The sequence below is a fragment of the Saccopteryx leptura genome, unplaced genomic scaffold (genome assembly GCF_036850995.1).
Source record: "Saccopteryx leptura isolate mSacLep1 unplaced genomic scaffold, mSacLep1_pri_phased_curated manual_scaffold_15, whole genome shotgun sequence".
Taxonomy (NCBI): Eukaryota; Metazoa; Chordata; class Mammalia; order Chiroptera; family Emballonuridae; genus Saccopteryx; species Saccopteryx leptura.
The window spans coordinates 1,313,817-1,385,905 of record NW_027095697.1 but is presented as its reverse complement, the minus strand read 5'-3'; positions in this window follow the sequence as shown (position 1 = coordinate 1,385,905).

The following is a 72,089-nucleotide window of genomic DNA, read 5'->3' as shown; positions in this document are numbered from 1 at the left end:
AAGCTTTGGACATCAGAATTTTTCTACGCATTGGTCACATCATACAAGCTAGATTTTTTTGCTCACAGAACACCTTCCAAGGTCTTTGTTTTATAACTTCTATATTTTCTGAATTTTATACTTGAGAACACGCATTGCTGAATAACGGAAACTTATATCTCAGCTCTGCCTTCTGAAAATGGATATACTGAACCAAGACACAATAAATCATAACTGAAACCAAAGATATTGCACTACCAAATTCAGTGTTGGTTAAATTTATGATTGTTTTATTTATGTATATTTATTTTTTTCTGTCTACCCCATGGAAGTAGAGTATTCATAAACAGAGAAAGTGAGTCTGTGTCATTCACTATCATCAACCAGTGTCAAGCACAGAGCCTGGCACATAATAGAAATACAATTAGTGTTTCCTGAATGAATGAATAATTAGTCATTTGCATATGTACACAGATATCCACAAATGACAGACACTGTGGACACAGAGAAATATGCTTATGTGCAATGCACATCTATGCACAATGATGTACACAGACCCAATGTACCTGAGTATATATACATATAGAAAAATAATAGGAACACAAAGAATAAGGAAAGAAAATGTCCTAATATTAAAAGTAGATATATGTGTATGAAAATTTGTTGTTGTTTTTTTAGATCATTTTTCTTGAACTGCTGCAATAAGAAAACATTTTTTATAATAAAAAAGCTGTTAAAATTCAACATACTTGTCAAATCAAAGCACATCCTATTTACAATAAATGAAGTTGATTTATATAAAACAAGTTCAAATGACAGAAGTTAAAAGAGTAGAATGGAAAGTCAAATAGTTCAGGAATATGAGTTCCTAGCACATTGCCTGGTATATGGTGGGCACTTTCAAAGGCTTTATGAAAGCATGGCTGAGAGGCAAGGAGTAAACAAGATGAACCGAGAAGTTTTCAGAAAACAAACCACTAAGGATACACAAAAACTTTACAGAAACGGCAAATTGGAATCAACGTTTATAGACAATGCTCTCTACCAAACTATTCCTTTGAACCTGTACTGAGGCGTGATTCCCAAGATGCACATGAGGTGTCAGAAGAGAAGCACATGTAACAAAGACCATTATTGTATGTGCTATGGAGCAAGTTCCAGTCAACTTCAGAGGATTGAAATGATATCAAGTATATCTCTTGCTTTCACTACAATTAACATTGAAAGAAGTAGCAAGCAGTAACTAGAAATTCCTTATATTTACAGGTTATAAATGTTTCTTTGAGATAGCCTTGGATTCAACATTGATAGATAATGCACAACACCCAACTGATGTATTTTTCCAGGTGACCTGCTCTGAGCTGTTATTCCCAAGGTGCACACGAGGTGGCAGCAGTGAAGCGCACTTGGGAAACATGTACCACAGATAATTCTGTATGTTTTATCAAGCAAGTTTCAACTATCTCTAACCTTAAAAATTATATAAAGCATGTTTTTTGCTGTCATTAAACTTAATATAGTAAACAGTACTAGAAATTAACTAAAAATCCCTTTTTTGAAGGTAAGGACGTATACTACTATTTAACCGCCCCCCTCAAAATCAAAATTCAATTTGCAAAATACCTTAAAATTAATTGAAATAAAAACTGTATAAAGACACCTATGGAAAAATGTAGACATGAATATAATTTAGGGCAATAAAACCTTAAAATACACAGCCTTTCCACTTATACTAAGAACCAGTATACTAAATAAAATCCAGAGAAAGTAAAAGAAAAAAATGTTCACAGCCTGAGCAGGCAATGGAGCAGTGGTTAGAGCATTTGACTGGAATGCGGAGGACTCAGGTTTGAGATCCTTAGGGCGCCAGCTTGAGCATGGGCTCAGGTGCTTTGTGAAAAGCTCACCAACTTGAGCCCAAGGTTGCTGACTCCAGCAAGCAATCACTGGATAAGCTGTAGCCCCCTCGTCAAGGCACATATGAGACAGGAGTCAATGAACAGGTAAGGGGTCACAACGAAAAACTGATGATTGATCTGTGACGTAGAACATAATGAAAACTCTCTCTATTTCTGTCTGTCTGTCCCTATCTGTCCCTCTCTCTGAATCTCTCCCTGTCTCTGTAAAAAAAAAAACAACACAAAAAGAAATGTTCACAGAAACATATGGAGGGTGTATACCATATTTTTCCATGTATAAGACTCATCTTTTTTGAAAAATGTGTGGTTAGAACACTGGGTGCGTCTTATACAGTGGTTGTAGTATTTTTCACTGGGATTTAAAGTTTATTCGCATTTGTTATCATTTTCTCAAACTATGTGCCCCAAAATTAGGGTGTGCCTTATACAGGGATGCTTCTTATACATGGGGAAATATGGTACTTTACAACCTTACCATTTATTTCCTCTTGGGGTGAGATTTTGAAAAACATAATTCATTCCTCTATGCAATTTAACCTAAAAAAACAACAACAAAAAAGCCATTGTCAATTTATTTATTTATTTATTCATGTTAGAGGCAGGATAAAGAGAAGAAAAGGGAGACAAATAGTCAGAAACATCAATCTGTTTCTGTATGTGCCTTGACCCAGGAGTAAAACTATGACTTTAGTGTATGGGTGTGATTCTTTAACTACTGAGCTCTCGGAGAGGAAGCCATTGTCTTTTGGGAAAAAATTTACTAGAGAAACCAGAGGTAATCAAAAAATAAAATGATAATCTAGTCTGCTGTGGTGACAACACCAGAAGACTTTTCTTTGCTCTTGAAATTGAGGGGCATAACCACTATTTCTAATTGTTTCACACAAAGTGACCCCTTTTCTTACATGCACCTTCTCTTGTGCCATGGCAGCTGTCCAGACTGAGAGACCTCCTAAGCTTTGGACATCAGAATTTATCTGAGTATTGGTCACCACATACAAGCTAGGTTCTTTTGCTCACAGAACACCTCCCAGTGTCTTTGTTTCATAACTTATATATTTTTTCAGTTTTATACCTGAGAACATGCATTGCTGAAAAACCGAGACTTATGTCTCAGCTCTGCCTTCTGTGAAACTGATATACTGAACCTCTCCACAATAAATTATAACTGACAGCAAAGATATTGCACTACAATACTCCATGCTTGTTAAACTTATGATTATTTCTGTTAGGTTTTTTTTTTTCTTTCTGTCTACCCCATGATTGTGTAGTATTCATAATGACAGAAAGTGAGTCTGTCTCATTCACTACAGGCAACCTGTGTCGAGCACAGTGCCTGGAACACAGTAGAAATACAATGTGTTCCCTGAATGAATGAATATATAGTCATTTCCATACGTACACAGATATCCACAAATGACAGACACTGTGGACACAGAGAGATATGCTTATGTGCAATGCACATCTATGCACACAGATGTACACACACCCAATGCACCTGAGTATATATACATATAGAAATATAATAGGTACACAAAGAATAAGAAAACAAAATGTCCTAATATTAAAAGTAGATATATCTGTATGAAATTTTGTTGTTGTTGTATTTGAGCTCATTTTTCTTGCACTTCTGCAATAAGAGAACATTTTTTATAATAATAAAACTGTTAAAATTCAACATACTTGTCAAATCAAAGCACAATTTATTTACAATACACAAAGTAGATTTATATAAAAGAAGTTCAAAGGACAGAAGTTAAAAGAGTAGACTGGGAAGTCATTGAGTGCAGGGACATGAGTTCCTAGCACAGTGCCTGGTATATGATGGGCACTTTCAAAGTCTTTATGAAAGCATGGCTGGAAGGAAAGGAGTAAAACAAGATGAATCGAGAGATTTTTAAAAAACAAACCACTAAGGATACACAACAACTTTACAGACACGGCAAATTGGAATCAAGGTTAATAGACAACGCTGTCTACCAAACTATTTTTTTGGACCTGTACTGAGGCGTGATTCCCCAGTTGCACACGAGGTGTCAGAACAGAAGCACATGTAAAAGAGACCATTATTGTATGTGCTATGGAGCAATTCCAGCCAACTTCAGAGGATTGAAATGATACCAAGTATATCTTTTCCTTTCACTACAATAAACATTGAAAGAAGTAGTAAGCAGTAACTAGAAATTCCTTATATTAACAAGTTAAAAAGATTCTTTTAGATAGCCTTGGATTCACCATTGATAGATAACGCACAACACCAAACTGATGTGTTTCTTTAAGGTGAACTGCTCTGAGCTGCTTTCCCAAGGTGCATACAAGGTGGCAGCAGGAAAATGCACGTGGAAAACATTTATCTCAGATAATCCTGTACTTTCTTTCAAGAAGTTTCAACTACCTCTCACCTTAAAAATTATATAAAGCAAGTAACCAGTTGTCATTACACTTAATTTAGTAAACTAATAAATTTAACTAAAAATAACTTTTTAAAGGTAAGAAAATTCACTCCTAAATAACCCCCCCCCTCAAAATCACAACTCCAGTTGCAAAATACCTTAAAATTAATGAAAATAAAAACTACATAAGGAAACCTATGGAAAAATGTAGTGATAAATATATTTTAAGGCAAAAAAAACCCTTAAAATACACAGCCTTTCTACCCATATTATGAACCACGATACTAAATGAATTCCAGAGAAAGTAAAAGAAATAATGTTCACAAACTAAGCAGGCGATGGCGCAGTAGTTAGAGCATTTGACTGGAATGCGAAGGACCCAGGTTTGAGATCCCAAGGGTGCCAGATTGAGCGTGGGCTCATGTGGTTTGAACAAACCTCACCAGCTTGAGCCCAAGGTCGCTGGCTTGAACAAGTGGTCACTCAATTAGCTGTAGCCCCTTGGTCAAGGCACATATGAAACAGGAGTCAATGAACACGTAAGGGGTCACAACGAGAAACTGGTGATTGATCTGTGACCTGGCACATAATAAAAATTCTCTTCATTTCTGTCTGTCTGTCCCTATCTATCCCTCTCTCTGACTATCTTTCTGTCTCTGTAAAAATAAAAAGAGAAAGAAAAAAAAAAAGAAATGTTCACAGAGACATTTGGGGGGTGTATACCATATTTCCCCCATGTATAAGACTCATCTTTTTTGAAAAATGTGGGGTTAGAAATCTAGGTGCATCTTATACAGTGATTGTAGTATTTTTTACTTGCATTTCCCGTTTATTCACATTTGTTACCATTTTCTCAAACTTTGTGTCCCAAAATTAAGGTGCGTCTTATACAGGGAGGTTTCTTATAAATGGAGAAATATTGTACTTTACAACCTTACCATTTATTTCCTCTTGGGGTGAGATTTTGAAAAACATAATTCATTCTTCTATGAAATTCAACCTGCAAAAACAACAACAAAAAAGCCATTGTCATTTTTTCTTTTATTTATTTATTCACGTTAGAGGAAGGATAAAGGGGGAAAAAGAAAGACAGATAGTCAGAAACATCAATCTGTTTCTGTATGTGCCTTGACCCAGGAGCAAACCTATGACATTAGCATATGGGTGTGATGCTTAAACTACAGAGCTCTTTGGTTAGGGCAAGGCATTGTCTTTTGGGGAAATAATTTACTAGAGAAAACCAGAAGTAATTAAAAAATAAAATGATGTCCCTGGCCGGTATGCTCAGTGGTAGAGTGTTGGCCTGGCGTGCAGTAGTCCCAGTTTCGATTCCCGGCAAGGGCACACAGGAGAAGTGCCCATCTGCCTCTCCACTTCTCCCCCTCTCCTTCCTCTCTGTCTCTCTCTTCCCCTCCCACAGCCGAGGCTCCATTGGACCAAAGATGGCCTGGGTGCAGGGGATGGCTCCATGGACTCTCCCTCAGGTGCAAGAGTGGCTCTTGTCACAACAGAGCGATGCCCAAGATGGGCAGAGCATCGCACCCTGGTGGACATGCCAGAGTGGATCCCAGTCAGATCCTGGTCGGGAGCATGTGGCAGTCTGTCTGACTGCCTCTCCATTTCCAGCTTCAGAAAAATACAAAAAAAAAAAAACATACAAAAAAAATGATAATCTAGTCTGCTGTGGTGACAACACCAGAAGACTTTTCTTTGCTTGGTCAAGGCACATATGAAACAGGAGTCAATGAACACGTAAGGGGTTCACCTTAAAAATGATATAAAGCAAGTAACCTGTTGTCATTACACTTAATTTAGTAAACTAATAAATTTAACTAAAAATAACTTTTTAAAGGTAAGAAAATTCACTCCTAAATAACCCCCCCCCCCTCAAAATCACAATACAAGTTGCAAAATACCTTAAAATTAATGAAATTAATTTTATGCCCCTTGAAATTCAGGGGCATAATCACTATTTTTAATTGTTTAGAACAAAGTGACCCTTTTCTGACATGGACTTTTTCTTGTGCCATGACAGCAGTCCAGACTGAGAGACCTCCTAAGCTTTGGACATCAGAATTTATCTGAGCATTTGTAACCACATACAAGCTAGGTTCTTTTGCTCACAGAACACCTCCCAATGTCTTTGTTTCATAACTTCTATATTTTTTCAGTTTTAACCTTTCCACTTATTTCTTCTTGGGGTGAGATTTTGAAAAACATAATTCACTCTTCTATGCAATTTAAGCTGCAAAAAGAACAAGAAAAAAGCCATTGTCATTTTTTCTTTTATTAATTTATTCATGTTAGAGGCAGGATAAAGGGGGGGAAAAGACAGACAGATTGTCAGAAACATCAATCTGTTTCTGTATGTGCCTTGACCCAGGAGCAAAACTATGACATTAGCATATGGCTGTGATGCTTGAAATACTGAGCTCTATGGTTAGAGCAAGCCATTGTCTTTTGGGGAAAAATTTTACTACAGAAAACCAGAGGTAATAAAAAAAATGATAATATAATCTGCTGTGGTGACAACACCAGAAGACTTTTCTTTGCTTTTAAAATTCAGGGGCATAATCACTATTTCTAATTGTTTAGCACAAAGGGAACCCTTTCCTAACATACACTTTCTCTTGTGCCATGACAGCAGTCCAGACTGAGAGACCTCCTAAGCTTTGTACATCAGAATTTATCTGAGCATTGTTCACCACATACAAGCTAGGTTCTTTTGCTCACAGAACACCTCCCAGGGTCTTTGGTTCATAACTTCTACATTTTCTCAGTTTTATACCTGAGAACATGCATTGCTGAAAAACCGAGACTTATTTCTCAGCTCTGCCTTCTGAGAAACTGATATACTGAACCTCGACACAATAAATCATAACTGACACCAAAGATATTGCACTACCAAATTCAGTGCTTTATAAACTTACGATTATTTTCTTTCTGTATATTTTTTCTTTCTGTCTACCCCATGACAGTGTAGTATTCATAATGACAGAAAGTGAGTCTGTCTCATTCACTATAGGCAACCAGTGTCAAGCACAGTACCTGGCACATAATAGAAATGCAATAAGTGTCTCCTGAATGAATAAATGGTCATTTGCATACATATACTGATATCCACAAATGACAAACACTGTGGACACAGAGAGATATGCTCATGTGCAATGCTCATTTATGCACACAGATGTACACACACCCAATGTACCTTAGTATATATACATAAAGAAATATAATATGTACACAAAGATATGGAAAAAATGTCCTAATAATAAGAGTAGATATATCTGTATGAAAATCTGTTGTTGTTTTTGAGATAATTTTTCTTGCACTTTTGCAATAAGAACACATTTTTATAATAAAAAATCTGTTAGAATTCAGCATACTGAATTCAAAGCACATTTTATTTTACAATACACAAAGTAGATTTATATAAAAGAAGTTCAAAAGACAGAAGTTAAAAGAGTAGAATGGGAAGTCATTGAGTGCAGAGACATGAGTTCCTAGCACAGTGCCTGGTATATGATGGGTACTTTCAAAGGCTTTATGAAAGCATGGCTCGAAAGAAAGAAAAAAAAACAAGATGAACTGAGAGATTTTCAGAAAACAAACCACTAAGGATACACAAATCTTTACAGAAATGGCAAATTAAAATAAACGTTTATAGAGAATGCTCTCTACCAAACTATTCCTTTGGACATGTACTGAGGCATGATTCTCAAGATTCACACGGGGTGGCAGCAGAGAAGCACATGTAATAGAGACCATTATTGTATGGCTATGGAGCAAGTTCCAGCCAACTTCAGAAAATTGAAATGATACCAAGTATATCTCTTGCTTTCACTACAATTTCCATTGAAAAAAGTATCAAGCAGTAACTAGAAATTCCTTAAATTACAAGTTATAAAAGTTTCTTTTAGATAGCCTTAGATTCAAGATTGATAGATAACGCACAACACCCAACTGATGTATATTTCCAAGTGAACTGAACTGAGCTTTTATTCACAAGGTGCACACAAGGTGGCAGCAGGGAAGTGCACTTGGAAAACATTTACCACAGATAATCCTGTATGTTCTTTCAAGCAAGTTGTAACTACCTCTAACCTTAGAAATGATATAAAGCATGTTTCTTGTTGTCAATACACTTAGTACAGTAAAAAGTAATAAAAATTACCTGAAAATTCCTCTTTTGAAGGTAAGGAAATTCACTCCTAAATAACCCCCCCCCCTCAAAATCACAATTCAAGTTGCAAAATTCCTTAAAATTAATGGAATTAAAAACTACATAAGGAAACCTATGAAAAACGTAGTGATGAATATATTTTATGGCAAGAAAACATTAAAATACACAGCCTTTCTACCCATACTATGAACCAGGATACTAAATAAAATCCAGAGAAATTAAAAGAAAAAAATGTTTACAGCCTGAGCAGGCAATGGCACAGTGGTTAGAGCATTCGACTGGAATGTGGAGGACCCAGGTTTGAGATCTCAAAGGTGTCAGCTTGAGCGTCGGATCATGTGGTTTGAGCAAATTTCACCAGATTAAGCCCAAGGTCGCTGGCTCTAGCAAGCGGTCACTGGATCAGCTGTAGCCCGCTGGTCAAGGCACATATGAGACAGGAGTCAATGAACACATAAGGGGTCACAACTAAACCTGATGATTGATCTGTGACCTGGCACATAATAAAAACTCTCTCCATTTCTTTCTGTCTGTCCCTATCTATCCCTCTCTGACTCTCACCCTGTCTCTGAAATAAAAATAAAGAAAAAAAAGAAATATTCACAGAGATATTTAGAGGGTGTATACCATATTTACCCATGTTATAAGACTCATCTTTTTGAAAAATGTGGGGTTGAAAAACTGGGTGCGTCTTATACAATGGTTGAAGTATTTTTTACTTGCATTTCCCATTTATTCGCATTTGTTATCATTTTCTCAAACTTTTTGCCCCAAATTAAGGTGCGTCTTTTAAAGCGAGTCTTCTTATACATGGTGAAATATGGTACTTTACAAACTTACCATTTATTTCCTCTTGGGGTGAGATTTTGAAAAACATAATTTATTCTTCTATGCAATTTAAGCTGCAAAAACAACAACAAAAACCTATTGTCATTTTTTTCTTTATTTATTTATTCATGTTAGAGGAATGATAAAGGGGAAAAAAGACAGACAGATAGAAACATCAATCTGTTTCTGTATGTACCTTGACCCAGGACCAAACCTATGACATTAGCATATGGGTCTGATTCTTTAACTACTGAGCTCTCTAGTGAGAGCAAGCAATTGTCTTTTGGGGAAAAAATTTCCTAGAGAATACCAGAGGTAATGAAATAATAAAATGATAATCTAGTACAGTGTTTCCCAAACTTTTTTATGCCATGCCCCACCTTAACCTTTCTAAAATTTTTATGTCCCCCCCTATGTAACATACATAATTTTTAACATTAAAAAATTGATTTGTTCACTTAATAAACATAAATGATAGGTTCTAGCAAGAAATCACTATGAAATTGTTAACAAAACACAGTAGTAAAATTTTAAAACATATAATGAAAAACAGAAATTTAAATTCAAAATAATTTTAATACAGATTTTTCTATATTAATTTATTATTTTTATTTAGTGTGATCCTTGCGCTTGATGCTTTCTGCACAGAGATTTTATATTAGGTTCCAATTTGGTTAGCTTTAGTTTCAAGTCTCCACGTTGTGTTATATCCAGCCGATTTCTTTTTTTTTTTACCAGTAAATCATTTACAGCACTAAATCCACATTCAGGTAAAAATGAAGATGGAAATGGTAGCAATAGTTTTCTTGCACATTTGTTTGAATTTGGGTATTTGATTTCTATTTCCTCACAAAGCCATGCCATCGCTCCTTTGATATTAAATAAAGCTTTAACTGAATCATCATTTTGCAATTCTGTGCGTTCTTCTTGATACTGCATATTTGATATATCAGACAAATCCACTAACATTGGCTGCATCATCCATGTTGGGAAATCAATTTGTTTTAAATCAGAAAATCTTTCTTTTAAATCAGCCAATAAAATATTCAAATGATTGACATTAACAAGTAAAGCGGTATCAGTTATTTCACGTTTTTGGAGCCAATAAAACTGTTTAAAGTTTTTGTTGTTAATATGTTTCTGACATAACTCAATATTGGTAATGAAACCAAATATCTTTGCTTTTGCATAGACAAGAGTTTTATTTGTTCCTTGAAGTTGCTTATTTAATATATTCAGTTTTTCAAAAATATCGGCTAAATAACTCACAAATGCTTTACCATCTATTGTTAACAGATACTTCATTTCAGGTTTGTCGCTTAAAAAATCACTAAGAGTATCAAACAGTTCCATAAATCTTTTCAAACAGTTTCCTTTAGATAGCCATTTTACTTCAGTATGAAGTAAAACTCTCACATGGTCTTCATTTTGTTCTTCACAAAATAGCTTGAAAAGATGCTCACATTTGGCACTAGCTTTAATAACATTAACACACTTTATTACTGTATGTTATACTTCATTCAGAACAGGCGAGATGTTTTTAGCTACCAAGTTTTCCCTATGAATAACAGAATGCACAAGAATCATTTCTGGATTCATATCTTTCATCAATTTTAAGCAGCCATTTTTCTTGCCCATCATATTGGGAGCACCATCTGCAGCACAAGATATTATATTTTTCATTGGTATATCATTGATATCTAAGTAGTTTTTAGCTTATTATATATATATATTTGGAGGTAGTGGTGCTTTCTAATGTTTTACAAAACAACATTTCTTCAGCACAATGTCCTTTATCAATACATTTTTCATAAGTTATCAATACTGCCTCACTGTCTCTCAAAGTTGATTCATCCGTTTGTAAGGAGAATTTTCTTGTTTTCAGTTTTTCAATAAGTTATTTTTCAATAACCTCACACATTCTGTCTATTCTTCTGCTAACAGAATTGTTACTGAGTGGCATAGCTTTTCATTTTTGTCATCTTTTTCAAGAACCTTTTTAAGAAGTGCTGATATTGATGGTTTTATTAAATTCTCTCCTATACTGTGATTTTCTCCAGTTTTAGCGATGAATAAAGAAATTTGATAACTAGTCTCAAGAACACAATTATTAGTTGAAGTATGAGCAGTAAATAGAGACTTTAATGTTGTTCTTTTTTCAAAATTTTCTTTAAAGTTTTAAAGTACCTCAAATCTGAATTAATATGAGCAGTATGTTTTGCCTTTAAATGCGCTGCAAGACCTCGTTTCATTGATTCGTTGGTCAAGCATTGCTGGCATAAAAGACAAAAAGGAATCCGCTCATCGTGAACAGCGGGTATGAACCCAAATTTTAAATATTCCTCCTAATATTGATGAGTTTTTTTCTTGCTTGCACCACTCATTTTACTATGGTTTATAATAAAAATAAGATCAATTAAAAACTAATATTAAAACATGTGTTAAAATATATTCAATTTGACATAGAGTAAACATATGCTAAAAATTCATATTTATTTAATTATATATAACACATTTACTACACTACAACCACAAATCAAAAGGTATCTATATTTTTTTCACTTGACAAAATTTTCTGGAAAGTTATGCTTCTAAAATTAAAATTGTCGTGCATGCACTATTATAGCCCCAATAATATTTATAAAATATTAGTGCTTTCTAGCCCCGATGCAAGAAGTACTTAATAAAGAGTTTAATATAGATAAAAATAAAATCAAATACTTACCAATTATATCTATACAATATATATATATATATATTTATTCAATCAACAAGCTTTTACAACAGTTTTGACTGACACATATTTCAAATTAACACCAACTGAATGATGTGAAACACTACAGAAGTTGTGATGGGCCAATTAGGTGAGAATAACTGCGTTGTTTAGCGAGTTTTTAAAACGTCCGGGGTTCCCCGCAGCAGACTGCAGGCTCCGCAGTGAACCCAGGATGAAGTTTACTTGACAACGCCAATCACCCAGTTGATATTTTGGTCTCGTCAAACAAAATTATACTTAATAATTATTTACCGCAATTATTTAAGAATTGCATTTTTTGTTAAATTTGGCACCGATATCTAGCATTGCATTTAAATAACCGGGGGCAAAAGAGTTAAAGTCATGTTGAGTCCATTTTCAAATTGCCCTTTTTAACTATCTAATTGCCCCCCTGTGGCGCGTGGGCCCCACATTGGGAAACAATGATCTAGTCTGCTGTGGTGATAAGACCAGAAGACTTTTCTTTGCTCTTGAAATTCAGGAGCATAAACACTATCTCTAATTGTTTAGCACAAAGCGAAATTTTTCCTAACATGCACTTTCTCTTGTGCCATTGCAGCAGTCCAGACTGAGAGACCTCCTAAGCTTTGGACATCAGAATTTATCTGAGCATTGGTCACCATATACAAGCTAGGTTCTTTTGCTCACTAAACACCTCCCAGGGTCTTTGTTTCATAACTTCTATATTTTCTCATTAATTTATGTTTAAAAATGTATAAGTTTTAAAAATTAATCTTTACAGGGACCCCAGTAAGGCTATATGAATTACTGCTACTTCTCTGTTTTCTCCATCCCCCAGTTCCTGGCAGCTTCCACTCTGTTTTTGTGAGCCTGTCATTTTGGCTTTCCAATATGAGGAGTTAAATTTAGAAAAGGGTAGAATTGTACATATCCATATTCTCATATATAAATAATTAAAAAATATGCACTTTGAACATTTAGTGTATATAAATAACTTGGGATTTTTCTAAAATGCAGATTCACATTCTTTAAGTCTGGGACACTACAACACTTTCTTTGCTAGAGATGAAGGAACCATACATTGTGTAGCCTGAAACTAGATGCACCCAGGAGTGGAGGTGTGAAATGTGGGCCTTTTTTCTGTGGCAACTGCCAAGGAATGAGAGAGGAGTCTTTTCGGACTGGGGTTATGGGGTGCGGGGTTGTTGACCAGTTCTTTTAGCAGAAAAAATAAGGATATTTGTGAATCTGAGACCAGAGTTTTCTGTTCACCTCACCAAATATGCAGGAACTGAAATCAGTGCTGTAGTATCTCAGACTGCAGCAAACACCAAGGAGCAGAAAGTAAATTTGAAAAGATAATGACAAAAGTGATAAAAAAATCAAAATATAATGGTTTGACATGACTTCAGGGTGAACAATTCCTCCACATTTTTTTTGAGAAAGAGAGAGGGACAAACAGGCTGGAATGTTGAGAATGTTCTAAATCAGGATGCCTAAGGCTGCCTCTGATTAGTGGCTAGTCTGAAACAGAGGAGGTCCACCCTCTCTATCACTTCCTCCCTCTCCTGGCACTTGCGGGGACACCCAGTGTCTCCTGCACAGGCCGGTGACTGCTGTGAAAAAAGGGCAGTGCCTGGCGTGAGTCCTTCCACCTCAAGCCAGCTCTTGCTCCCAGACCAGCCCCAAGACCAATGCGCAGCAGGCTGCAGGGCAGGGTGGGCAGGACCTGCTCCCCTGCCCCATCAGCTGATATTTCTGCATGGAGCTACCTGGTGGACTGATTTTTTTCTGTGAATACAGGGCAATACCTAACTACTTTTAATGCCCGAGTTTTACAGTAGGAAACTGGCTACGGTCTTTGGTTTACAATTAGGTCTCCTCACTGTCTTTGTTGTTGTTTTTGAGAGAGAGGCAGAGAGAAACAGAAACATCGAGATGATCCTGTATGTGCCCTAACCAAGGAATCAAACCGACAACCTCCATGGTCCAGGACAAAGCTCTAACCAATGAAGCTATCTGGCCAGGGTTTAATTTTTATTGATTTATAGAGAGAAGAAAGGAGAGGGAAGGGAAACCTTCATTTGTTGTTTTACTCAGCCTTGGACTCATTGGTTATGCCCTGATCACATCCACAGCCTTGGTGTTTCCAGTGCATGTTCCTAACCTATTGATCTATGTGGCAAAGGCTCTCTGCTGTTTCTTTCTTTTTTTATTTTATTTAGTGAGAAGAAGGTAGGAAGAGAGACCAACTCCCGTATGCGAGATCCAACTGGCAAGCCCACTTGCCGGTGATGTTCTGACCATCTGTGGCATTGATCCATTGCTTAACAACCAAATTATTCTTAGCGCCTGAGGCTGACACCATGGATCCACCCTCAGCACCCGGGGCAAACTTGCTCTAATTGAGCCATGGCTGCAGGAGAAGTATGGAGTTAGCACTGCACTGCAAATCCTGTTGAAGAGGATTTGACTTTTAAAGAGTCAGTTTGCGATTATGGCCACGGGCAGCAAACTGAGGGTACCGTCTTGAGTCATACTCTGAGAAACCAGCTGAGAACAGCTTTCCCTGGGCCAGCTTATTTCAGTATTCTCTGAGACTCCACCCTAGGAGCCGCCCCAATACCCAGACCCTTCATAACACTCCACACTGTGACACACCACTCTTCCCCTCCCGGGAACATTCAGGGACTTTGCAAATGCCTCTCCTTTCCTCCTTCCCCTCCACACCCTCTTCCTTCCCACAAGACCCACACACAGGGCAGCAGGAGGCACCATGCTCCGGGCACTCTTTTGCTCTGTTCTTTCAGCTCCCTTCCCTGCGACTCCCCCACTCAGCCATGGTGGCCCCCACAGACTTCCCCAGGACCTTCCCCACCCAAAACACTTCCTCGCTCCTCTCCCCCCACAGGCACGCCCTGGACACCACCCAGATTCACCGTGAAGTGTTTGCGATGGGTCTACAATGGTGGCAAGAACCGTGAACCCCACTCAGAAAATTGGGAATGATCCCCCGTATGCCTAAAACTGAAGACTCCCCGAAAGGGCTCCATTCCTAACAAACGAAAGTGAACAACCAACCTTAAGACTTCATAGCTTTATACAGAAAGGTTATAAGCCCCCATTTACATGTAAGGTTTTTTCAGAGTCTAGTCCTTTCTCATCCTCGTTCCCACAAAGCTATATCACGCAATTCAGACTTAGAACTGGTTCTAAGAACACCAATGGGAACCTCTTGTGACATGACAGATTTATATCTTCATGTGCACACTGTGCGCCCTCAAACTGGGTGCCGGCAGACACTTCACATCTAAATCCATGACACGTACTTTTTTGTGGGTTTTTTTTTTATTTTGTTGCGGGGGTTTTATTTTAGAGAGAAGGAAGACAGGGAGAGAGAGAGAGAGGAAAAAGGAGCAGGAAGCATCAACTCCCATATATGCCTTGATCAGAGAAGTGCAGGGCTCTGAACCAGTGACCTCAGTGTTCCCAGGTCGACACTTTATCCACTGCGCAACCACATGTCAGGCCTTTTTTGTGGTTTTTTAAATAATATCTCTTTCCCAATCAAGGATTTCCTTTTTCTAAACTCAAATTTAACTGAAGTGACAAATGCTGTTTCTTCCACCACAATGACCATGAGACATGAACAAAATTTCCTTTCACAGAAAGGGCACAAGCAAGCTCCTTTCTGAACACTTCTTTCTAACATGCAAAGCAGATCCGCTCTGCCCTGCGCTGCCCCCACACTTCTCCGTTCCTGCCCCTTGCTGTCCTTGCCTCTCCTTCCACCCCGCTGCACATCGCAGAATGTCTGCCTTATGAACCCCTCCGCAACCTCTCCAATCCCTATTCCTTTCCTTCAAATTTTGTAATCAAGCTTCTTTGCCCTGTCCTGCCCTGCCTCAGCCCAAAGCCATCCCCGTTTCTCCCCACGCCTTACTATCCCTCCCTGTGCCATAATCACTCCTTGCCATCTACCCCACTTCCTGTCATCCTTGAGCTGTCTTGCACCACTCCTTCTGCTCTGCCCTGTCCTCAACGCCCCATGTCATTTTCTCTGCCCACCCCATGCCTCTTTGTGCTTCTGGCCTGTACCCACTCTGCACTGTCCCAGCCCGGTAACCTTCATGGAAGCTGCGGAAGCAGCCGCCTGGGGGCTGACAGTGTTCCTCGTTCCTCCCAGTGCTGGTGGCGCAGGGGTCCCCAAACTTTTTACACAGGGGGCTAGTTCACTGTCCCTCAGACGGTTGGAGTGCCACCACATACAGTGCTCCTCTCACTGACCACCAATGAAAGAGGTGCCCCTTCTAAAAGTGTGGTGGGGGGCCAGATAAATGGCCTCAGGGGGCCACATGCGGCCTGCAGGCTGTCGCTTGGGGATGCCTCTAAAGGGTGGAAAGGACCCAGCGCCTCAACGGTCATGTGACTGGGAAGACGAACAGTTTTTTTTTGTTGAGCCCCGAGCACTGCTCTTCGACTTTGGGAGGGTTTGTCGCTGCCTGTCTGTTTGCTGCCTCAGTGTACGTCTCTGTGAGTGTTAGTGTGTTTGTGTGTGTGTTTGCATGCGTGCGCTGCTACTCTGTTTGGTGCTGCTGGTCTTCCGCCCACCTCCAGGCTGTCTTGACACAGAGGCGCCCCAGAGGCGCTCCAGCGGCCGTGCCGGTGGAATCTGGGTTCTCGCCATTGTTTCCCGAAACTTGGCGAAATCTCAGCCTCCACTCTCCACTTTCCCAGCTGAGTTGGTGCAGTTTCCAGGGGCGCTTGATGCAAAGAATAATGTACCTAGCTCTGGATCCCCACAACCGGGGAGACCTGTTGGTTCCTGAGCTCCACAGTCTTTCTGGAGGAGGCTTGCATTTTGTCAGCTGTGAAAATGCTTTTGTTCAGCCTATCCTGTGCAGGACCCAGCGCTGAGTGCTGGGGATGCAAAACCCATAAACTCTTAAGGGAACTGACAGGTTAAATGGGAAACATTCACAGAATAGAAGAATATCTAAAGAAGGCATTTTTAAGGGGTACAGGCTCTTTTACAGGCACAGAGAAAACTTCAGAGAGGCTGAGCATAAAAGTGGGCTTTGAGTGATGTATAGGATTTCATCAAGTAGGAGGGAAGGGCTCCTGCAAAGGTTTCCAAGCTTTTGTGGCTGTAGTGATTGGAACTTAATTCCCTAGCGGATGCAGAGTGCACAGAAAAGTGAGTTGTGATGGTGATAATGGCATTATTTGGGGGTTGAAATCTCCCTTATGCCTCAGAAATGCAGATAATTTTCTGAACTTTCCAAATGATTTGATGTGGTTACATTGAATGAGTGAATGAACAAGTGGAAGTATATATAGCCCCAAACCTTATAAATAATCAGAGGCAAATCTTGGATAGTTTGCTGGTTTGGTTTCAGATCAAACATGCAATAGAGTGAGCTGTAATCAAAATTGACTAGTGGAGGGTTTTTGCCTTCAGTTTTTAAAGAAAGAAAAAAATAGGGTAACATCTTCAAAGCACAATGAAGTTACACACAATTGAATAAGGCCTGTCTATACAACCTTCTGGTTTTCTGCTTCACAGTTGTCTTCTCTGTATTCCCTTTATTTCTGTGTCTTCCTTCCAAAGCTTGGACACACTGAAGCAAGAGTGGATGCCTATGTGCTCTTCTATACCCGAATTTTCTTTTACTTGGTCGTGTGAACCAGCTTTTATGGAATCTATAATGCATAAACACAAAAACAGGAGAAACAGCCTCAATTATCTAGAATGTTGTCATCAGAAAATTTTGGAAGTTGCTATTTTCATCTCTGTCTCCTACTATTTTTACCATTGCTGTTTTCAATTTATATTACAAACATGTGGTGGCCTTGGCTGGTTGGCTCAGCGGTAAAGTGTTGAACCAGTGTGTGGAAGTCTTTTGTTCAATTCCCAGCTAGGACACACAGAAGAGGCACCCATCTGCTTCTTCAACTTCCTGCCTCTCTTTCCTCTTTATCTCTCTCTTCCCCTCCTGCAGTTAAAGCTCCCTTAAAGCAAAGTTGGCCCCAAGAATTGAGGAGGTTTCCATGGCCTCTGACGCAGGTGCTAGAATGACTCTTGTTGCAATGGAGCAACACCCCAGATGGGCAGAGCATTGCCCCCTGATGGGCATGTTGGGTGGACCTTGGACAGGTGCACGTGTGGAGTCTGACTGCCTTCTCACTTCTAACTTTGGGGGGAAAATAATAAATAAATTATGAACAGGTGGTATTAGCCTTTCAGCATTTAGGGTCTTCAGAGTTCCTTATCTCACTGTGCTCCTCTAGTCATGTTTCTCCATTGTAGCACCTAGTCATTATTTGGCTTGTCCATCTGACTTGTTGCTTTTATGCAAAAGGGACTGATTTTTATCTCTCACTGGATCCCCAGTGCCTAGCATTGAGCTTAGCAGTTAGTAGGTGCTTAGTAATATTTATAGGATGAATAAGGAAATTAAGGCCTACAGAAAACACGTGTTTCCACCATGGTTATTGACTAATGTCAAGCCTTTATTTTGTGCCAGGCACTATGCTAAGTGCTTAACATGTAGCCTCTCATTGAACTCTCAGATTATAACCCTGGTTTTCAAATGAGAAAATAAAAGCAAAAGTATGAAGCAGTTCACTTAGTCATAGAGCCTTCAAAGTGTGCTGAGGTGTTTAGCCCATCAGTTGGGACCTTACTCAATATTCTGCTGGACCTCCAATCCGGAATTGAGGTTTCTGGGGTATGTGTTCATCAAGACCCACTGTGTTGTCATAGGTCTCCCCAGTCTCTCACCTTTCACAAACTTTTGCTACTCTCTTATATAATGTGGCCTAGCCTACTGTATAAAATATATATTACAGTGTGCATCATATTTCCTGCTACTCCCATGTAACAGCACCTTGAAAAGTGTCACTTTTGGAATCAGAATTTCTACCCCATTTAAAAATTTTAATGGTAGCAGGGGAAATTTGGGACTATAGGAGATCAAAACTATATGGCCCGATTTTCACTAATCACTTAAAAACCACGGATGAGTTAAAACAGCTGATAAATGCATTTAGTGGATTTTGGATTTCCAATATGGGGAGTTAAATTTAGTAACTGGCAGAATTTCTACATATTAATATTCTCAGATATAAATAATTAAAAAATAGGAACTTGTCCACATTTAGTGCATATAAATAACCTAGGATTTTGCTAAAGTGCAGATTCTCATTCTATAAGTCTGGGATACTACATCACTCACTTTGCTAAAGATTAAGGAACCATACTTGGTGTAGCCTGGGAGAGGATGCAGCCAGGAGTGGAGGTGTGAGATGTGGGCCTTTTTTCTGTGGCAACTGCCAAAGAACCAGAGAGAAGTCTCTGGGGACTGAGATTATCGGGAGGGTGTTTGTTGACCAGTTCTTTTTGTAGAAAAAGAAAAGGATTTTTGTGAAACTGGGACTAGATATCACTTTTTGCCTAACCAATTATGCATGCACTGAAAAAAATGCTGCAGTATCTCAGATGGCAGCAAACACCAAAAACCAGAAATTAAATTTGAGGAGATAATAAAAATTGTGATACAAAAAATAAAAATATAATGGTTTGACATGAATTAAGGGTGACCATTACCCCTTCCTTTTTTTGAGAAAGAGAGAGGGACAAAAAAGCTGGGAGAGATGAGAAGCATCAATTATTTATAACCGTAAACTTAACCCTAACCCTAACCCTATCCTAACCCTAACCCTAACCCTCACCTCACCATCACACTCACCCTCACCCACACCCTAACCCTCCTAACTTACACCCTCACCCTCATCTCTTCCTCACCCAAACCCTCACCTTAATTCTAAACCTAACCCTCACCTTAACCCTAACCCTGGAAAATCCCACCTCACAAGGTTCCGCACTCAATGATCTCCTTCACCCTGCCCTATCAGCCTGGCTTCCATAACCCCGCCCCATATCTGCCAGGCTCCACCTCACCAAAGACTCCATCTTCAGTGATGGCACTCAGCCTGCCCTCCCTGTCGGGCTTCTTCTCCTTGGTCATGCCCTTGCCCTTCCCCTCATGGACTAAGATGGCTCACCTGGCCTCTGACCGAGTGGCCTACAGAAAGATTTAAGTGGCTCCAATCACCCTTCGCAGTTGAGAATGTTTTAAATCAGGATGCCACAGGCTGCCTTCCCTTAGTGGCTGGTATGGAACAGCGGAGGTCCAACCTCTCTCTCCCTACCTCTCTCGTCTGGCAAATGTGGAAATGCTCTGTGTCTCCTGCAAAGGCTGGTTACTCCTCTGGGGAAAGAAAAGTGCCTGGCGCAAGTCCATCACCCTCAAGCCAGCTATTGCTCCCAGACCAGCCCCAAGTTCAGCACACAGCGGGCTGCAGGGCACGGTGGGTAGGACCAGCCCTCCTGTCCCATCAGCTGAAATTTTAGCATGAAACTAGCAGGTGGACTGATTTCCTTCTGAGAAGACAGGGCAATACCTAACTACTTTTAATCCCCGTGTTTTACAGTAGAAAACTGTGTATGGTCTTTGGTTTACAATTAGTTCTCCCCTCTGTTTTGGTTGTTGTTTTTGAGAGAGAAGCAGGAACAGAAACACGGAGAAGTTCCTGTATGTACCCTAACCAAAAAAATCAAACCAACAACCTCCATGGTACAGGATGATGCTTTAACCAACGAAGCTATCTAGCCATGTTTTAATGTTTATTGATTTATAGAGAGACAGAGAAAAGAAAGGAGAGGGAAGGGAAACCTGCATTTGTTGTTTCACTCAGCCATGGACTCATTGGTTATGCCCTGACTGGGGATCAAATCCACAACCTTGGTTTTTCCGGTGGATGTCCCTAACCACTTGAGCTAACTGGCAAAGGCTCTCTGCTGTTTCTTTTTTTTTTTTCTTTTATTTAGTGAGAGAAAGTAAGTCATAGAAACCAACTCCTGTATGCGGAATCCACCTGGCAAGTTCAATCAGGGGCGATGTTCTGACCATCTGGGGCATTGATCTGTTACTTAGCAACCAAGATCTTAGCGCCTGAGGCAGACACCATGGATCCACCCTCAGCACCAGGGGCCAACTCGCACCAATTGATCCATGGCTGCAGGAAATGCTTGGAGGTAGCACTGCACTGCAAATACATCAACAGCAAATCTTCAAAGATTCACATTGTGGTTATAGCCATGGGCAGCAAACTTAGGATACTGTCTTGACACACACTCTAGAGAAACCAGATGAGAACAACTCCCCTGAACCACCTAATTTCAATATTCTATGAGACTTCTCTCTAAATGCCACCACATTACCCAGACCCTTCATAACCCTCCTCACTCTGACACACCACTCACCCATTCCCGGAAACATTCACGGACGTTGAGGATGCCTCTACTTTCCTTCCTCCCCACGTTCCAATCCGCAGCCTCTTTATTCCCACAAAACCTGCACACAGGGCAGAAGCAGGCACCACACTATGGACTCTCTTCTGCTCTGGTCTCCCAGCTCCCTTTTCTGCAACTCACCCACTCAGCCACAATGGCCCCCACAGACTCCCCTGGGACCACCTCCAACCAAAACCCTTCCTCGTTTATCTCTCTCCACAGGAACGCCCTGGACACTGCCCAGACTCACCGCAAAGTTTCTGTGACGGGTCTACGACGCCAGCGGGAACCGCGGGTCCTGCTCATACCAGTGGGAATGCATCCCTCATAGGCCTACAACTGAAGACTTCCTGAAAGGGAGCCATTCCCCCCAAACAAATGTGAACAAACTACCTGAAGACTCCTTAGTTCCATAACGGAAGTTTATGAGCCCCCATTTACATGTAAGTTTTTTTCAGAGTCTAGTACACTCTCATCCTTTTTCCCACAGAGCTATGTCACACAAATCACACTAAGAATCGGTTTTAAGAACACCAACGGGCACCTCCTGTGACATGACAAATTCATGTCTTCATGTGCACACTGTGCGCCCTCACAGACAGAGTGCCGGTAGACACTTCTAATCCAATTCCATGACACATACATTTTTGTGCTTCTTTTATTTTTGTTTTTTGTGCTTTCTAAATTTTAGAGAGGAGGGAGGGAGGGAGAGAGAGTGAGACAGAGAGAGATTGAAAGAGAGAGAGAGAGAGAGAGGAAAAATGAGTTGGAAGCATTAACTCCCATATATGCCTTGACCAGACAGGTGCAGGGCTCTGAACCACCAACCTCAGTGATCCCAGGTCGAAGCTTTGTAAAGTGTGCCATGACAGGTCAGGCCTTTTTAAAAATAATATCTCTTTCCCAATCAAGGATTCCCTCTTTCTAAACTCAAATGTCACTGAGGTGACAAATGCTGTTTCTTCCATCACAACGACCATGAGACATGAACAAAAGTTTTTTCACAGAAAAGATATGAGCAGGCTCTGAACACTTCTTTCTAACATACGAAGAGAATCCTCTTTGCCCTGCACTGCCCCCGCCTTTCGTCGTCCCCGTGCCTAGCTGTCCTTGCCACTTTCCGCGCCCTGCTTCACATTGCAGAAAGTCTGCCATAAGAAACGTTCAGCTCCCTCTCTAATCCCTATTCCTTCTCTTTCACCTTGTGTCAGCAAGCCTTGCCAACCCATTCTACCCTACCCCTGCCCCACGCCATGCTCTCTCTTCTCCATGCCTCTCTATCTTGCCCCATGCCATAAAAACCCCTAGCCCTCTGCACTACCCCGTGTCATCCTTGCACCTTCCTGCCCTGCTTCTTCAGCTCCACCCTGTCTGCCATGCTCCATGTCATTTGCTCTGCCCCACCCCACACCTATTTGTGCCTATGCCCTGTGCCCACTCCGCACTTTGCCCGCCCGGTAGCCATCAGGGAGGCTGCAAAAGCCACCCCCTGGGCTCTGAGAATGTTCCTTGTCCCTCCCAGTTCTGTTGCTTGGGTCGGGCCTAAAGAACTGAAAAGAACCAGTGCTTCAGAGGTCATGTGACTGCATAGATGCCCAGTTTTCCCTGTTAAGCTGCACGCTGCTCTTGGACTTTGAAAGGGTTTGTAGCTGCCTGTCCTGTCGCCGCCACCGTGTGTGTTTCTTCGAGTGTGGGTGTGTGTGTGTGTGTGTGTGTGAGTGTGTGTGTGTTTGCGTGTTTGCGCATGTGCAAATCCTTTCTATTGGGTGCTGCTGGTCTTCCCACCCACCTCCAGGCTGTCTAGGCCCAGAGACACCCCTGAGGCCATGCCGGCGGAATCTGGGTTCTCACCATCGTTTCCCCAACCTTGGAGAAATCTCAACCTCTGCCCTTTGCTTTCCCAGCCCAGTTGGTGCAGGTTCCACAGGTGCTGGATGCAAAGAACGATGGACCTATCTCCATTTCACACAATTGGGGAGATGTGTATGTTTCTGAGCTCCTCAGTCCATCTGGAGGAGGCTTCCTTTTGGTCATCTGTGAAAACACTGCTGTTTGGCTTACCCTATGCAGAAAACCACGATGAGTGCTGGGGATGCAATATCCGCAGACGCTTAAGAAACTGACAGTTTAAATAGGGAACAATCACAGAATAAAAGAATATCTAAAGAAGCCATTTTGATGCGGTAAAGCCCCTCCTATGGGCACAGGGAATACGTCAGAAAGAAAGAGCCTAAAAGTGGGCTTTGAGTGATGTCTAGGAGTTCACCAAGTAGGAGAAAAGGGCTCCTTCAAAAGTTGCCAAGCTTTTGTGGTTGTAGTGATTGGAACTTCAGGCCCTAGCGGGTGCTGAGTGCACAAAAAATCAAGTTGTGATGGTGATAGTGGAATTATTTGGGGGTTGAGATCGCCCTTATTCCTCAAAAAGGAAAATAACTTTCTGATATTTTTAAATGATGTGATGTGGTTACATTGATTGAGTGAATGAACAAGTGTAAGGATATATAGCCCCAGAACTTAGAAATAATCAGAGGCAAAACTTGGATAGTTTGCTGGTTTGTTTCCAGACCAACCATGCATTAGAGTGAGCTGTAATCAAAATTGACTAATGGAGGGTTTTTGCCTTCAGTTTTAAAAGAAAGAAAAAAATAGGGCAACATCTATGAAGCACAATGAAGCTACACACAATAGAATGAAGTCTGCCTATACAACCTTCTGGTTTTCTGCTTCACAGCTGTCTTCCCTGTATTCCCTTTATTTCTGTGTCTTATTTCCAAAGCTTGGACTCACTGAATCAAGAGTAGATGCCGATGAGCTCTTCTAGACCTGAGTTTTCTTGGACTAGGTCATGTGAACCAGCTTTTATGGAATCATTAAGGCTTAAACACAAAAACAGGAGAAACAGCCGCAATTATCTATTGTAGAATGATGTCATCAGAAAATTCAGGAAGATTCTATTTTCATCTCTATATTTACCTTCTATATTTACCATTGTTGTTTTCACTTTAGATTACAAATAGGTGATGGCCTTGGCTGGTTGGCTCAGCAGCATAGCGTTGTCCCAGTGTGTGAAAGTCCTGGGTTCAATTCCCGACTAGGACACACAGAAGAGGCAGCCATCTGCTTCTTCAACCTTCCTCCTCTCCTTCTTCTCTATCTATCTTTTCTTCTCCTGCAGCCAAAGCTCCATTGGAGCAAAGTTGGCCTCAGGTTCTGAGGAGGGCTTCATGTCCTTCACCAAAGGTGATAGAATAGCTCCTGTTGCAACAGTGCAATGCCCCAAATGGGCAGAGCATTGCCCCCTGGTGGGCATGTTGGGTGGATTCCGGTCATGTACATGTGTGAAATTGGACTGCCTTCCTGCTTCAAACTTTGGGGGGAAAATAATAATAAATAAATTACAAACAGATGGTATTAACCTTTAAGCATCTGGGGTCTCCAGAGTTTCTCATTTCACTGTTCTGCTCTAGACATTTTTCTTTGTTGTAGTACCTAGTCATTATTTGGCTTCTCCACATGACTTGTTGCTTTTAAGTGAAAGGGACTGAGTTTCAACTCTCACTGGATCCCCAGTGCCGAGCATGGAGCTTAGCAGATAGTACGTGTTTAGTAATATTTTTAGAATGAATGAGATAACTGAGCCATAAAAAGAACACGTGTTTCCACCATGGTCAAGCCTTTATTTTGTGCCAGGCACTATGCTAAATGATTAATATGTAGCATCACATTTAACTCTCATAGAATAACACTGCTTTTTAAATGAGGAAATAAAAGCATAAGGATGAAGCAGTTCACTTAGTCATAGAGGCTGCAAAATGTTCTGAGGTGTTCAGCCCATTGGTTTGGACCTTACTCAATTATCTGATGGACCTCCAATCCTGAATTGAGGTTTCAGGGGTGTGTGCTCATCAAGACTCACTGTGCTCTCATGGGTCTCCCAGTCTCCCTCTTTTCACAAAATTTTGGTTATCTCTGATAAACTGTGGCCTAGCCTAGTGCATAAAATATATAGTACAGTGTGCATCATATCCTGTTACTCCTATGAAACTGCACCCCGAAAACTGCCACCCTTTAAAATCAGAATTTATACATCATTTAAAAATTTTACTGGTGGCAAAGAAAGTTTGGGATTATGGGAGATCAAAACTATGTGGCCTGATTTTCACTAATAACTTAAAAAGTCATGGATGTGTTAAAAAGCTGACTAAAAGCATTTAGTGGATTTTGGCTTTACAATATGAGGTGTTAAATTTAGTAACTGGTAGAATTTTTACTTATCCATATTCTCAGATATAAATAATTAAAAAATAGAAACTTGTCAACATTTAGTGCACATAAATAACCTGTAATCTTGCTAAAATGCAGATTATAAATCCGTAAATCTGGGATACTACAACACTCCCTTTGCTAGAGATTAAGGAACTATACTTGGAGTAGCCTGGGACTAGATGCAGCCAGTAGTGGAGGTGTAAAATGTGGGCCTTTTTTCTGTGGCAACTGCCAAGGAATGAGAGAGGAGTCTCTGGGGTCTGGGATTATGGGGTGGGGTTATTTTATCCAGTTCATTTAGCAGGAAAATGAAAAATTTTTTGTGAAAGTGAGACTGGAGGTCTCTGTTCGCCTCATTAAATATGCAGGCACTGAAAAAAAATGTAGTATTATCTCACACTACAGCAAACACCAAAAAACAGAAAGTAAATTTGAGGAGATAATGAAAAAGTTCATAGAAAATAATCAAAATATAATGGTTTGACATGACTTCAAGGTGAATATATTCACTCTTTTTTTTTTGAGAAAGTGGGAGGGACAAACAGGTTGAAAGAGATGAGAAGCATCAGTTTTTCATAACCCTATACTTAACCCTAACTCTATCCTAACCCTAACCCTAACCCGCACAATCACCCTAACCCTCTAAACACTCACCCTCACCCAAACACTCATCCTAACCCTCACGCTAACTCTCACTTTAAACCTAACCCTAACCCTATCCCTAACCTCTGCCAAGTCCCACTGCCCAAGTCTCCACACCCAGTGATCTCCTTCACCCTGCTCTATCAGGCTGGCTGCCATGACCCTGCCCTTCATCTTCCAGAACCCACCCCCTCCAGAAGCTCTGTTTTCAGTGATGATACTCAGCCTGCCCTACCTGTCGGGCTCCTTCTCCTAGGACCTGCCCTTGCCCTTCCCCTCACTGCTTAAGAGGGCTCAACTAGCCTTTGGGGTCAGTGGTCTTCAGGAGGCTTCAAGTGGCTCTGTTCGCCCTCTGCTATTGAGAATGTTTTAAATCAGTACGCCACAGTCTGCCTCTCCTTAGCGGCCAGTCTGGAACAGCTGAGGTCCACACTCTCTTTCTCTCTGTTCCTCTCTCTAGGAACTTGCGGGAATGCCCTTTGTCTCCTGCACAGGCCAGTGACAACTCTAAGAAAAGTGCAGTGCCTTTCGTGCATCCTTCACCTTCGAGCAAGCTCTTGCCACCAGACCAGCCCCCAGAACTGTGTGAAGTGGTCTGCAGGGCATGGTGGGAAGAATCAGCTCCTCTGCACCATCTGCTGGAATTTCAGCATGAAGCTACCTCGTGGACTGATTTTCTTCTGAGAAAACTGGGCAATATCTAACTCCTTTTAATCCCTGAGTTTTACAGTAGGATACTGGCTATGGTCTTTGGTTTACAATTAGTTCTCCCCACTGTCCTTGTTATTGTTTTTGAAAAAGAGGCAGACTGAGACAGAAACATCGAGAAGTTCCTGTATGTGCCCTAACCAAGAAATCAAAACGACAACCTCCGAGGTCTAGGACGATGCTCTAAACAATGAAGCTATCTGGCCAGGGCATAATTTTTATTGATTAATAGGGAGAGAGACAAAAGAAAAGATAGGGAAGGGAAACATTCATTTGTTGTTCCATTCAGCAGTGGACTCATTGTTTATGCCCTGCCTGGGGATCAAGTCCACAACCTTGATGTTTCCGGTGGATGTTCCTAACCACTTGAGCTAAATGGCAAAGGCTCTCTTCTGTTTCAATCTTTTTTTTCTTTTATTTAGTGAGAGGAAAGGAGGCAGAGAGACCAACTCCCATATGCGGGATGCATCTGGCAAGCCCAGTAATGGGCAAAGTTCTGACCATCTGGATTGTTGAATCATTGCTTAGCAACCAAGTTCTTCTTAGTGCCTGAGGCAGACACCATGGAGCCACCCTAAGTACCTGGGGCCAACTCGCTCCAATTGAGCCATTGCTGCAGGAGAAGCATGAAGTTATCACTGCACTGTAAATATATCAAGAGCAAACCTTCAAAGAGTCATTATGTGGTTATGGCCATGGGCAGAAAACTGAGGATACTGTCTTGACACAGACTTTGGAGAAACCAGCAGAGAACCACTTTCCCCTGGGCCACCTCATTTCAATATTCTTTGAGACTCTGCTCTAGGAGCTGCCCCATGACCCAGAACCTTCATAACACTTCTCACTGAGACACACCACCCCTCCCCTCCTGGGAACTTTCATGGATTCTGAGGATGCCTCTTTTTTCTTCCCTCCCCAACTTCCCCACAGCACCCTCTCCATTCCCACAAGACCCACGCCCAGAACAGCAGCGGACACCATTCTCTGGGATCTCTAGTGAACCAATCGACTAGCTCCCTTCCCTGCGACTCCACCACTCAGCCATAGTGGCCCTCACAGGCTCCCCCGGGACCTCGCCTGACCAAAACCCTTTCTTGCTTCTCTCCTCCACATGAACACCCTGGATACCGCCCAGACTCACAGCGAAGTTTCCGCGATGGGTCTATGACTCTGGCAGGAAACGCAGGCCCCACTCAGACCAGTGGGAAGTCATCCCCTGTAGGCCTATGACTGAAGACGAACCGAAAGGGCGCCATTACACCCAAACTAAAGTGAACAACTATTGCATCCACTGGGGTACAAAACAGATGTTGGAGACTTTCAGGAATTTAGATGGAAAATTTATTGGCCAAGCTTTTAACCTGCGCAGGGGCGGACTCTCGGGTGTTTCAGGGACACTATACTCTTAAAAGTTGCAGATGAGAGCCGCGCCCAAACGCTTACAAACTAGGTCTTATATAGACTGAGAAAGCAAGCAGTTTCCAAAAGCAGACTTGGCTATTAGCTTTTGGCGGGGGGAGAAGTCACATGGCATAGTAACATAGGGCAGGCAGTGGAAAAGTTTTAAAACTGTTTAAACTGTTACAAATCTAGATAAACATGATATGGGGGCTGGGTCAGCTCTAAGTTCCTTGTTCCTTATGCAACCTCTCATGCAACCTTCAGGGTAAGGCGGGTCCCTACATTCCCCCCCTTTTCTTAGACATGAGTTAAACCTTTGACTCGTTTTCTTCCCCTGCTAGGAGCGTGTAAGGCTGAGAAAGAACCATGAGCTTAACAACTTCTATTCTTTCTTTGATGAAACCTAAAACCTTGTTTAGGATTATTGGTCCAATTGTTAGTACTAATAGAAGGACTAAGAGGTGTTCGGCTATGGCTGATATCAAAGAAGTTAACCAGGGAGAAGTTTGGAACCATGATGCATACCAACTTGTGTTGTCTTCCTCTTTTTCTCTATCTCTTAACCTCTTCATAAGGGTTCTTATATTTTCTCTAATTACTCCGGAATGATTAGCATAGAAACAGCATTCCTCTCCTAAAGCTGCACAAAGGCCTCCTTGCTGGAGAAAGAGTAAATCAAGTCCTCTCCTATTCTGCAGGGCAACCTCGGCTAATGAGTCTACTTGGCGCTCTAAATATATAACTTGATTCTGGAGTATGGACAGGTCCTTAGAAAAGGTTTGTGATAAGCGTTTAAGGTTGTTTTTACTGTAAAGAATTTAGACAGGTCAGCCCTAAATATGATGGAGGAAGTTTCTCCTTGTGTGTATGTAGAGGCAATTACTGTTCCATCACTCCTCATTAGTACCCACTCTTGGAATTCTAGTCCATAACTTACTGTACAATAAAATATTAGAGCCCTTATTCCTTGGAGAAGGTGACCGTGAGAGGCTGATCCGGGTCCTGTCGCACTCGCCATGTCCTATTATTCTCTCCTGGTTCCTGGGCCTGCTTCACATGGGATAGGTGGATCCAGTAGGGCTTCTCAGCAATTCTAACAGCAGAAGGTGTGCTGAGCAATACCTGGAATGGCCCTTGCCACCTTGGCTCGAGGTTTCCCCTGTGATGATTAAGGATCTATACCCATTGTCCAGTCTCTGGTGGAGGTTCTCGGGTGCTGCTTTCTTGGGATGCTCCTCTTTCCCTCCTTAGTTCTCGCACTTCCTCTCAGATCTGCTGTAATGCCTGTAGGGACTTGAGGAAATTATGATTAGATACCTCTATTTCCTCTCTAGTGAGCTGGGGAACTAATGGAGTAGGTTTTCCAAACATGAGCTCATAGGGAGTCCACTTGTTGACATATGGGGTACTTCTGACCTGGAACAAGGTGAAGGGGAGTAACTCTACCCAGTTCTCACCGGTCTCCTCCTTTAACTTGATTAAGGTTTCTTTTAGGGTCCTATTCATTCTTTCTACTTGCCCAGAACTCTGAGGCCTGTAAATGCAATGTAATTTCCAGTTAATTTATAATCTTTTAGCTAACTCCTGAGAGATTTTAGAAATGAAGGCTGGTCCATTATCAGACCCTATGGCTATGGGAATTCCATATCTAGGGATGATCTCTCTTAGTAGGATCTTGCAAACCATGGAAGCATTTTCACCTTTAGTGGGAAAGGCTTCTGTCCATCCTGTAAAAGTGTCTATTAGCACAAGTAGATACTTAAATCCTGCCTTTCCTGGAGTCATTTCTGTGAAATCTATTTCCCATAACTCTCCTGGGCACTTTCCCCTATATCTAACTAAAGAGGGAAGCTTCTTGTTTATAGCATTGACCTCAGCACAAGCCTTACATCTAGAAACTATAGATTGTACTAGATTCCTAATCTGAGGTCCCCTATAGTACTTCTTAATTAGTTGTTCCATCTTATTTTGCCCTAAGTGGGAACTTGCGTGGATTTCCTTTGCAATTTCTCCTATTATTCCTTGGGGTAGGTAGAGTCTGGTGTCAGGAAGTTCTATCCACCCCTGCTTATTTCTTTTACTCCCTAACTGCTTTCCTTCCTGCTCTTCTTCAGGAGTATATTTAGGGTCTGGAGGCAGCAAGGGTTGAGGCAAGAGTGGAAGAATGTCTGCAGTCCCTTCTTCCGCAGCTTCTCTGGCAGCAATGTCAGCAAAACGGTTTCCTTGAACAATTGGAGAGTCCCCTTTTTGATGTCCTTTGCAATGAATTATGGCTACTTTAGAGGGAAGCCAAATGGCATCAAGCAGGGCTAAGATCTCAGTCTTATTCTTAATTTCCTTTCCCCCTGCCATTAGCAAGCCTCTTTCTTTGTAAATGGCACCGTGAATGTGAGCAGTGGCAAAGGTGTATCTGCTGTCCGTGTTAATGTTGGCCACTTTGCCCTCAGCTATCTGGAGGGCCTGTGTAAGTCCAATTAGCTCTGCTCACTGTGCAGAGAAACCTTTTGGTAATGCCTTCTGCCATAAGACACTGTCCTGGGTAGTTACGGCTGCTCCTGCATATCTTTGTCCATCTCGGACATAACTGCTTCCATCAGTGAACAGCATGAGGTCTGCCTTCTCATAGGCCTGGTCCCTGAGGTCCGGTCTGGCCCCTGTGACAGTGTCCAATATCTGCTGCAGTCATGGACCACTGATGGGTCTGGCAACGGTAGCAAGGTGGCAGGATTTAAGGCTGCCGTCTTCAAGAAATGCACTGCCGGGGGATTCACTAACTGTGCTTGGTACTGTGTCAGTCGGGCATTGGAGAGCCACCTATCTGGTGGGGTATGTAGCACTTGTTCTAGATAGTGCTCTCCAATAACCTGGATGTCCTAACCCAATGTCAGCTTGTTGGCCTCCTTAACTAGGATTGAGGTAGCAGCAAGTGCCCTCAAACAGGTTGGCCAGCCAGAAGCTATGGGGTCTAGCTTCCTGGATAGGTATGCTACAGGCCTCTTCCATGGCCCAAGCTCTTGGCTGAGGATTCCTAAGGCTACCCCTCCCTTCTCAGCAATGTAAAACTGGAAAGGTTTGGCCATATCTGGTAGCACCAATGCTGGGGCAGCTACTAGGGCTTCCTTCAGTGCCTGGAAAGCCTTCCTTTCCTTGTCTGTCCAAATAAACTGTTCTTCTTTGCCCTGTGTTAATTCATGGAGGGGCCTGGCCAACTCTGCAAATCCTAATATCCAGAGTCTGCAATATCCTACTGCACCCAGGAATTCCTGCACTTGCCTTTTGTTAGTGGGTTCTGGGATCTGCAACACAGTCTGAATCCTTTGGCTGGATAATGTCCTTTGTCCCCATTGTAAGTTATACCCCAAGTAACTTACATTTTGTGTGACAATCTGGGCCTTCTTGGCAAAGACTCAATATCCCATCTGCTGGAGATCCTGGAGTAGGTCCAAGGTGGCCATCCTGCATTGCTCTTCTTTGGCTACAGCGATGAGGAGGTCATCCATGTACTGTAGCAGTACAACTGATGTATGGTCAGCTCGGAACCCCTGTAAGTCTTTGCTCAGAGCTTCATTAAAGATAGTGGGAGAATTCTTGAACCCTTGGGGAAGCCTGGTCCAAGTATACTGTCCCACTAGTCCATTTTCTGGATCATTCCATTCAAAAGCAAATATGTCTTGGCTTCTGGGGGCTAGTGGGATGCAGAAGAAAGCATCCTTCAAGTCCAATACTGAATAATATCTATGCATAGGGAGCAATGAGCTCAACAGGGTATAGGGGTTTGGCACTGTGGGGTGTATAGTCTCTACCCGGGCATTGACTTTCTGCAGGTCTTGTACCGGGCAATAGTCCTGGGTCCCAGGTTTTTGAACCAGTAAGAAAGGCGTGTTCCAGGCAGACTGACACTCCCAGAGGATGCCTGCTACTAACAGCCGCTTTAGCTGTTGTGCTATACCCTGCTGGGCCCGCGCTGGAACGGGATTTTTCTTCACCTGCACAGGGCTAGCAGTGCTTAACAGCTGCACTATAACAGGTGGCTGATGGGTGGCTAGGCCTGGTGGGTTGGTTTCAGCCCACACTCTGGGTACCTTTTGCCTTAGTTCCTCTGGGACCCTGATAGATTTGTCCTTACCTCCCTGGAGGGCCGCTATCAGGTATTCTTCTGATTTGGGCACTGTTACCTCTAGGCTTCCTTTTTCCCAGCCACTGTCTTCTTGTTTGAAGGTGATCGTGGCATGAAGCTTCTGTAAGAGGTCTCGACCCAGGAGTGGTTAAGGACAATCTGGAATGACTAGAAATGAGTGGGTGATGGTGCCGCAGCCTAGATCAGTGATCCTATCAGTGGCCCGTGGGTAGGATACTGCTTTTTTTGTTACCCCGACTACCTTCGTGGTTTCTTTTTGTATTTTTCTTTGTGGACTCTTTAAGACTGAATACGTGGCTCCCGTGTCGACCAGGAAGCTAGTAGGCTTTCATTCGACTGTTAAGGTAACCATGGGCTCCTGGGAGCCAACAGGGATAGAGCCCTGGCCCCTTCAGTCCAACTGGAGCAGTACCTGTGATTCCCGGTTGGGCCTTTCAGCCCACCGTTTAGGGCAGTCCTTCTTCCAGTGTACCTTCTCTTTGCAGTATGCACACTGGTCCTTGTCTAGTTGCCTCTGCGGTGGGCCTCTCCCCTTTCCTCAATGTTGCTGCCCTTATTTTCCCTTTCTTTCAGAGCTGTTAGCAGCAAGGAGGATTTTGACAGCCACTTTTCCTAACTCCGGGTCATCCCTATTTACATATACTTTCTGAGCTATTTCTAACAGCTTACTTCTATTTTCTCCTTCAAATCCCTCTAACTTTTGAAGCTTCTTCCTAATGTTTGATGCTGCTTGTGTCACAAAAGCTATATTCACTAAACTGCGATTTTCTTCAGCCTCTGGATCTATAGGGGTATAAACCCTGTAGGCCTCCATTAGCCACTCTAAAAATGCGACGGGGGACTCTTCCCGTCCCTGGATAACCTCACTTACCTTACTAAAATTAGTAGGCTTCCTGGCTGCTGCCTTCAGTGCCCGCAGTAGAGCCTGCAGATACTGAGAGAGTGCCTTCCTTCCCCCACTAACATTGGGGTCCCAGTTTGGTGGTTGTCTAGGGAGGACTTTCCCTATTTCCCTTTCTGTTCCCCTACCCTCTAAGAAAGCCTTTTCTGCTTCCTGGCTTATGTGGTTTCTTTCCTCTGTGGTAAACAAAATCTGCAAAAGCTGTTGACAATCATCCCATGTCGGTTGATGGGTTCTAAAAACAGTCTCAAGTAAGGAGATTAACCCTTGAGGTTTTTCTGAGAATGAGAGATTTTGGTGCTTCCAATTATAGAGGTCACTAGTGGAGAAAGGCACATAAATCATATAAGAGGGGGCCCTTGGGCTGGCTTCTAGTGACAGGGGTGCTTCCCTAAGAGGCAAAATGGTGGCAGCTCCCACCTGAGGAGGAGGCAAAATGGCAGCGGCTCCCGCCTGAGGAGGAGGCAAAATGGCAGTGGCTCCCGCCTGAGGAGGAGGCAAAATGTCAGCGGCTCCGCCTGAGGAGGAGGCAAAATGGTGGCGGCTCCCACCTAAGGAGGTGGAGCCGAATAGCTTGTCCCTCCTCGGGTGTGTGGTGGACTCAAAAATCTATTTTCTTCCTGCTGTGTGGAATCAGGTTTGCCCTGTCTTCGATAGGGAGGAGGGAAGTTTACTGGGTCTAAGGGATCCTCTAGTGGTTCAGGCAAGACAGGGTAAATTCTAGATGACTGTACATTAGACTGCTTTGGGGGGTTGGTTCTCTCTTTTACTTCCTTGATGCTTTTCCCTGTCCTCTGGTTACTTGCAGTAACACATATCACCCTTCTCTCTCTCTTGCCATTCTTTAGATACTTTCTGATATACCTGGGCTTCTCAGTAGCAATATCAACCCACACATCAATATACAAATATTGGTCTGGGTGGGGCACCTGGTAGATAATAGCTCAAACAGCAAACACTATAGGGAGATCAAAAGTTCCCTCAGTGGGCCATCCTATGTTAAAGGCGGACCATTCTAACTGACTTAGGGTCTGCAGAGGCTCTCGGTCTGGAGGTGGTCCCCCGTACACTTGGGCTCTTTTCTGAAAATCAGAGAAATTGTTTAGCAGGCACTCTAGTGGAGAACCGGGTACAGATTCTTGTCCCATTTTTCGGTTCTCAATTTGAATCCTCTTCTTCTCTGCTTCCTCAATGAAAACCCACACAAGAACAACAATACTAAAAAAATATAAACAGATTTAAACACACACAAGCAAGTTTTTTATTCGGATTTCTTCCTCTCACCTGTCTTACATTCGACTCAGGCATTCGCAAAAAGCCAAACCGCAGTGCAGCGCAGCGCAGAAATTCCTAATGTGACCGGTCACCCTTTTACTAATACAGATAACTCAGGGAGCAGCGTACTGCCCTTTCCCCTGAGTGCCTGGGTGGGTCTCTGACAGCATCCTGTCTACAGCCACAGGCTGCAAATGCTCCAGAGCCAGAAACAGACTACATGGGATCCCCAGCAAAACTTACCCAGCTCGAGCTGTCCTTCTGGCCTCTGACCAAAGGTCCCACCGAAGGGGATCCTGGATGAGCCCTCAAAATGTAGCATCCACCGGGATACAAAACAGATGTTGGAGACTTTCAGGAATTTAGATGGAAAATTTATTGGCCAAGCTTTTAACCTGCGCAGGGGCGGACTCTCGGGTGTCTCAGGGACACTATACTCTTAAAAGTCGCAGATGAGAGCTGCACCAAAATGCTTACAAACTAGGTCTTATATAGGCTGAGCAAGCAAGAAGTTTCCAGAAGCAGACTTGGCTATTAGCTATTAGTGGGGGGAGAAGTCACATGGCGTAGTAACATAGGGCAGGCAGTGGAAAAGTTTTAAAACTGTTAAAACTGTTACAAATCTAAATAAACAGGATATGGGGGCTGGGTCAGCTCTAAGTTCCTTGTTCCTTATGCAACCTCTCATGCAACCTTCAGGGTAAGGCAGGTCCCTACACAACCTACCTGAAGACTCCATAGCTCTATAATGAAAGGTTATGAGCTCCCATTTATATGCAAGTTTTTTCAGAGTCTAGTACACTCTCATCCTCGTTGCCACAGAGCTATATCATGCAACTCAGATTAAGAACTGGTTCTAAGAACATCAATGGGCACCTCATGTGACATGACAAATTTATGTCTGCATGTGCACACTGTTCGCCCTCACAGACAGGGTGCTGGCAGACACTTCACATCCGAATCCATGACACGTACTTTTTTATGTTTTTTTAATTTCTGTTTTCTGCGTTTTTTTATTTTAGAAAGGAGGGAGGGAAAGAGAGAGAGAGAAAGAGAGAGAGAGAGAGAGAGAGAGAGAGAGAGAGAAAGGAAGGAAAGAGGATCTGGAAGCATCAACTCCCATATATGCCTTGACCAGACAAGTGCAGGGCTCTGAACCGGCGACCTCAGTTTTCCCAGGTAGATGTTTTATCCAGTGCGCCACAACAGGTCAGGCCTTTTTGAGTGTGTTTTTTTTTTTTTAAATAATGTCTCTTTCCCTATCAAGGATTCCCTGTTTCTAAACTCAAATTTTACTGAGGTGACAAATGCTGTTCCTTTCATCACAGCAACCATGAGACATCAACAAAATTTCCTTTCACAGAAACAGCACCAAGCAGGCTCTTTTCTGAACACTTCTTTCTAACTTGCGGACTGGATCTGCTCTTTTCTGCACTGCCCCTGCCACTCTCTGTCCATGTCCCTCCCCGCGCCTCCCTGCAAATTGCAGAAAGTCTGCCATAAGAAACCCTGAGCTCCCTCTCTAATCCCTATTCCTTCTCCTTCAATTTGTGTCCTCAAGGCTAGCCACCCAGTCCTGCCCTGCCCCCACTTCACGCCATGTCCTCTCCTCTCCGGTCCTCACTATCTCTCCCTGCACCATAATCACCCCTGTGTGTCTGCCCCACCCCGTGTCGACCTCAAGTCCTCCTGCACCACTCATTCAGCTCCGCCCTGTCTGCCCTGCCCATCTTTGTGCCCCTACCCAATACTGGCCCCGAATTCCCAGCCCAGTAGGCATCATGGAGGCAAAGGAATCTGCCGCCTTGGCTCTGCGGGCGCTCTTTGGCCCTCCCAGTGTGGGCGGACGGGGCAGGGTCTAAAGGGCAAAAAGAAAAAAGCGCCTCAGCAGGTCATGTGACTGCGAAGATAGTCAGTTTTTCCTGTTGAGCCAGGCACCGCTTTTGGGCTTGGGGAGTGTTTGTAACTACCTCTTTTGTCATTGCCTTTGTGTGATTTTTCGTGAGTGTGTGTGTGTGTGTGTGTGTGTGTGTGTGTTTGCATGTTTGCACACGTGCACTGTTCCTCTGTTAGGTGCTGCTGGTCTTTCCACCCACCTACAGGCTGTCTTGACCCAGAAGCACTCCTGAGGCTGAGCCAGCAGAATCTAGTCTCTCGCCATCATTTCCCCAACCTTGGAAAAAACACAGTCTCTGCTCTCTGCATTCCCAGCCAATTTGGTGCAGGTTCCAGGGGCACTGGATGAAAAGAATGATGGAATCAGCTCTGGGTCTACACAACTGGGGAGACCTGTTTGTTCCTGTGATCCTCAGTCAATGTGGAGGAGGATTGCTTTTTCTCATTTGTGAAAATGCTGCCTTTAGGCCTACACTGTGCAGGACCTGGCACTGAGGGCTGGGGATGCAAAACCCACAGACTCTTAATGGAACTGACAGTTTAAATGGAGAACATTCACAGAATAGATTAATATCTAAAGAAGGCATTTCGATGGAGTACAGCCCCTCCTACAGGCAAAGAAAAGACTTCAGAGAGGCAGAGCCTAAAAGTGGGCTTTGAGTGTTGTATAGGATTTCATTAAGTAGAAGGGAAGAGCTTCTGCAAAGGTTGCCAAGCTTTTGTGGCTGTAGTGATTGGAACTTCAGGCCCTAGTGTGTGATGAATGCACAGAAAAGCAAGTTGTGATGGTGATAGTGGAATTATTTGGGGTTTGAAATCTCCCTTACACCTCAGAAAAGAAGATAACTTTCTGATCTTTCCAAATGATGTGATGTGGTTACAGTGAATGAGTGAATGATCAAGTGTAAGGATATATGGCCCCAGACATTATAAATAATCAGAGGCAAACCTTGGATAGTTTGCTGGTTTGGTTATAAACGAACCATGCATTAGAGTGAGCTGTAATCAAAATTGACTAGCTGAGGGTTCTTGCCTTCAGTTTTAAATGAAAGAAAAAAAAATAGGGCAACATCTATGAAGCACAATGTGCTACACAAAATAGAATGAGGTCTGCCTATAAAGCCTTCTGGTTTTCTCCTTCACAGTTGTCTTGCCTGTATTCCTTTTATTTCTCTGTCTTCCTTCCCCAGCTTGGACACACTGAAGCAAGAGTGGATGCCGGAGAGCTCTTCTTGACCCAAGTTTTTTTGACTTGGTCGTGTGAACCAGCTTTTATGAATCATTAAGGCTTAAACAAAAAAACAGGAGTAACAGCCTCAATTATCTAGAATGTTGTCAACAGAAAATTTTGGAAGTTGCTATTTTCATCTCTGTCTTCTAGTATTTTTACCACTTCAAATTGCAAACAGGTGGTGGCCATGGCTGTTTGGCTCAGCGGTAGAGCGTCAGCCCAGTGTTTGAAAGTCCTGGGTTCAATTCCTGGCTAGGACACAGAAAAGGCACCCATTGGTTCTTCAACATTCCCTTTCTCTGTCCTCTCTCTCTAGCTCTCTTCTCCTCTGCAGCCAAAGCTCCATTAGAGCAAAGTTGGCCCTGGGCACTGAGGAGAGCTCCAAGGCCTCCACCTCAGGCATTAGAATAGCTCCTGTTGCAACAGAGCAACGCCCCAGATGGGCACAGCATTGCCCCCTGGTGGACATGTTGGGTGCATCTAGGTTGGGTGCATATGTGGAGTCTGACTGCCTACCCGCTTCTGACTTTGGGGGGAAAATAATAATAAATAAATTATGAACATGAAGTATTAGCCTTTTAGCATCTGGGGTCTCCAGTATTCCTCATCTCACTGTGCTGATCTAGACGTTTTTCTCTGTGGTAGCACCTAGTCATTATTTTGCTTCTCCACCTGATTTGTTGTGTTTAAGTGAAAAGGACTGAGTTTTAACTCTCACTGGATCTCCAGTGCCTAGCTTTGAGCTTAGCAGATAGTAGGTGCTTAGTAATATTTATAGAATGAATAAGAAAACTGAGGCCTACAGAGAACACGTTTTTCCACCATGGTTTTTGACTTATGTCAAGACGTTATTTTGTGCCAGGCAGTATGTTAAGTGCTTAAAATGTAGCATCTCATTTAACTCTCATAAAATAACCCTGCTTTTCAAATAAGGAAATAGAATCATATGTATGAAGTTGTTCACTTAGTCATAGAGCCTGCAAAGAGTGCTGAGGTGTTCAGCTCATCGGTTGGGACCTTACACAATTGTCTGCTGGACCTCCAATCCTGGATTGAGGTTTCTGGGGTGTGTGCTCATCAAGACCCACTGTGTTGTCATGGTTCTTCCAAGAATCCCTCCTTCACAAATTTTTGATTATCTCTGATATATTGTGGCATAGCCTAGTGTATAAAATATATAGTATGTTGTGCATCATATTTCCTGTTACTGCCATGTAACAGCACCCCGAAAATTGCCACCTTTTAAAAATCAGAATTTCTACATTATTTAAAAATTTTACTGGTGGCAGGGGAAGTTTGGGATTATGGGAGATCAAAACTATGTGGCATGATTGTCACTAATAACTTAAAAAGTCACGAGTGAGTTAAAACAGCTGGAAAAAAGAATTTAGTGGATTTTGGCTTTCCAATATGAGAAGTTAAATTTAGTAACATATAAATAACCTGGGATTTTGCTAAAATGCAGATTCTCATTTTGTAAGTCTGGGATACTACAACACTCCCTTTGCTAGAGATTATGGAACCATGTTTGGTGTAGCCTGGGACAAGACCCAGCCTGGAGTGGAGGTGTGAGATGTGGGGTTTTTTTCTGTGGCAACTGCCAAGGAACCAAAGAGTAGTCGCTGGGGACTTGGATTATGGGGTGAGGGTTTGTTAACCAGTTCTTTTAGTAGAAAAGAAAGATTTTTGTGAAACTGATACTAGAGGTCTCTGTTTGCCTAACCAAATATGCAGGCATAGAAAAAAATGCTGCAGTATCTCAGATTGCAGCAAACACCAAGAAGCAGAAATTAAATTTGTGGAGATAATGAAAATAGTGATAGAAAAAAAATCAAAATATAATGGTTTGACATAAACTAAAGGTGAACATCACCCCCTTTTTTTGAGAAAGAGAGAGGGACAAACAAGCTGGGAGAGATGAGAAGCATCAATTATTCATAACCGTAATCTTAACCCTAAACCTAACCCTATCCTAACCATAAACCTAACCCTAATTCTAACCCTCACCTTAACTCTAACACCCACCAATTCCCACCTTCCAAGGCTCCACACCGAATGATCTCCTTCATCCTGCCCTATCAGCATGGCTGCCACAACTCCTCCTCACATCTTTCAGGCCCCACATCCACCAAATTCTCTGTCTTCAGCGATGGTACTCAGCCTGCCCTCCCCGTCTGGCTTCTTCTCTGCAGCCATGCCCTTGCCCTTTCCCTCATGGCCTAAGAGGGCTCACTTGGCCTCTGACAGAATAGCCTTCTGGAAGCTTCAAGTGGCTTCAATCCCCTTAGAGGCCGATCTGGAACATGGTGGTCCACCCTCTCTCGCCCTCCCTACCTGGTCCTGCAATTGCGGGGACACCTTGTGTCTCCTGCAAAGGCCGGTAGCTCCTCTGGCGAAAGTGCAATGCCTGGGGCAATCCATCACCCTCAAGCCATCTCCTGCCCCCAGATCAGCCCCCAGTTGAGTGTGCAGAGGACTGCAGAGCAGGGTGGGCAGGACCAGCTCCCCTGCCCCATCAGCTGAGATTGCTGCATGGAACAACCAGGGGGACTGATTTCCTTTTCAGAAGACCTAACTCCTTTTTTTTAAATAAATTTTTATTAATGTTAATGGGGTGACATCAATAAATCAGCGTACATATATTCAAAGAAAACATGTCCAGATTATCTTGTCATTCACTTATGTTGCATACCCATCACCCAAATTCAGATTATCCTCCATCACCTTTTATCTAGTTTTCATTGTGCCACTCCCCCTCAACCTCTCCTCTTTCCCTCCCACGCCCCCTGTCCCCCCTCACACTCAGTAACCACCACACTCTTCTCCATGTCTCTTAGTCTCATTTTTATGTCTCACCAATGTATGGAATCATGAAGTTTTGTTTTTTTCTGATTTACTAATATCACTCCGTATAATGTTATTAATATCCCACCATTTTGTTGTAAATGATTTGATGTCATCATTTTTTATGGCTGAGTAATATTCCATAGTGTATATGTGCCACATCTTCTTTATCCAGTCTTCTAATAAAAGGCTTTTTGGGTGTTTCATTGTCTTGGCCACTGTGAACAATGCTGAAATGAAGATGGGGCTACATGTGTCTTTATGTGTCAATGTTTCTGAGTTTTTGGGGTATATACCCAGTAGAGGGATTGCTGGGTCATAAGGTTTTTCTATTTTCAGTTTTTTTGAGGAACCACCATACTTTCTTCCATAATGGTTGCACTACTTTACAGGCCCACCAACAGTGAATGAGTTCTTTTTCTCCACAGCCTCTCCAGCATTTGCTATTACCTGTCTTGTTGATAATAGCTAATCTAACAGGTGTGAAGTGGTATCGCATTATAGTTTTGATTTGCATTTCTCTAATAACTAATGAAGATGAGCATTTCTTTATATATCTGGTGTCCATTTGTATTTTTTCCTGGGAGAAGTGTCTGTCCATGTCCTCTTCCCATTTTTTTATTGGTTTTTTGTTTGTTTGTTGTTGAGTTTTATAAGTTCTTTGTAAATTTTGGATATTAGGCCCTTATCTGAGCTGTTGTTTGAAAATATCATTTCCCATTTAGTTGGCTGTCTGTTTATTTTGTTGTCTGTTTCTCTTGCTGAGCAAAATCTTTTTAGTCTGATGTAGTCCCATTCATTTATCTTTGCCTTCACTTCTCTTGCCTTTGGAGTCAAATTCATAAAATGTTCTTTAAAACCCAGGTCCATGAGTTTAGTACCTATGTCTTCTTCTATGTACTTTATTGTTTCAGGTCTTATATTTATGTCTTTGAACCATTTTGAATTAATTTTTGTACAAGGGTACAAGCTGTAGTCAAGTTTCATTCTTTTGCATGTGGCTCTCCATTTTGTCCAGCACCATTTGTTGAAGAGGCTTTCTTTTCTCCATTGTGTGTTATTGGCCCCTTTATCTTTTTTTTTCTTTTTTTTTTCTGAAGCTGGAAACGGGGAGAGACAGTCAGACAGACTCTCGCATGCACCCAACTGGGATCCACCCAGCATGCCCACCAGGGGGCAACGCTCTGCCCACCAGGGGGCGATGCTCTGCCCCTCCAGAGCATTGCTCTATTGTGACCAGAGCTACTCTAGTGCCTGGGGTAGAGGCCAAGGAGCCATCCCCAGTGCCCGGGCCATCTTTGCTCCAATGGAGCCTCCACTGCGGGAGGGGAAGAGAGAGACAGAGAGGAAGGAGAGGGGTGGAGAAGCAGATGGGCTTCTCCTGTGTGCCCTGGCCGGCAATCGAACCTGGGACTTCTGCACACCAGGCTGACACTCTATCACCGAGCCAACCGGCAAGGGCTTGGGGTGCTTTATCAAAAATTATTTGACCATATATATGTGATTTTATTTCTGGACTTTCTGTTTTGTTCCATTGTTCTGAGTGTCTATTTTTCTGCCAATACCATGCTGTTTTGATTGCCGTGGTTTTATAATAAAGTTTAAAGTCAGGAATTGTAATGCCCCCAGCTTTATTCTTTTTCGTTAGGATTGCTTTGGCTAATTGGGGTTTTTTATAGTTCCATAAAAATCTGATGATTTTTTGTTCCATTTCTTTAAAGAATGTCATAGGAATTTTGATGGGAATTTCATTAAATTTATATATTGCTTTGGGTAATATGGCCATTTTGATTATATTTATTCTTCCTACCCACAAACAAGGAATATTTTTTCATCTCATTGTATCTTTTTTGATTTCCCTTAACAATGCTTTGTAGGTTTTGTTATATATTTTTGTTATGTTTATTCTTATGTAGTTTTTTTTGTAGCAATGTGAAGGGGATTATTTTTTTGAGTTTGTTTTCTAATATTTTATTGTTGGCATAGAGAAAGGCCTTGGACTTTTGTATGTTAATTTTCTATCCTGCGACCTTACTGTATTGGTTTATTGTTTCTAGTAATCTTTTTGTGGAGTCTTTCAGGTTTTCGATGTATAGAATCATATCATCTGCAAAAAGTGATACCTTTACTTCTTCTTTTCTGATATGGATGCCTTTTATTTCTTTCTCTTTTCTGATTGCTCTGGCCAAAACTTCTAGCACCACGGTAAATTAGAGTGGATAGAGTGGACAACCCTGTCTTGTTTCTGATTTAAGGTGGAAAGTTTTCAGTTTTATGCCATTTATTATGATGTTGGCTGATGGTTTATCATATATGGTCTTTATCATGTTGAGATATTTTTCTTGTATTCCCATTTTGTTGATTGTCTTAAACATAAAGTTGTGTTGTATTTTATCGAATGCCTTTTCTGAATCTATTGATAAGATCATGTGGTTTTTATTCTTTGTTTTGTTGATGTGGTGTATTACGTTAACCGTTTTACATATGTTGACCTATTCTTGAGATTCTGGGATAAATCCCACTTGATCATGATGTATTATTTTTTAATATGTTGTTGTATTTGATTTGCCAGTATTTTGTTTAGTATTTTAGCATCTGTATTCATTAGAGATATTGGTCTGTAGTTTTCTTTTTTTTGTTCCATACTTGCCAGTTTAACTTATATATTGTCACGGATGAGTTAAAACAGCTGACAAAAAGCATTTAGTGGATTTTAAATTTTCAATATGAGTAGTTAAGTTCAGTAGCTTGTAGAATTTCTACATATCCATATTCTCAGATATAAATAATTAAAAATAGGGACTTGTCAACATTTAGTGCATATAAGTAACCTGGGATATTGCTGTAATGCAGATTTTCTTACTGTAAATCTGGGATACTACAACACTCCCTTTGCTACAAATTAAGAAACAATAATCTGAATAGTTTGAGACTAGACACAACCAAGCATGGAGGTGTAAGCTGTGGGCTTTTTTTTTGTGGCAACTGCAAGGGAGCCAGAGAGCAGTCTCTGGAGACTGGGATCATGAAATGGGTTTTTTTTTACCAGTTCTTTCAGCAGCAAAAAGAAAAGGATTTTTGTGAAACTGAAACTAGAGCTCTCTGTTCACCTCACCAAATATGCATGCAGTGAAAAAAATGCTGTAGTATCTCAGACTGCAGCAAACACCAAAAAGCAGAAAATAAATTTGAGGAGATAATGAAAAAAGTGATAAAAAATAACAAAACCTAATGGTTTGATATGACTTTAGGGAGAAACATCAATTCTTCATAACCCTAACTGTAACACTAACCCTACCCCTCACCCTGACACTCACACTCACCCTAAATTTTACCCTAACCCTAAACACCACAAAGCCCCACCTCCCAAGTTTCCTCACCCTGTGATCTCATTCACCCTTCCCTATCAAGCTGGCTTCCACGACACTGCCACTCATCTGCCAGGTGCCATCTCCTACAGAGGCTCCATCTACAGTTGAGCAGTGATGGCACTCAGCCTGCCCTACCTGTCAGGCTCCTTCTCCATGGCCCCACTCTTGCCCTTCCCCTCACTGCCTAAGAGGGCTCACATGGAATCTGGCCTGAGTGGCCTTCAGGAGGCTTCAAGTGGCTCCAATCACCCTCTGCAGTTGAGAATGTTTTAAATCAGGATGCCACAGGCTGCCTCACCTTAGTGGCTGGTTTGGAACAGTGGAGGTCCACCCTCTCTCTCCCTCCCTTTCTCTCCCAGCAATTTCATGGATTCCCTGTGTCTCCTGCAAAGGCCTGTGACTCCTCTGGGGATAGGGCCGTACCTATACCTCACACAGTTTAGTGGCTGACTCCTTCTAGCAATTCTTGCTTAAATCCATTAAATTGTTGAAATATCAAGCTTAACTGAAGCAATATATAACATGATTTTTAAAAAAGTCAAAACACAATTGGAAAGTATAAACCTTAGAAAATGAAGTGATAGAGTATTCAAATAACTCTCCAATAAAAATGGGAATATTCCATGTAAGAAATTAATAGAGAAATGTGAATTAAAACTTCTATGAGACATTATTTTATGCCTGTCAGAAGAGCTTTCACTAACAAACAAATGAACAACCAGAGATGATGAGGATGTGGAGGATGGAAACACTTTTCCAGCATTGCCTGCCTGCATTCAGATTTTCATTTTCTGCTCCCCTTTCCAAACTTTCACAATTCCAATTTAGCATATATGTCTGCAAAACAGAAAGACTATAAACACATTGATGCACTGCTAACATCTGGATGACTTCCTTGCTCCTACCACAGTTCTGTAACTTAAGTTTTTCTACCTTGTCTTTCATTTATTTTTGTATAAGCCAGACAACCAAGAGAGGTAATTCAGTAAGTTTTTCAGGGTAAATCTAGTTGAACTTTCAGCCAAATCAATTCTTTATCAGCAAATGACCATTTTCTGATGCCACTACCACCTTATTAAAGTTCAAAGCCCTAGTAATTAAAATTGTTAGCAGTTGGTGTTGCTTAACTTTGCTCACAATTCCTTCCACCAAGAAAAAATAAACACACAAATTTCTTCCACTATGCAGCACACTGCATTGTTGTCCATCCAACCTCATTCCCTGCAATTCTTCACTGTCCATGAATCATTCTTCATTCTGTCCTCAAATCTGAAAATTCTCTGTTCCCTAAAAGACTTTTCTATTTTATGTTAAGTTTGCCTTACATATTCCCCATTTATTTCTTGATGACCATGCCACAACCATTTTTTCTTTTTACCCTGGTCTCTCCATTACCAACCTGTCATGAAAAAAGCCCCACTCCCACTTCTGCTTTTAAAACACCCTTTACCTAGCCCAGTCTCAGCACTTGCTTATAACTTTTTCCATTCCCGACTCTGCATACTCTCACAGTTGCTACCACCGCTGACACTCCTCAAACATACTGCTCCTTTACCTGGCTGAGTTTCAATCACTTCCAAGTCTTGACATTCTCAGGGTTGAATTTGCCACCAAAATCCTTTTAATTTTTGTCCAAAGCTCTGGTGGCACTCAATCCATTTCACTTCTGCTGTCTCACTGCTGCCATGCACAAAGAGTTCATCAGCATCAGCTGCTGTCAATCCTTTTATCTGTGCCTTCAGCATTTAATAGGGTTAAAAAAATAAAATAAAGGGTATGTCTAATTGAAAAGAAGATGCATTATAGTATAAGTACTGTAAGAAAAAATACAAAATTTTTTTATAATCTTATATTATCCCCTCGACCAAACTGTTCCTCTGTATTTGAATAACTACTCATGACTAATGTAAAATATTGAGTTCCCTAAAACATAAGCATACAATGAGATTCAAAGTGAAAAATGGAAAAAGACACATTGGTGAAGCAAAAGCAGTTTGACAGTTTCTGGTTATATGTACTAGCTTTTAATTTCAAAATGTATATTAGATAGCAGCAGAGGAAGATATTTTTCTGTTGACATTTACCTAGGTGTTATTTTCAAGATGTCCATGAGATGGCAGCAGAAAATGTCATTTGCTTTTTTCTAGAAATGCCCATGGCCCTGTTAATCCAAATGTGTGCAAAATGCAGCAGCAGTTGTCCTGGCTGGATGGCTCGCTTGGCTAAAGCATTGTCTTGCAATGCAGAGGTGGCTGGTTCAGTCCTTGGCTGAGGCACATACAGAAACAGATTGATGCTTCTGTCTCCCCCTTACCCCCCTACCTCCCTCTGGATTCAATAAAAAAATAAAATTTGAATAATAAAAAAATAAATACAAAAAAATTAAACAGAGAACAATTTTCCTGCCCACAGCATTCACTGAGAATCCAGACATGCTATTTATTCCTATTTTAAGACCCTCACATGCCTCACCTTACTTAATGTTCCCATTTGCAAAATGAGACACAGACAATTGTTATCTGCATTTCACAAGTATTGAGACTAAAGACCGATTCTAATTTAATTCAAAACACTGAAATGATGGTATAGGATGGGCCAGAAGAGTGTACACACACGGTATTCTGGACACATACAGCCATCAAAGTAGTCCTTGCAATTTTTGCATACTGATATTTTTTTAAGATCACCTGCACATAAGCTAATGGTCCCATTTGTCAAGCACTCAACCAAGGTGGAGTTGGGGTGGTAATTGGGCAGGAAATGGGTTAGGATAAAATAGGATAGGATAGAATAAGATAGGATAGGATAGGATAGGATAGGATAGGAGGAGAACGGGAAGGTGGCCTGGCCGTTCCCAGGTGCTGAACCAACCAGAGATCCCTTTAAGAGTGCCCTCCCAACTTCTTCCCCCTCCTTGTTTAATGGCATTTTAAAATCTGTTCTTCAGTCAAGAGCACTGGTCTGCTTCCACCCATGTGTCCTTCCTTTGAGGCTTCACCTCACAGAAGCTTCCTACAGGCTCAGAATTAACTCTAGAGCTGACTTCTGGCTCTAACATCTACAAGCAAAGAAATGAACACTCAGTCTCCTTTTTTGTCAAATAGGGAAAACCACTCCCGCTCAGGTGGCTGTGAAGATTCAGAAAAGCGGTCCTTGTTAGCTCCTGCCTACCATGTGACCAGCACTTTCCCTCTGTGCTATCTTGAACAATATCTCATAAAACAGTCCTTTAAGTTCCCTTCTTTCTGCAGCCACCACCACATAGCATGTGAGACCTTGGAATTTTCTATTTTTTTTTTACTTAGTGAGAGGAAGGGAGGCAGAAATACCAACTTTGGTATGTGGGATACTCTCAGCAAGCCCACTAGGGGGCAATGTTCTGACCATCTGGGGCATTGCTAGGTTGCTTAGCAACCAAGCTCTTCTTAGCCCCTGAGTCGGACACCATGGAGCCACCCTCAGCACCCAGGGCCAACTCACTACTATTGAGACATGGCTACAGGAGAAGCATGGACATAGCACTGCACTGCAAATACATCAACAGCAAACCTTCAACGAGTCACTATGTGGTTATGGTCATGGGCAGCAAACTGAGGATTCTGTCTTGACACACACATTCAGAAAATATTTTTAGAGCATTAAAGAATACATGGAATATACTGTCTCTAAATGTTAAATTTCTTGGACTCCTGAACTTTCTGGATTTGATAAACATAATCAAGGGAGGACTAAAAAAAATGTGCTTCTGTTTGTCCACATGCAGGTCTACCTGTAGAATCATAGCAAATGTCTCAAATTGGCACTGTCATTCACGCAAGTCAGTGCTTATGGAATGAAAAGAATGCTGTATCTAGACGAGAGTCTCGGCCCCTTGGTGTCATCTGATCTCTTTATTTTACAAATAGGGAACATGGAGCCAAGAGATAAAGAGCGATTAATTCAAGAGTTCCAGTTTCTGGTCCTAAAAGTAAGAAGCTTGTAGAATATTATGCCCATCCTCACAGAAGAAAAAAAAAAACTAAACAAGGTGAAAATAAACTATTCCTCCTGAAATCAACAACTAATTTATGTCAGAGAGACAACCAATGTATCAAAAATTGTATAGATATTTGAATATGAGGAACAAGAGCATATCAGCGCAAAAGAATGTTGCTGCATCCAATATCAGACTTTAATTAAGAACTCTATAGTGGGTTCAAGATGGTGGCACATGTGGACGCTGAGCTTGCACCCTCCCAAAACCCGACCAATGTACCCCTTTACTTAGAACAATTCCTTCTGTAAGACAACTGAGAAACAATTAAATAGCTTCTGCACAACAAGCTAAAGAGAGAAAGAGAGCGCACATAGAAAAGGTTGAGAAAACATGAGCTCTGAAGGAGGTGAAGGATCAGCTCAGGATTGAAGAGACCAGTGAACACCACTGTTTACACCTCCCAGGTACGTGGATAGAAGACGGGAGCTACATCCAGGCTCTATGCCCAACTGCTGAACAGTGTAGCATATCCCCAGCTACCCCTTCTGAAGCTAAATACAACAGAATAATGAGGTCAGCATAGCTTCTATAAAGAGAGATCTCCTTTTCCGATATCTACCCAGAAAGCAGGTATGGTGGGCGATACTTCACCCACTGAGCTGCATGTGCAAGTGCAGCTCCCCACCAAGAGAGAGTGCAGAGATAGCAAAACACTCTGGTACAAGCTGCAAGATTTTCCAACCCAGAGAATTTGCAAAGATAATGGGTCACTACTGGCTTTCCCATCGTGGATAGTGGGGGGCCAGCAAATGGGCTATGGTCTGCACACAGAACTGCCTGATTGGAGAAAATGCAGAGATTGGGGGATGCTGCTGCTTGCACTGTTTGGGCTGCTCTACCCAAAGAAAGAACAAAGCTAGCAAAATTTTGCGGCCCAGTGTGTAGTTAGTTGGGCAATGCTCTGTATGTGCATTGGGCTGCCAAGCCACCAGAAGGTCAAGAAGGAACAAATTAAATCTGTGTGTGTACCGAAGCTACCGCACCAGGAAAAAGGGTGGATCTATTGGGGGGTGAGATACAAGAAAGAAACCAGGTAACCCAGCACAGACTGTGCTCTGAAAACAAATAATTAAAACAGGCACTTGTAACACACGTCATGCAGCTACTTTACACCAGGCAGCCCTGCTGAGATTAATAGGGCAAGGAGGCTCACAAACCACAGGCATATCATTCAGAACCCACTCAGGCCACGTGACATGACAGGCACTGTGTGCACCTTCCCTGTGACAACCGGCAGGCTAAAACTATTTTAACACACACTGTAACAAAGACAACATTTTCAAGACTAGGCAAGATGACTATTTTATTCAACTCAAAAAAACAAAAAGAGCAAGTCAAGCAAAATGGGGAAACAGAAGAATATACCCTAAATAAAGGAACAGGATGAAGAATTGGTGATGATTCTCATCTCTCTCCCTGTCTGTGCCTGTCTGTCTCTCTCTCTGTCACAAAAAATAAAAATAAAAAACAAAAAAAAGAAGAAAAGAGAAAGTAAAGAATACAAAAAAAAAAATAAGAGAGAGAACAGTATCATTTCTGGTAAAGCTAAGGAGTTTGGCTTGACCTATAGCCAGCAAAGAGCTCCCTAATCTCTCCAAGTTATATGTTCCCCACTAAGTTAAACTTTCCCCTTCCTCCTATAGAAACAGGATTTATCTAAAAAACTCATCACAGTCATGATATCATCACAGTTATGAGCAAAGATCTGCTGAGAACTAGTCATTCCAAAAGACACCTGGGAAAGGATGAGCCCTCTATGCTCAAACTGTCATTTCTCACTCACCAATTATATGCCCCTCTTTTATTCTGAGAAGTCCAATGAGAATTTAATAGAAGCCACGTGTTCTTCTCATTCTTTTCCATGGGGCAATAGAATAGTTGTATTTCCTAGCTCTGAAAACTTGGGGGAAGGGGACATTTCTTTTACTAAATCAGTGGCAGAAACTATGAATGACAGATAGTACTTGTTTATCATCTGGTTTAGACTGCAATCTTTGTAAAATCATGATAAAGAGATATAACTACAAACATACATATATACATATATGTATATTCATATTATTGTGTAAAAAGAAAACTTTTCTTATGTAATAGAAAAATATACCTGTTGGAGATTAACACTGTGATTAAAGAGCACTCTGATGGAGTCTCTTGTAAATTGACATAGGTGACCTGTGATCCATGTAACATGTTATGGATTATGTGTTTGCTTCCACACTCTTTTTCTTTCTCAGCTCATTTTTAGCATTTTTTCTTTGTACACCAAACTATGCCACCCACAGACAACAATTTATTATAATGTAATACATTCCTTGTATCTCAAGGCTGTACCTGCTTCTCATAACTAGCAAAAGCCTAGAGAGAACAGGAATGACTCAAGTTGTGCTTTCAGAACAAATGGGGTGGGAGAAACAAAAAATTTCCATCAGTTTTTAATACTGGATCAGTCACATATGCAGAAGTAATAATACTCAGAAACTGCTCAAAACAAAAATTCTCAGTGGAAAAGATGTCAACCATGCTATTCCATTTACAAACCACCAGGTCGTGGCCTTCTCACCCTTGATTCCACCCTCAAAGGGAAGAATTACTGATCCCATAAATGAATTTAGTGGCTCAAAATTCTATTGGTTAAAAATGCTTTTGCGCCTCACTGTAGTTTTCTGGTCAAACAAAATAACCGCCCACCACACCCAGGGTTGGCATGCACAAAATAAAAAGGTAAATCAGTTAACTTGTGCATAGAAAGCTGCTGTTCAGAACACATTCAGAAACAGCCTGTACATGGCCAACTGTCCACAGTCTGAGGAAGACAGGAGGTAACCAGACCATCCAGAGCAGAGAACGCTCAGAGTCGCACAAACTAGGTTTGGCATTTGCTCACACATACCTCTTGTAATGATGAAGAAAAATAAAGTAATGCTTGATCTTGACCAAGCTTACCTTCCTTTCTCAGAGGGCCATTTTACACTTAACAGGCTTCTAAGTAGAATTATGAATCTCCACTTTCAGTCCCATTGAGTTCTTGCTGGTCTTTCCATTAGTTCTTATTCTTAAAAACTGATTTGTTGAAGCTTGATCCCTAAGCAAATCTCATGAGGGTACTGAACAGTATGTGTACAATCAATGGGTTGAGCTTAGTACCATAAAACCTAAGGGGGCTCTTTCTCTATGAAAATTTGTACTTATAAGCTTCTGAAGTTTAAAAAATAATTAGTATCCCATTAAAGAGGCACATCTCTTCAAGAAAGTTATTACACAGTAGTTTATCATGAAATGTTTTAATTCTAAAAAGTATATATCAACTCAAGTTGGTGACAGTATAGACAAGGAAATAGATAAATTACACACATCCTTTAAAAAGGGAAATTCAAGTGACATAAATCTTCTGTGATATTTTTACTAATATTCATCCATATCAGAATGTATGAGTTAGAAAACAAGTAATGGATTTTTTTTGTTTTATATTTTTAATGTTATTACTTTTTTTTAATAATTTTATTTTTTTAATGGGGTGACATTAATAAATCAGGATACATATATTCAAAGATAACAAGTCCAGGTTATCTTGTCATTCAATTATGTTGCATACCCACCACCCAAAGTCAGATTGTCCTCTGTCACCTTTTATCTTGTTTTCTTTGTGCCCCTCCCCACCCCCTTTCCCTCTCCCATTCCCCCCTCCCACCCCGTAATCCCACCACACTCTTATCAATGTCTCTTAGTTTCACTATTATGTCCCACATACGTATGGAATAATACAGTTCCTGGTTTTTTCTGATTAAGTAATGGATTTTTAGGCAAATCTTAAAAAGGTGTTCAAATTGACTTTGTAATGCAAAAATAACCAAACTATTACTATGCAGTCCATCAGGACATTAGAACATATGACCAAACATGTAAGTTTTTCTTTTTGTGACAAAGAAAGAGAGAAATAGGGAGAGGGACAGATATGGATAGACAGGCAGAAAAAGAGAGAAATGAGAAACATCAATTCTTCATTGTGGCACCTTAGTTGTTCACTGATTGCTTTCTCATATGTTTTGATAGAGAGGCTACAGTGATGTGAGTGACCTCTTGCTCAAGCCAGTTCTCTTGCACTCAAGCCAGCAAACATGAGGTCATGTCTTTCATCCCACACTCAAACCAGAGACCCCACAAGGGTACAAAATTTCTGCTATAACATAAATAAGATCTGAGGATATAATGTATAACATGGCTTCCTGACCAGTGGTGGTACAGTAAACAGAGCATCAACCAGAAACATTGAGGTTCCTGGTTGTAAACCTTGTGGGTATTAGCTCAAGCATGGGATCAACAATATGATCCCAAGGTGGCTGGTTTGTGCCCAAGGTTTCTGGCTCAACATAAGGTCCCCATTCAAGGCACATATTAAAAGCAACAAATGAACACCTAAAGTGACTGAAAACCTTTCTCTTTTAGGCATGATCCATTCTACCATTACACATGAAAAAGTGGGGCATGCAATCACTGAAGCTTTTATTTCTTAGTGTTGGAAAAAAGGGTCCTGTCACATCAAGACTTGATAGATGTATGAATATTACACCTTCATTCTTAGGATTGAGAATATTGTCCATAGAGTAATCGAAGACCTCTATGAAAAAATAGAAATAAATAACATAATTTATAAAAACATAGTATCTTTGCTTTATAGGCAGATAAAAATATATAATATCTTATCAGGTGCTACACAGTATAGAAAAAGTATTTTTTAAAAAAGTAAAATAGAACCAAATTTGCATCAATAACAACAATCTTTACAGTAAGACAAAACTAATTCTCATTCTCTCAGAAACTTATCCCAGTATATCATACTTTTAATTCAATTAGAACATATCTTTGTTTAATTTTATACAGAGTTCATTTTGTTATTGATTTTTCTGTAGCTTTATTGATATATACTAATATTCTAATCCTTTAAGGAAATTTTAATTCTGGTAAAAACCAAAATTAAGTAATTGTATATGTTATGCCAGTATTGTTTACATTAATATTCATAAACAAAATCAATCTTGTTGTTGGTTGAGCTGTATTTACTGGTAGCATGATTATTTTTAATATTTTAAAAGTCATACTTACTAGTTGTCACATATATGCTTAGTATCTTGGTAATATAAAGCAAAGCATACATAAATTTACAATTTTAATTTTCACGCAAACTCCCACTGCCCTACACCACAAAAAATATCTTTTAAAAACCCACAATGTTACATACCAAAACATTCCTCTGCTGGTCTTCTGTATATAGACTGTTTCCGGTCTTATCTTTTTCTCTCAGTTCCATGGCAATGCCTCCCAAGTGGCTGCTGGAGAAATTTAAATTGCCTCAGCATGACTAGAAGAAGCAGACACTACCTCAGGTGCATTTTTATATAAAGTAAACCTTATCGTAAATGTGCACCATAATAAAAATATGCAAGTGACATTTGGGTCAGAGAGGCAGCTCAGGTATCCTATGCCTGCTTAAGGGGCAGATTAGCCTATACCTCACTCAGTTTAGTGGCTGACTGCTTTTAGCAGTTCCTGCTTAAATCCATTAAATTGGTGAAACATCAAGGTGAACTGAAGCAATATATATCATGATATCTAAAAAACTAAAAACACAATTGGAAACTATAAACCATAGAAAATGAAGTGATAGAGTATTCAAATAAAACCCGAATAAAAATTGGCATATAAAAATACTTCATTTCAGAAATCATTAAATCAATGCAAATTAAAACTGCCATGAGATATTACTTCACACCTGTCAGAAAGGCTTTCACTAACAAATCAATGAACAACGAGAGATGATGAGGATGTGGAGAAAGGAAACACTTCTCCAGCATTGCCTGTTTTCATGCAGCTTTTAATTTTCTGCTCCCCTTTCCAAACTTTCACAATTCCACTTTAGCATATATGGCTGCAACACAGAAAGACTATAAACACATTGATGCACTGCTAAAATCTGGATGACTTCCTTGCTCCTACCACAATTCTGTAACATAAGTTTTTCTACCTTGACTTTCTTTTATTTTTGCATAAGTCAGACAAACAAGAGAGGTAATTTAGTAAGTTTTTCAGTGTAAATCTAGTTGAACTCTAAGCCGAATCAATTCTCCATCAGCAAATGACCACTTTCTGATGCCACTACCACCTTATTAAAGTTGGAAGCCCTAGTAATTATAATCGTTAGCAGCTGATGCTGCTTAAATTTTCTCACAATTCCTTCCACCAAGGGAAAAAAACACACAAATTTCTTCCACTATGCAGCACTCTGTCCTATTGCCCATCCAGCCTCACTCCCTCCAATTTCTCACTTCCCGTGAATCATTCTCCATTCTGTCCTCAAATCTGACAAATTCTCCGTTCCCTAAATAACTTTTATACTTTATGTAAAGTCTGCCTTACATATTTCCCATTTATTTTTAGATGAACATGCCATTACCGTTTTCCTTTTAACCCTGATCTCTCTATTACCAACTGTCATGAAAATAGTTTCACTTCCACTTCTGTTTTTATACCAACCTTTACCTAGGCTTGTCTCTGCACTTGTTTATAATTTTTTTCATGCCCTACTCTGCACACTCTCACAGTTGTAACAACCCCTGACACTCGTCAAACATACTGCTCTTTTACCTGGCTGAGTTTCAATCACTTCCCAGTCTTGCGAATATCAGGGTGGAATTTGCCACCACAATCCTTTTACTTTTTTTCCCAAATGTCTTGTGGCACTCGAGCCATTTCACAGAAACCCCCTTCTCACTTCTTCTGTCTAAATGCTGCCATGTTGAAAGAGTTCATCAGCATCAGCTGCAGTCAATTCTTTTATCCATGCCTTCAGAACTTAATAGTGTTGGAATAAAATAAAGGGCAAGTCTAATTGAAAAGAAGATACATTATAGTATAAATACTGTGAGAAAAGTAAACACAAAAAATTATTAGAATCCTATATTATCCCCTGGACCAAAATGTTCCTCTGTATTTGAATAACTACTCATGACTAATATAAAACATGGAGTTCTCTAAAACATAAGCATTTAATGAGATGCAAAGTGAAAAATGGGAAAGACACATTGGTGATGCAAAAGCAGTTTGAAAGTACTGGTCATATGTACTAGCTTTTAATTTCAAAATGTATATTAGATAGCAACAGAGGAAAAGTTTTTTTTCTGGTGACATTTACTTAGTTGTTATTTTCAAGACGTCCATAAGATGGCAGCAGAATATTTATTTTGTTTTTTTGTAGAAACATGGCTGTGTTATTCCAAATGTGTGCAAAACGCAGCAGCAATCATCCTGGCTGGATTGCTCACTTGGCTGGAGAATTGTCTTGCAATGAAGAGGTGACTGGTTCAGTCCTTGGCTGGGGCACACTCAGAAACAGATTGATGCTTCTGTCTCCCCCTTTCCCCCCTTCCTCACTCTGGATTCTATAAAAATATAAAATTAAATAATAGAAAAGAAAGGCAACAGGGAACATTTTTGCTGTCCACAGCATTCACTGATAATCCAGACATGCTATTCATTCCTATTTTAAGACCTTCACATGTCTAACCTCACTTTATGTTCCCATTTGCCAAATGAGACAGGGATGATTGTAATCTTCATTTTACATTTATTTGAACTAAAAACCAATTTTAACCTAATTCAAAACACAGAAACGATGATCCAAGATGGTTCAGAAGAGTGTACACACACGGCATTCTGGACATATACAGCCATCAAAGTAGTCCTTGCAATTTTAGCATACTGGTTTTTTTTGATGAACACCTGCACATAATCTAATGATCTAGCTTGTCAAGCACTCAACCTAGGTGGAGTCTGGGTGAAAATTGGGCAGGAAATTGGATAGGATAGGATAGGTGGGGAGCGAGGATGTTGCCTGGCCCTTCCCAGGTACTAAAGCAACAACAGATTTCTTTAAGAGTGCCCTCCCGACTTCTACACCCTCCGTGTATGATGGCATTTTAAAATCTGTTCTTTAGTCCAGAGCACTGGTTTGCTTCTACCCATGTGTCCTTTCTTGAGGCTTCACCTGACAGAAGCTTTCTACAGTTTTAGCATTAACTGGAGAGCTGATTTCTGGCTCCAACATCTACAAGCAAAGAAATAAAAATTCAGTCTCCTCCTCTGTCAAATAGGGAGTACCACTCCCGCTCAGGTGGCTGTGAGGATTCAGGAAAGTGGTGCTTGTTAGCACCTGCGAACCTTGTAACCAGCACTTTCCCTCTGTGCTATTTTGATCTATGTCTCATACAACATTTCTATAAGTTCCCTCCTCTATGCAGCCACCACCACATAGCATGTGAGACCTTGGAGCTCAGGATGGGCCCCATGCACTCTATTCTTGCCATTCCCATCTGACATTCAGACCAATAATATGCTTATCATGCCAAGCACCTGGAAATCCAGGCTTAGCCAGGGATACACTCTCAGTCCTTGCACTCTTATGAACTCTTTGTTAATTGTAAACCACAGTCTGAGAGTGGACACTGAGGAGCCACCTGAAAAGGGAAGGCATCCAGAGAAAAATGGCAGAAGAACTCAGTGCCCATAATCTCCACCATTATTATGACTTGCTCTTGACCTTCTCTACAAGCAAAGTAGTTATGGCACAGAGGGGTCCGACCCAAAGTTTACTGGGCTTTTTTTCCTAAACTCTTTCCTGGCATTTAATTTGAGATTCTAAAGATGTAGCAGTAATTCTATGGCCTTACTGGGGTCCCTGTAATGATTAATTTTAAAACACATATTTTTAAAAATTACTTAATTTTAAGAGTTTTTATTTATTATGTTCAGAAAGAGAAGAAAGAGAAGGGTGGGGAGAGGCAGGAAGCAGCAATTGGTAGTTGCTTCTCCTATGTTTCTTGGCCAGCAAACTGCTAAAAGCCATAGTCTTCTTAGTCACCGGATGGAAAATTTTTCATTGCTCCACTGTCCCAGAGTAGGGACTTACATGTCCCCATGACTCCCTCTGGTTCCCTTGGGCTGAAAACCAAGAGCAATCTTGAAAGCTTATTTCCTCCTAATGTCCACTGTTCAGATGCCATTTGTTGTTTTTTGGATTTCATGTAAAGGAGCTAAGATGAATTAGGCAGAAACAATACTACAAGTGGAATACCCCAATCTCTCCAGGACTGAGGTGCCTCGGAGAAATCAGCTATCCAATTTATTAAGCAGAAACATAATATCATGCATGAAAAACTAACAAGCAGAATCCAGGGTCCAATTTTATTATTTAGTTTTAAAATCTAATTAGATTTCTCTTGCCCTTTCTGAGACATAACACCAAATCATCTGCTGTCTGTATCCTGACCTGCAGAAAACTCCAGCAGGGCCAAGCATCATGTACTTGAGGCCTTCAATGGATACGCGACTGCGTTTAGACATGTATGCTTGGTCTGACCTTTTACTTCCTCAGGATGGGAATTGAATGTCACTTGGCGCTTTGGCTTTCCTGCAACAAATAACTGCCTACTTGTAGCAGGCTACATGGGGAAATGGAGCTTCCTCAGAACCCATCTACCTTTTCCTTGCTCCCTATCTCACCTAGCCATTAGCGAAGTTGATGGGGAGGTTTTATTTTCAACCTAACAGAAAGGATGTTCAATCCAGAGCTGACTCATTCAATATGTCCTGTTTTAAACTCTAGAATGTGAGCAAATATTTTACACATAACAGTGCCCTGAGACCTGAAGAAGAACACAGAAAACATTGTGACCCTACGTATTTATTGGTGTATAACTCTATATTACTCCTCAATCCTTAGAGGTTAACGCACTGCATAATGGAGTGTGGTTTCTACATTCCCAGGCCAATCATACCATTTCCGGAATAATTTTTGATTATGTTTTTCTCACCCAGGTCGGGACAATTTCAGTGTATGCAGACACTTTGGATTGTCATGAGCCTGGGCTGAGGGAGGGTCTTAATGGCAGGCAGTGATTATACAGAATGGAAAAAAATAAGCACCTGCAATGCATGGACAATACTGAAAAGCAAAATAAAACACAGAAGCTTGCACAACTAGACAAAGTATGCATTTCATTATGAAGATACATTAATTAAAACAGTAGGGTAATGACACATGAATAGACCAATTGACAAAACAGAAAAAAATGCCCAGTAATACCTGCACGTTTATATGCAAATTTTGTCTGAGATATCTTTTTAGTAGCATGGAAACAATATGCATTATATAATAAATACTGTGAGAAAAGTAAATAAAAAATATTGGAGTCTTATAACATAACCTTGACCAAACTCCATTTTATTTAGATTTTAATGACAATTCATCAATAATATAGGACATGGAGTCACCTAAATCCTAAAACATAGAGGACAGAGATGGACTAAGTTTGGTTGACGCCTCGGATGCCGAAGAAAATACTGGGCCCCTTGTCATTAGAAAAAACTCTCAAGTTGAGCATTTGTGAGGCCCTTCAGAAGTCGGGGCCCAGAGTACATTCCCAGTGTTCCCACCGTTAAATCAAACTCTGATAAAAGTACAAAGAGATTGAAAATAAAAGAATGAGTAAAGGCACACAGGTGGTACAAAAGTAAGTTTACATTTTTTAATATGTCAAACAGTTATTTGTGGCATTACTATTTATGAACAATTGTGTTGCTTCCATAGGAACAAAGGTAAACCTCCTTTCACACTTATTTCTATAACATGCAAAATTATATAATAGCATACAGTACACTTGAGGGCAAAATGCACTAACAGAAATGAACAGCACTTCATATCAGTGATTTCAATTAACATGGGAGTTCCAAATTTGTCTGTGCTTAATAAATAAATTCTTCTATACAGAACAGAGCTAAAAGAAAAAATAAACAAATGCATAATCATAACAGATTTACCACAATGCCTCTTTTAGAACCAATACTTTCCACCTAAGCAAACGGTGGCGCAGTGAATATAGTTTCACACTGGGAAACAGAGGACCCAGATTTGAATCCCAAGGTTACTGGCATGAGCACGGGCTCACCAGCTTGAGTTCGCAGAGTCGTTGTATTGAGCATAAGATCATAAACATGACCCCCATGGTTGCTGCCTTTAGTAAGGGGTCACTCTCTCTGTTTAAAACACCCCTGCCCTCCATCAGGGCACTTATGAGAAAGCAAGAACGAACAACTAAGAAAACTAAGGAGCCATAATAAAAAATTGAAGCTTCTCATCTCTGTCCATATCTATGCCTCTCGCTATCTCTCTCTGTCTCAGTAACACACACACACACACACACACACACACACACACACACACAAAACTGATAGATTCCCAGAAAACAAATCACTAAAGATACACAAAATCATTACAGAAACAGCAAATTGGAATCAACGTTTGTAGACAATCCTCTCTACCTAACCTTTTTATTGGACCTGAACTGAGGCATCATTTTGAAGATGCACAGGTGGTGGTAGCAGAGAAGCATATATAACAGAGACCATTATTGTATGTGCTATGGAGCAAAAATCCAGCAACATTCAGATGATTGAAATGATATCAATTATGTCTCTTGCTTTCACTACAGTTAACGTTGAAACAAGTAGCAAAGAGTAACTAAAAATTTCTTATATTTACAAGTTCCAAATCTATCTTCTAGATAGCATTAGATTCAACATTGATAGATAACGCACAACACCCAACTGCTGTATTTTTCCACGTGAACTGACCAGAGCTGTTATTCCCAAGGTGTACACGAGGTGGCAGCAGAGAAGTTCACTTGAAAAACATTTACCACAGACAATCCTGTGTGTTCATTCACACAAGGTTCAACTTCCTCAAACCTTAGAAATGATATAAAGCATGTTTCTTGTTGTCATTACACTTAATCTAGTAATCAGTAATAGAAACTAACTTAAAAACCCTTCCTTTTTTAAGTTAAGATATTCACTCCTAAATAACTCCCTTCAAAATCACAATTCAAGTTACAAAATACTTTAAAATTAATGGAAATAAAAACTACATAAGAAAACCTATGAAAAAATATAGTGATGAATATATTTAAGAAGAAAAAGACCTTAAATACAGAGCCTTTCCACCCATACTAAAAACCAAAATACTAAATAAAATGCAGAGAAAGTAAAAGAAAAAAATATTTACAGCCTGACCAAGCAGTGGCACAGTGGATAGAGCATTTGACTGGAATGCGGAGGATCTAGGTTTGAGATCCCAAGGTCACCAGGATGAGCATGGGCTCATCTGGTTTGAGCAATGCTCAGCAGCTTGAGCCCAAGGTCACTGGCTTGAGCAAGGGGTCACTCAGTCAGGTGTAGCCCCTTGGTCAAGGCACATAAGAGAGAGCAGTCAATGAACAACTAAGGTGTCAAAACAAAAAACTGATGATTGATCTGTGACTTGGCACATAATAAAAAAACTCTCTACATTCCCGTCTGTCAGTCCCTATCTATTCCTCTCTCTGAATCTCTCCCTGTCTCTGTAAAAGAAAAGAAAAACGAAAAAAAATTTTCAGAGATACATTGGGAGGGTGTATACCATATTTCCCCATGTATAAAACTCATCTTTTTTGAAAAATGTGGGGTTTGAAAACTGGGTGTCGTCTTATACAGTGGTTGTAGTATTTATCACTTGCATTTCCTGTTTATTTGCATTTGTTATCATTTTATCAAATTTTGTGCCTCCAAACTAAGGTGCATCTTACACAGGGAGGCATCTTATACATGGTGAAATATGGTACTTTACAACCTTACTACTTATTTTCTCTTGGGGTGAGATTTTGAAAAACATAATTCATTCCTCTATACAATTTAAGCTGAAAAAACAACAACAAAAAAGCAACTGTCATTTTTTCTTTTATTTAATTATTAATGTTAGAGGGAGGAAGATGGAGAAAACAGATGGAAAAGATAGTCAGAAAAATTCATCTATTTCTGTATGTGCCTTGAACCAGGACCAAACCTATGACATTAGTGTATGGTTGTGATGCTCTAAATACTGAGCTATCTGGTGAGAGGAAGCCATTGTCTTTTAGGGGAAAAAATTCCTAGAGAAAACCTGAGGTAATTTAAAAATTAAATAATAATCTTGTCTGCTGTGTTGACAACACCGGAAAATTTTTCTTTGCTCTTGACAATCAGGGGCATAAACACTATTTCTAATTGTTTAGCACAATGTGACCCCTTTTCTAACATGCACTTTATCTTAGGCCGTGGCAGCAGTCCAGACTGAGAAACCTCCTAAGTTTGAAAATCACAATTTATTTGAACCTGGGTCACCACTTACAAGCTAGGTTTTTTGGTAACAGAAAGCCTCCAGGGTCTTTGTTTCATCAGTTGTAAATTTTCTAAGTTGTATAGCTGAGAACACTCATTGCTGAAGAACCGAGAATAATGTCTCAACTCTGCCTTCTGAGAAATGATATACTGTACCTCGGCACAATCAATCAAAACTAGAACCAAAGATATTACACTGCCAAATCCAGTGCTTGTCACAACTTATAATTATTTTATTTATGTATATTTTCCTTCCTCTGTCTACACCATGACAGTGTAATATTCATAAAGACAGAAGGTGAGTCTGTCTCATTCACTTTAGGCAACCAGTGTCAAGCACAGTGCCTGGCACATAATAGAAATACAATAAGTGTTTTTTGAATGAATGAATAATTAGTCATTTGCATTCATACACAGATATACAAAAATGACAGTCACTGTGGACAAAGAGAGATATGCTCATGTGCAATGCACATCTATGCACACAGATGTACACACATCAATGTACCTGAATACATATAGATAGAGAAATATAATAGGTACACTAAGAATATGGAAGGAAAATGTCATAATATTAACAGTAGATATCTCTGGATGAAAATTTGTTGTTTTGTTTTTCTTATCATTTTTTCTTGCACGTCTGCAATAAGAATAGAGCTTTTATAATAAAAAGCTGTTAAAATTCAATATACTTGTGAATTCAAAGCACATTATATTTTAAAATAAATTATGAAAATTTAAATAAAAGAAGTTCAAAAGACAGAAGTAAAAATAGTAGAATGGAAAGACATTGAGTGCAGGGACATGAGTTCCTAGCACAGTGCCTGGCATATGATGGGCACTTTCAAATGTTTTATGAAAGTTTGGCTGGAAGGAAAGAAGAAAAAAAAGATGAAAGAAGGCTGATAGAGAAATCCAGGGAGGGAAAGTGGAAGAGAGAAAGAAATAAAAAGAAAAACAAATCATAGCTACAGAAAAAAAATGGGGGAGGGAAAAAGAGAGATTAATCACAATTGTACATATTCATATTTTTTGAGATCCCAAATTTACAATATAAGTTCTCAACATTTCCCAAACATTCAGAAAATATTTTTAGAGCATTAAACAATACATGGAACTTACTGTCTCTAAATGTTAAATTTCTGGGCTCCTGAACTTTCTGGATTTGATAAACATAATCAAGGGAGGACTGAAAAAAATTTTCCTCTGTTTGTTCTCCTGCAGGTCTACCTGTAGAATGGTAGCAAATGTCACAAATTAGTACTGTCATTTATTCAAGTCAGTGCTTATCGAGTAAACAGAATGCTGGAACTAGAGGAGAGTTTAGGCACCATGGTGTGATCTGATCCATTAATTTTACAAATAGAGAACATGAAGCCAAGAGATAAAAAGTGATTAATTCAAGAGTTCCAGTTTCTGGTTCTAAAAGTAAGAAGCATGGAAATTATCATGCACATCCTCACATAAGAAAAAAATAAACAAGGCAAAAATAAACTACTCCTCCTGGATCCAACAACTAGTTTATGTCACAGAAACAACGAATGTCTCAAAAATTGTATAAATATTTAAATATGAGGAACAAGAGCATATCAGAGCAAAATCCTGTTGCTGCAGCTAATATCAGACTTTATTTAAGAACTCTACAGTGGGTCCAAAATGGTGGCACATATGGACACTGAGCTTGCACCCTCCACAATACCCATCCAATGTACCACTTTACTTAGAACAATTCCTCCTGAAAGACAACCGAGAAACAATTAAATAGCTTCTGCACAACAAGGTAATAAAGAGAGACAGACAGAGAGAGAGAGAGAAAGCATAGTGAAGGCTGAGGAAACATGAGAGTTCTGCAGGAGGAGAAGGATCAGCTCAGGACTGAAGAGAGCAGTGAGCACCACTGCTTACACCTCCCAGGCACGTGGTTAGAAGACAGGAGCTACATCCAGGCTCTATGGCCAACCACTGAACACTGCAGCACATCCCCAGCCAACCCTCCTAGAGCTAAATACAACAGAATAATGAGGGCAGCATAGCTTGTATAAAGAGAGCTCTTCTTCTCAGATATCAACTCAGCAAGTACATATGGTGGGCAACACTTCACCCACTGAGCTGCATGTGCATGTGAGGCTCCACACCTAGAGAGAGTGCAGAGCTGGCAAAAACACTCTGGTACCCACTGCAGCACTATTCAACCCAGAGAAAGTGCAGAGATAGTGGGTCACTACTGGATTCACATTCTGGATAATGGGGGGCCATCAAATGGGCTCTGGTTTGAACACAGGACTGCCTGATTAGAGAAAGTGCAGATATTGTGAGGTGCTGCTGCTCGCACTGGTCGGGCTGCTCTAACCAAAAAAAGCAAAAAGCTAGCAAAAACTTGCGGCCCAATGTGGAGTGAGTTGGGCAATGCTCTGTATGGGCACAGGGCTTCCAAGCCATAAGAAGGTGAACAATTAACAAATTAAGGATGTGTATACCCAAGAAACCCCACTAGGACAAAGGGTGGTCTAATGGGGGGTGAGATACAAGAAAGCAACCAGGTAACAGAGTGCAGACCCTGCTCTGAAAACAGAAAATTAAAACAGGACATGCTAAGGACTTATAAAGCAGCCCCTTTTACACTGAGCAGCCCTGCTCAGATTAAAAGTGCAAGAAGGCTCACACACCACAGGCGGCCAATTCAGAACCCACTAAGGCCAGGTGATATGACAGGCACTGTGTGCACCTCCCCCATGACAACCGGCAGGCTGAAACTATTTTAACACACAATGTAACAAAGACAACATTTTCAAGACTGGGCAAGATGACTATTTGATTCAACTCAAAGGAACAAAAACAGAAAGTCAAGCAAAATGGGGAGACAGAAGAATATACCCTAAATGAAGGAACAGAATGAGAATTGATGCTTCTCATCTCTCTCTCTCTGTCTGTCCCTATCTGTCCCTCTCTCTGTCACAAAAAAAGAAGAGTAGAGAAAAAAAAAAACAAAAAAGAAGGACAGTATCATTTCTGGTAAGGCTAAAGAGTTTTGCTTGATCTAGAGCCATCAAAGTGCACCCAAACCTCTCCAAGTTATATGTTCCCCACTGAGTTGAACTTTCCCCTTTCTCTTGTAGGAACAGGATCTATCTAGACAGCTCATCACAGTCATGATTTGATAACAGTTATGAGCAAAGACCTGCTGAGAACTAGTCATTCCAAGAGACACATGGGCAAGGCTGAGCCCTCTATCCTCAAACTGTCATTTTCTACTCACCAATCATATGCCCCTCATTTCCTCTGAGAAGTCCCAAGAGAATGTAATAGAGGCCACGTGTTTTTCCCATTATTTTCCATGGTGGCAATAGAGTAATTGTATTTCTTATCTCTAAAAACTTGAGGAAAGGGGACATCTCTTTTACTATAACAGTGGCAGAAACTATGAATGACAGGTAGTACTTGTTTATCATCTGGTTTAGACTCCAATCTTTGTAAAATCATGATAAAGAGATATAACTACACGCATACATATAGACACATATGTATATGTATATTATTGTGTAATAAGGAAAGTAAAACTTTTTTCAGTTAATACAAAAATGTACCTGTTGGAGATTAATATTTTTATTAAAGAACACTCTGATGGAGTCTCTTGTAAATTGACATACACGACCTGTGATCAATGTAATGAGTTATGGCTTATGTGTTTGCTTTTACACTTCTTTTTTCTCAGCTCATTTTTAGCATTTTCCCTTTGTACAGCCAACTATGCCACCCACAGACAACAATTTTATTGTAATGCACATTCCTTGTATCTCAAGGAGGTACCTGCTTCTTATAACTTGCAAAAGCCTAGAGCAAACAGAAATGACTCAAGTTGTGCTTTCAGAACAAATGGGGTGGGGGAATCAAACAATTTCTATCAGTTTTTAACACTGAGTCAGTCACATATTCAGAAGTGATAATACTCAGAAACTTCACAAAACAAAATGTCGTAGTGGAAAGGATGTCAACCATATTCTTTTATGTACGAAGCACCAGGTCATGGCCTTCTCACCCTTGATTCCACCATCAAAGGAAAGAATCACTGTGTCCATTAGTGAATGTTGTGGCCCAAAATTTTATTGATTAAAAAGGCTTTTGAGATTAACTGTAGTTTCCTGGTCAAAAAAAGTAACCACCCACCTCACCCAGGGTTGGCATTCGCAAAAGAAAAAGAAAAAGCATTTAACTTGTGCATAGAAAGCTGCCTTAGAACACATTCAGAAGTAGCCTGTACATGGTCAACTGTCCACAATCTGAGGCGGACAGGATGCTACCAGACCATCCAGAGCAGAGAACGCTCAGATTCACACAAACTAGGCTTGGCATTTGCTCACACAAACCTCTTGTAGAGATGAAGAAAAATAAAGTAACGCTGACTTATGCAAAGCTTTAACATATTCATAAAATAACACATCTCTCATTCTCATCTTCTCTTTAAATTAAACTTTTTAAAAATTTTTAATAAAAAAATTAGGAGAATATAATGGGATATCTGTGCATTCACAAACTTGAGAAATAAAGTGTTATAAATACCTATGAAGCCTTTCTCAAATGTATTCTCTTCATTTCCTACCCCACAGAAAATCACTATTCTGAACTTCTCAGTTCCTTTTTCATGCATGACACTCTTTACCACGTAGCTATAATTCATAAACAATACATAATATTGATGTTTTGAATTACATAGATATAATAGCACTGTACTGTGAATGTCACATATGTAGCTTGCATTCTTTTTCCTCAACATGATGTATTCCAGATTTAGTAGGCAATGAGTATTAAGATTTCTCAGCAGAGGACTGACAAGACTTTTTTCCTGTTTTGTCTTAGACCACTGTCATCTTGGGAACACTCAGGTAAATGAATAATAACTGAAATCACTTTAATCCACACTAAGTTACTTTAAGTCACTTTAAGCCCCACTAAGGTTGTTACTGGGTTCAAGTAAATATATACAATATATACATGTCAATATTCTTCAAACAATTAGAAAGCAGGTTGTATCCCTTTTTATATATTTTGTACACCATTTCTTCTTTCATAAATATTTGCACACCATCCCACATCACTTTATCTTCTAACTCTAGGACAGAGAAATATATAGACACCAAATATCTTACAGTAGGAAGGAATTAGACAAGATGAATTAATTATGTTTGATCCTAGAAAAATGGGAGTCATCTTTGAAGACTTATGTTAGAATGAATAGAAAAGACTGAGTGCCTGAATCCTTCCAAAGCAGTCCCACTACATTACATCATAGGGTCTGTCCCCATGAAGTGTCAGCCCCAAGAAGGCATGGGTGGGTAAAAATAGGTTTAATTACCAGTCATCATTACCTAAAATCTTCCAAAAGTTTTTATCTTGACATTTTTATACCTGAGGCTAAATGTATCATCAGATGCTTTAATCTTATAAGTTAGGGGCCTGTACCACTGTGCTGACAGAGCGCCAGGCAGTTCCTGGGGGCTATTCTGTCATAGCTACACATCAAGAATCTTCATTGATTCACAAATACTGCTTTGTTTTGGCCATGAAAGGGAAAAAAAACTAATGTGTCAAAAGCCAGTATATTACTTTACAATAAGAAATATAACTTCTTAGGAGAACAGATTATGCCAGTTGCCAAGCTTGGCATCTTCTATGACACAGAGTTCTAAAGTCTCAGTGATTACATTTCATTTTCAAATCACAGAAGTCTTTGCCTCTTTGCAGCATTGCAAGTATTCTTGTCATTGTCAGCCAGAAGAAATGTCCTGCTTGACCTTGACCAAGCTTACCTTTCCCAGAGGGCCATTTTACACTTAACAGGCTGCTAAGTAAAATTATGAATCTCCACTTTCAGTCTCCATTGAATCCTTGCTGGTCTTTCCATTAGTTCTCATTCTTAAAAACTGATCTGGCGAAGCCTTGATCCCGAAAGCATAACTTATGAGGGTACTGAACAGTATGTGTACAATCAATGAATTGAGATTAGTGCCAAAAAATCTAAGGGGGCTCTTTCTATATGAAAATTTGTACTTATAGGCATATGACAATTAATAAAAAATTTGTATCCAGTGAAAGAGGCAAATCTCTTCAAGAAAGTTATTATACAGTAGTTCATCATCAAATGTGTTAATTCTAAAAAGTATATATCAACTCAAATTGGTAAAAATATACACAATTAATTATATTAATGACACACATACTTTAATAAGGGAAATTCAAGTGACATAAATCTTCTGTGACATTTTTACTAATATTCATTCATATCAGAATGTATGAGTTGGAAAAACAGTAATGGATTTTTAGGCAAATCATACAATGGTGTTCAAATTGACTTTTTAAGGCTAAAATAACCAAACTATTACTGCACAATTCATCAGGACATTAGAACATATGATCAAACAAGTAAGTTTTTTTTTGTGACAGAGAGAAAGAAAGAGAGAGAGATAGACGGACAGATAGAGACAAACAGGCAGAAAAAGAGATAGATGAGAAATATCAGTTCTTCACTGCAGCACTTTAGTTCTTCACTGATTGCTTTCTCATATGTGTTTATAGGGAGGCTACAGTGGAGTGAGTGACCTCTTGCTCAAGCCAGTGATCTTGGGTTCAAGACAGCAACCATGGGGTCATGTCTATGATCCCACACTCAGGCCAGAGACCCCATAATGATACAAATTTTCTGCTATAACATAAATAAGATCTGAGGATCTAAAGTATAACATGGCAGCTTGATCAGTGATTTTAAAGTAGATAAAGCATCAACCAGAAATACTGAGGTGCCTGGTTGGAAACCTTGTGGTTATTAGCTCAAGCATGATATCAACAATATGATCTCAAGGTTGCTGGCTTGAGCCCAAGGTTGCTGGCTCAACATAAGCAACCCAGTCAAGGCACATATGAGAAGCAAACAATGAACAACTATAGTGACTGGACACCTTTTTCTTTTAGGCATGACCCTTTCCACCATTTCACATGAAAGGGTGAGGCATGCAATCAATAAAGCTTTTATTTCTGAAGGTTGGAAAAGGGTCCTGTCACATCAGGACTTGATAGATGTATGTTTATCACATCTTTGGTTCTTAGGATAGAGAAGATTGTCCCTATAGTAATCAAAAACCTCTATGAAAAAAAAGAAATAAGTAACATAATTTATAGAAATATAGTGTCTTTGCTTTATAGGCAGATAAATATTTATAATATCTTATCAGGTGCTACACAGTATAGAAAAAGTTTGTTTTTTTAACAAAGTAAAATAGAAACAAATTTGCATCAATATCAACAATTTTTACTTTAAGACAAAACTAATTCCCTTTCGCTCAAAAACTTATACCAGTATATCATACATTTTAATTCATATAGAACATATTTTTGTTTCATTTTATACAGAGTTCATTTTGTTATTCATTTTTCTGTAGCTTTATTGATATTTAATAGAATTCTAATCTTTTAAGAAAATTTTAATTCTGGTAAAAACCAAAATTAAGTAATTGTATATGTTATGCCAGTATTCTTTACATTAATATTCATGAACAAAATCAATTTTGTTGTTGGTTGAGCTGTATTTACTGGTAGCATGATTATTTTTAATATTTTATACAAGACATATTTACTAGTTGTCATTTATATGCTTAGTTTCTTGGTAATATAAAGCGAATCAGAAATAAACTTATAATTCAAATTCTCATGCAAACTCCCACTGCCCTACACCACAGAAAAATATCTTTTAAAAAACCCACAATGTTACCTACCAAAACATTTCTCTGCTGGTCCACTGTATATAGACTCTTTCAGGTCTTACTTTTTTCTCTCAGTTCCATGGCAATGCCTCCCAAGTGGTGCTGAAGAAATTTAAATCGCCTCAGCATGACTAGAAGAAGCAGACATTATCTCAGGTGAATTTTCAGATAAGGTAAAGCTTATCCTAAATGTTCACCATAATAAAAATATGCAAGTGCCATTTGGGTCAGAGAGGCAACTCATGTACCCTATGCCTGCTTAAGGGGCAGATTAGCCTATACCTCACTCAGTTTAGTGGCTGACTCCTTCTACCAGTTCCTGCTTAAATCCATTAAATCAGTGAAACATCAAGCTGAACTGAAGCAATATATACCATAATTTCTAAAAATGTCAAAACACAATTGGAAACTATAATCTTTAGAAAATGAAGTGATAGAGTATTCAAATAACACCCCACTATTAATGAGCATAAAAAATACTGCATGTAAGAAATCAGTAGAAAAATGCAAATTAAAACTACTATGAGACATTACTTCACACCAGTCAGAAGGACTTTCACTAAAAAATCAATGAACAACCAAAGATGATGAAAATGTGGAGGAAGGAAACACTTCTCTAGCATTGCCTGCCTTCACGCAGTTTTTTATTTTCTGCTCCCCTTACCGAACTTTAACAATTCCACTTTAGCATATATGGCTGCAACAAAGAAAGACTCTAAAGACATTGATGCACTGCTAAAATCTGGATGACCTCCTTGCTCCTACCACAGTTCTGTAACGTAAGTTTTCCTACCTTGACTTTCTTTTATTTTTGCATAAGCCAGACAAACAAGAGAGATAATTTAGTAAGTTTTTCAGGGTAAATCTAGTTGAACTCTCTGACAAATCAGTTCTTCATCAGCAAATGACCATTTTCTGATGCCACTACCACCTTATTAAAGTTGTAAGCCCTAGTAGTTATAATTGTTAGCAGCTGATGCTGCTTACATTTGCTCACAATTCCTTCCAACAAGGATAAAAAAACACACAAATTTCTTCCACTATGCAGCACAATTTCCTGTTGCCCATCCAACCTCGCTCTTTAAAATTTCTCACTGCCCGTGAATCATTCTCTATTCTGTCCTCAAATCTCACAAATTCTCCTTTCTTTAAATAACTTTTTTATTTTATGTAAAGTCTGTTTTACATATTCCCCATTTATTTCTCGATGACCATGCCACAACCATTTTATTTTACCCTGGTCTCTCCATTACCAACCTGTCATGAACAAATCCCCGCTCTCATTTCTGCTTTTATAACACCCTTTACCTGGCCCAGTCTCTGCACTTGTTTTTAATTATTTTTTTTGTATTTTTATGAAGCTGGAAATGGGAAGAGACAGTCAGACAGACTTCCGCATGCACCTAACTGGGATCCACCTGGCACGCCCACCAGGGTCGACGCTCTGCCCACCAGGGGGAGATGCTCTGCCCCTCCGGGGCATCGCTCTGCCGTGACCAGAGCCACTCTAGCACCTGGGGCAGAGGCCAAGGAGCCATCCCCAGCGCCCAGGCCATCTTTGCTCCAATGGAGCCTTGGCTGCGGGAGGGGAAGAGAGAGACAGAGAGGAAGGAGGGGGGGTGGAGAAGCAAATGGGTGCTTCTCCTATGTGCCCTGGCCGGGAATTGAACCCGTGTCCCCCGCATGCCAGGCTGACGCTCTACCGCTGAACCAACCGGCCAGGGCCATTGTTTTTAATTTTTTCCATGCATGCTCTGCACACTCTCACAGTTGCTACCACCCATGACACTCTTCAAACATACTGCTCCTTTACCTTGCTGAGTTTCAATCACTTCCCAGTCTTGATAATCTCAAGGTGGAATTTGCCACCACAATCCTTTTACTTTTCTTTTCAAAGCTCTTGTGGCACTCAAGCCATTTCACAGAAACTCCCTTCTCACTACTGCTGTCTCACTGCTGCCATTTTGAAAGAGTTCATCCACATCAGCTGCAGACAATCCATTTATCTGTGCCTTCAGCACATAATAAAGTCGAAAAAAATAAAATAAAGGGCAGGTCTAATTGAAAAGAAGACGCATTATAAAATAAATACTGTGAGAAAAGGAAATAAAAAAAATATTAGAATCCTATATCATCCCCTCGACCAAACTGATCCTCTGTATTTGAATAACTACTCATGACTAATACAAAACATGGAGTTCCCTAAAACATAAGCATGCAATGAGATGCAAAGTGAAAAATGGGAAAAGACACATTGTTAATTTAAAAGCAGTTTGACAGTTTGTGGTTATATGTACTAGCTTTTAGTATCAAAACGTATATTAGATAGCAGTAGAGGAAGACATTTTTTTGGTGACATTTACCTAGCTGTTATTTTCAGAATGTCCATGAGATGGCAGCAGAAAATTTTTTTTTTTTTCTAGAAACACCCATGGCCGTCTTAATCCAAATGTGTACAATACGCAGCAGCAATCTTCCTGGATGAATGGCTCACTTGGCTGAAGCATTGTCTTGCAATGCAGAGGTGGCTGGTTCAGTTCTTGGCCTGGGCACATACAGAAACAGATTGATGCTTCTGTCTCCTCCTTATTTCCGTTCCTCTCTCTGGATTCAATAAAAATAAAAAACTAAAAAATAGAAAATAATAAAAACAACAAAAAAAGAAAATAGGAAATACTTTTCCTGCCCACAGCATTCACTGATAATGCAGAGGTGCTATTCATTCCTATTTTAAGACCCTTACATGCCTCACCTCACTTAATGTTCCCATTTGCCAAATGAGACAGGGACAATTGCTATCTGCATTTCACAGGTATTTGAAATAAGGATGATTCTAACCTAATTCAAAACCCAGAAATTATGGTCCAAGATGGGCCAGGAGAGTGTATACACACAGCATCCTGGACACATACGGCCATCAAAGTAGTCCTTCAAATTTTCTCATACTGGTTTTTTTAAAAAAACACCTGCACATAAGCTAATGGTCTAGC